The sequence below is a fragment of the Phaethon aethereus genome (assembly GCF_964289735.1).
Source record: "Phaethon aethereus genome assembly, chromosome: 1".
Lineage (NCBI taxonomy): Eukaryota > Metazoa > Chordata > Aves > Phaethontiformes > Phaethontidae > Phaethon > Phaethon aethereus.
In genome coordinates, this window is record NC_138575.1 from 129,152,095 (window position 1) to 129,224,183 (window position 72,089).

Sequence of the window (72,089 nt, forward strand, 5' to 3'; positions counted from 1 at the left end):
AAATACAAACACATCATCACAGGAGCATGCTAGAGTCCTCAACTGTCTGTTTAATTATCACCCCACCCCTCATTCCACTAAAACCAAAACAAAGAAAGAAAACTAAACCACCACCCCCCAAAAGCTTACTAAGCAGCAATAGCTATACTGTAAAATACTTTCTTTGGAATGAAATTAGGAAACACAACAACAAAGAACAAATGACATTACGATATAAACTTCTTTTTCTTACCATAATCATATCTTAATGAAATGTCTTACTTCTGGCATAAGTAACTAACACCATCATCCATATTAAGAACTTTCTTTTAAAATAAAACATATATTAATAGGCTGAAGATGCATCTTCATTGCATATGCACACAGTTCCTTTCCCCAGCTTTGCAGATAGGCTTTTTAGACTCTCTTCTCTTTATACAAAATGAATTCACTTATCCATCAAGAGCAATGTATGAAAAGAATATTCTCTAGATTTAGTAGATGAAGATTTCTAACCACACAAAGTTCCAAGGGGACCAGAAAAATGAAAGGGGTGCATGAAGCCTTTCAGGAACAGAAGAAAAGTCTTCACTTTACTTAAACGAGATCCTCAAAATAATTTGAAATGTTATGAGAAGAAATACAGGATAAAGGATGGGACCTTATTCTAACTGCAATGCACCCTGTAATGCAAGCAATGCAAAACTCTGCTAAGCTGTTCCAACCTATATCCTTTTTATAAACTGCATACAGTCTGCACAGCTAGACAACGGGAGGGGACAACTCAAGGTTTCATGAGCATCTAAAAATTATGAATTTCATGGCACATGAGGATGAATTCGAGATGGCATTCATTTCGTTGCCTTAGGTACCATATGTCTAATTCACACTCTCAAACACTTGTGTGCATGAACAACAAAAAGCATCAGTCATTTTTGCAAAAAATAAACAGATGGAATACAAAAAAAACCCAACACTTAAACTAGCGTAGATAGCTTTTAAAGTGATCTAGTTCAAGTAATAACTAACCTGAGACGTACTTTGCTCCGATTAACATTATCATGCTACTCATAATAAAAAAACCCAAAGGCAGACTACAGAAGATACTAGTGTCACCTGATGTCATCCAGGGGAGGGTGTTTCCAGTCAAGCAAATCAAAAGAGAAATATATACATAAATTGCAATATATGGGTTAAAAATCATATGAACAGCAAAAAGTAACAAATGTAGTGACAGTTGCAGAAAAACTAAAAAAGATTATGCATAACCCCCACAATAATTCAAAACAGGCTTTCAGTGTTAAGAGTTCAAATGCAAATTCCACTATCTAGGTTGAGCCCATTTCTAGTATTCTTCAATCTTAAATACTCCTAGCAGGCAGAAGACAAAATTTCAAAGCAAGAACTAAGGAAAACAACATTTCGCCTCCAGTGTTAAATCAGATAATCACTGAGGGTAAGTTTTGATAAACTTTTCACATAAACTAAAGAACCAGATCTACTTTTATTTTCAGCACGGCAGAATTTTCTATCCTTCAAAAGAAAATAAAGATATATAAGTAAAATATGCATCAAGCACTTGGGATTTTAGGATACATAATGGAGAGTTTAGATGTAAGGCTGCTAAATCACAATGGACAATACTGAAGTGAATATTGTTACTCATCCTGAGTTACCTATTTCCCTTCCAAACAGCCTTGACAGAATTGTTTGAATGACCATGGCGTTAAATAAAATACTTAAACCAACATATAGGATCGTAAAAGGAAAATTTTAGCTTTAGCTTTCAAGAATAAAGTAAAAGACTTCATGCAGCTTGAGGGCTGCAACTGTGGATTCTGGAGGGAGTTTACATTTTGAGGATTCTTTACTTAATACTTTTCATTCTAGTAGTTTTTCCAACAAAAGGCAAATGAAATGAAGATAAGGCCCGCAAATGATGTGTTGTAAGATGATCCTGGACTAAAAACCTATCCTGAAATAGTGCTGAAATATAGATTCAAATTAGAGATCCTAGAAGACTGCACATTTTATTTAATTCAAACCTGACAGAAGAAAAATCCCTCTACTTCAACAGAAAGTTCTTGTTCAGTCCCTCAAAAGTGTTTGTATATTCTCTGTGTGCGAACAATAGGTCTATGCAATTCTTCACTTTATAACTTCTTGCTCTTAGCCCTTGTGGGTCAAACAGATTTTGATGTGGCTATCAATCCCTCCTTCCTACACAGCAAATAATAAAGGCAAGATATTATAGCAAGAAAAATCACAGGATGAAACTTTTTGCCTTTGCAACATGAGGTTATAGTATAAGAAAGCTTATGAATTCCCTGCACTGTCTTTGAATTGTGCCGCATCTCTTCTTCTCGGTAAGATTTCTTCCTTTTCTAAATTAATGCCATTCTGCAAAACCTGCAGTTAGTCTTGATTTCATGTCGTCTGTTTTTAGAGCCCTACAGGATATTGCTTGTGCCTTCCCTTCAAAAGGAACACCTATCTGTCTATTTTACTACTTTGTTTCCACAGCACTTTTAAGTAATAATTTTTAAATCGTTGGAACAGTCCAGAGATGGTGTGAACAGAAAAGGTCACCAAACACCAGATTGGCTAACTCACCTAGGCTAACTGGCTAGTTAATAATACTTGAACTGCATTAATTTCTGATTTACCATTTGGAGGAGCTTCAGATGTCTCCCAGCCCATAGATTTCATCACAGCTTTCTTCCATCTGGCATAACGAAATTCGCTTTCTGAAATTGAGAAATCAGAAAACTGAAAAGCCTGTCAATGCATAGGAATACAACGACAAGTATTAAGAAGCAAACACTACAATATTAGCTTTCCACTCTTTTGCAAAGTATAGTTTGTCTGCACGGAACAAGTATTACAAAATGCTGTTTTGAATACAAAAAAAACCCAAAACAAAACAACTCAAAACTCCACAGTTATGCACAGTAAGAAGAAATAAACCATAAAAACAATTTGCTGCATGTTCACCAATGAGAAGATTTCTAGGTAGGACAACATGAAGCAATTGTTATTCATGTAGAAGCCCTTCGGTGTTGAAAATACTGCCCTGAAGTAGGGATTACAGAGTAATTATAATCAAAATAGTAAGACAACATTCTGTAACGAAAATAAAGAAATAATTGAAAAAACAAAAATGCATCTGTCTTGTGCATGGATTAATTATGTCAAGTACATGCTTTCCATCTCTAGAAGCATTTAAAAACTGATGAAAAAGTTAGTTAGCTAAGAACAACGATTAATGTAGGCTTTTTAAAGCCAAAAGAAAAGTCTCACAAAAATAGTCAGTCTGTCCTTTCTACATCTGTGAAAACTCACAAATGCACAGGAGCTTTAGGAGACATCTTTCTCAGTAAAAGCCTTTCAAGATTTCTTTGATTTTCATCGCTATAAATCAAAAGCTACTGACTGCAATTCCCAATGCCAAGCTTCTTTCAAAAAGAAGATAAAAACCCCAACACATTCCCCTGTGGAATTATGCTGTTTTAACCATTTTCTAATCTTACTAGTCAATAAATGGACAAAAGAGCAAGTGAAATGCACTTTAAACTAAACACTACAAAGTTGATTTTCAACATTTGTAAGGATATTTTTATACAGCTGGTTTTAGATCACTGTGTTAGACTGCAGCAAAGAAAAAACCCAATCTGTTGGACATCAAATACTAGGTCTGCAAGTTCTTAGATAATATGAAAGGGTTTTACCCTCTGGGTTGATCTGTGGTTCAAATCGTTCACATGTCACTGCTGTCAAATCTCCAGGATTCAGACTCCAAATTCCAACTCCTTCTGCAGCTCCTGCTGCCATAGCAGCTCCTAGAGCTGTTGTTTCAGGCATTGATGGCTTTACTGAAGTAAATCACAGAGAAGGCCATGATGATTTTTAATGAAAGTCACCTTGACGACATCAGAACTAAAGATTTACTTATATATCTAGAATGATACTTATTTTTGTATAATTGCTATATGCTTCCTTTAAATTTTCCAACTGCAAACCTCATTTTATTGCCATTCACATGGTTATGAGGCTAAGCTCACAAGTCTTTGCAATATCTCAGATCACTACTTCCTTCAAGGCTGAATCATGCAATGGCCCATTTTCATACTACATGCAGGGCTGCTGACCTCAACCATCAGTTTCCTTAGACTACTCCTGTTAATAATATACTATTTTTTTGTCTTCTCCCTCCCTCCTCAAAGCAGTGATCACTGGCTAAGTTACCAGTCTTGTTCCATGCTCTAGATATTGTATTATTAAAAGCATTTATATTTAGAAGAGGGATCTTAAAAGAGGCTACACACCTGCACTTACGAGCTTGTTTACCTTCCACAGATGATATAGATGATGATCCCACCCCCAAGATGTCAATGGTAAATCTGTTCCATTAACTCTAGAATTGTCTGCTTCTCTGCTTCAGGCAGAGGATCCTTTAAAATCTGATTTTATTGATCATAGCCTTTCATCTGCTAACTATGCATACGAATGGGTAGTATAAGCCTTGTGTATTACGTATTATTGAAGGCAAGCTATAGTATCTCTAGAATTAAAAACTTTCTGCTGAAGTGTCTCACGTTTATACGTAAGAGATATCACAACGTTTTTCTAAATAGTTTTCTAGAAGCTGCGTATTAAGCAAGATTATTACATTTATGCAGCAAATTATCAGTCTTCAGTATAGATGAAGATGCATAATGTCCTGATGTTACTCACTGACCCACTGCATCCTTAAGAATGCTAATGTATAGCTTACAATACTCAGCAACTCAGGATCTGCCACAGGTGTTAAAATATGTCTTCAGAACAATGCACCCTCTTCACTGACACTAAAATGCCCAGGTTTCATCTGAAGTCTTTAAAGAGCTTTAGTGTACCCTTCAAAAGCTAAAAAGCCTTTTTATTATTCTTGGGAGCTTTTGTGAAAGAAGTGTTACATGATCATTTCTAAAATGGCTGCTTTGCTGTTGGATCAGAATAAGGGTATTATAAGCTTTGATTTGCCTCAGAGAGGAACGCCACCATTTGGGTTTGTATTTCATATTATGCATGCCAAGAAAACTAGTTGCAAGATCCCCACTGCTGTTGTAACCTCTGTTCCCTTCTTCGTTGCTGCTGTGGGAGGAAACAGAGTGGATGATAATGTTTTGTGGGTCTTCTTTCACATTGTAAATGAAATCAAAGCCTTGTGAAGGCAAAGGGAACGAAAAAAGGCTACTTGCTATTTGCTGAAATGCAAGAGCAAAACAAGAGCAGTGGAAGTGCAAAGGTCTGATCTATCTCTGAGCAAAAGTCTCAGGGCCAACATGTTGCAGGACAGTGTTAATTTCACTGATTTTAAAATTGTTAGATGTTTAGAAATTCATATGACAATTTTGAAGTTCAACACCATCATAGTGCTATAATATTTCAACACATGAATTGTCAGTGATTCTCTGGGGAAGTGAACCTCAAAACTGGATGCAAGATCTAAATTTTTTTTTTCTGAAATGAACCCAAACGTTCTCAAGCAGTAGCAAAAGACCAGCAACAACAAACCAAGCCATCCAACTCGCCCTCATTAGCCATTACAAACCAATATTGTTTTCAGCTTTAAAAAGAAAATGGGAGTTGTAATTTCATCTTACCTACTGGAATACACAGAATATCTGATTGGAGTTGCATGAGGACTTTGTTATTGGTCATTCCTCCATCTACCTGTAACTGATTTAGTGGTATCCCACAGTCCTTGTTTATGGCATCTAAAATCTTAAGTAAGAGTAATATATGTTATGATTTAATTGCAAAGAAATCCATTATACCCTCTGAGTGTAAAATACTGATGAGTCATCATTTTCTGAAAAGTGTTAAAGCAGATAATTCCCCTCCCCTATAAATCAAGAGGGCAAAACAGACGTAGTGACAATACATTTTTGTTTAATATACAGCATATGCATTCTGTTTATTACAGAAATCCTAGTATAGGAGATGTTTCTCCTTTGATGCTCTATATCTAGCCTATGTGTTGCTTATATGGTCTGAGAAGAAGAATTTTGAAGAAAAGCTGGTAGCTACAACATTTATCACAGCTAACAAAGGAAGAAGTAATCCTAAGTGGAGTCTTTTACCTGACTACAATTTGTCTAGATACTTTCTCTAATTTGATGCACTAAAGAACTGAAAAATTAAAAAGTTTGAGGTGGCAACCTGGAAGACACTTCAACAGGAAATGCTGAACTGTTTTGAAAGAGCAGCCTCTTGAAATATTTTCAGTTAGTTGTTGAAAATTGAGAATTTTACATTTCACAAGACAGACTGCAAAAATAAACAGTGTAATTTTTTGTAAAATTATGTTTCTTTTGGGCACAGTGGATAGCTGAAAATAAATGAAAAGTGTTAAAGTGTTTGCAAGGGATAATTAACAAAGAGTGGAGTATTTAATTCACTGATACCTATCAATATGCTTTTAGAGGGTTTCCTAAAAATGTAAGATTTGTCTCAAACCTTAGCTACTGGTGACACCATGGCATTATCCTGCAAGTACCTATTAAAGGCGGAATAGTGGTTTTTCTAGGGTTTTGTAAAAGCAGCCAGTTAAGTGTCTCAGTTACATTTTTAAAAGTTAGTACATAACTTTTGTTGATAAAGTTAGGCATTAACTAGTGCAGAATGACTTTCTCTTTGTAATTTTTCAATTTATTTGAATAAAAAAGAGGTGTGCTTTTCTCAGCTTTAAATGACAAAGCAACATATAGACCCCAAAAAAGACCAAAACTACAACACATTCTGTGCTGTTCTGTAGTTCACAAAGTACCCAGTTATATGATCCTTACTGGGAAAAGTCAACAAAGTTTTTAAAAAAGAACAAAAAAATTGCAAGTTTGTAAGGTAGTAAAAACCATATAGAGAGGAGTTGTCCGGTAGATTCTACCTGTTCCCAGAAAGTCAGTCGGCAAGGTCCCTTAGCAGAAAATCTTTAAGTTAACTAAAAGAACTGCCACAGGGTAAATAATGGTTAAAAATTTGAAGGTAAGAGTAAAAGGACAGTTTTCATGGTGGCAGGATCTGTCCATGGGCCTGCACTGTTCAATATGTTAGAAATAACCTGGAAAAGAGGATTCATAGCAGAGCAGCAAAATTTGCTGGCAGTACTGAGCTAGTACTGCTCCCCACCACTTATTTCCTTCACATAGATAATTTTTCATTTGTCTGTGCTGATTTCACCTGCCTTTTTTACCATTCAGAACTTCAGCAGTGCCTCATAATCTCAGCTTTACATATACATACTGTGGGAGGCTCTGACTTTGTTTACCACTCTGTAAGAGCATGTTGGATCATCCTATGTGCTCAGTAGAGATTAAAAAAATGGAAAGAATGCTAGAAAACAGGAAGGGATGAAGGAACAAAAGAAATCATGATCATGTCACTGCTATCTCTACTGTACTGAGGTTGGACGAAGGGCAAGGTATCCAGGTATGTAAGTTTTGTCTAATGACAGCACTGTACAGCTCTTAGAACTGACAAATTGCCTATTTTTCCATAATGCCTTCTGGAGAAAAAACATAACAAGTGTCATCTGTCTGCAAAAGGAGGAAGGTTTTTGGATAACAAGGAACAGAAACTTGGAAGGATTGGATGGCACAATAAAACACGCAAAAACTCCAGTGAATGTGAAATTTGAGGGTTTTTTTGAGGGATATCGAAGACTTCCTTTTTAACTGGAATTAAAACAAAAGAACTTTGCTTCTGACAAGACGGAACTAACAATGTATCTTTGAAAAATGTACATATATTTTACCTGTGTCACTAGGACTTAATCTGTTAATTTAAGCATATCCAGAGACCTGATCAGGCACTCCTGTCACTGTGATAAAAACACACTGACTAAAGCATGAGGAAGTATCAGATCTATTTAGTTAACTTCACCCTCACTCAGTCTGAGAGCTTTATTCCCCTCCCTCCTTCCCCCAGCCACATGCCCTGTGTCTTGTTATGACATTCACTACACTCCTCCGTGACGCAGCTGAGGTCATTAATCCAGCAGAAAAATAGCCCAGCAAAAAGAGGGATAATTTTCCACTGGAAAGTTCATTGAGCTGTCACATGAGAGGGAATGGATGAGAGGAGGGACAAGGAAAGAGAGGAGCAGACAAAAAACTAGACTATCAGTTCAGTTCCCGGTAACTTTACCCTGACTTCTAGTACCAGAATTAGAGATACATCCTACTTCCAAGTTCCTTCATGACTTTCTGAGGATGCAGAGGCTGTTAGCACTGCTTCAAAAGCAGACATCTGGTTGAAACTTCTGGCTCTCTTTTTCCACGTAAGTACTTTTCACTTTATTCTATGTCACTGCAGAAACAGCAAGCTGCTTTCCTCCTCTCACACAGTTTTAGCTGTGTGTTAGTTTAAACCTCAGTATATTTAAATAATGGCAAACTAAAACCATGCAGTTTTTAATAAAATTTAATAAAAAAAACTTTAATAAAATTAAAGTTTGACTGTTACCCTTTGGGGTCTAGGGATTTCATTTTCTCCTGTATTTGTATGGAACACAGGGAGCGTAAATTGATAGTAGATGGCGATATAAAGATTCTAATGCTCAGAACATACTGATACCAACCCCTTTGATTTGGTTGGAGGACTCATTTCTTCTGTGAGAATTTAGGTTTACTGTTGCAGAATGCCTGCTAAGGCAATACAAGATGTCACAGGCAGGAAGTGAATCCAGATTTCCCTTGGTATGTTTGCTGCTGTCTTGCTTTAACTCATTTTTGTTCTTGTGTACCAGAAGCAACATAAGCCACCTCCACCACAGCAGACAATACACAATATAGTCTCCTACACTAATGCAACTTTTTAGTTATGGCACTGGCCTTGTCATTTTAATGTTTCTATGTTCTGCCTCTCAAAATATTTACAAAATATGTTCACCTTATTTTAACTGCTGATAAAAAGCAGCATTTCCACCCCAAAATAATGTACCACCAAACCATATCATTGTAGCTAAGCCCACAGGAACAATTTTTCAACATTAGCACCATGTAAAGAGAAGAATAGCATCCAAGTACTATATAAAGTATATGATTAAACTTCATTAAATCTTTTCAATCCTCTCTCTTCCTGAAGAGTTACAGTCCCTGTTAGCATACTATTTTACAATGAATTTAGGACCCTTTACCTCTCGTGTTTGAAAGCAGACCGCTTCTAGTGCAGCAAAGGCGATGTGGTTTTTATTTGTAAACTGAGTAAGGCCACAGATAATACTGTTGAAGAGAAAAAAAACCCACCCAAACAGTTAGGGCATACTTCTTTACCAGACATACACCGTTACATCAGACCTAGGCCTTCTAATTCGAAGCTCATTCAGCTCCATTGTATGAGGACTTCTTTTTAATATTAAAAATCTTGTTTCTCTTGAATCTAAACTCTCTCATCTCTGTTTTCTTGACAAACATTCTTTCAATCAATAAGACTGCCAGAAATTAAAATTTTATTGCCAATCTGCATGCAAATGGGTGCATATTCACCCATGCATACACAAACACACACACAAATTCTAGTCTTCCTTTAAGAAAAGGAAATGTATGATAGAAGCTGATTTTTCTTTAAAAAATAATATCACCTTTCACTAAAATCTTAATAAATTCTCTAGTGCTTTCAGTTCTTAAGGAAAAGCCCAGCTGGGTCAGTGCTGTGCTCTAAATGCTTAAAATTGTTTTCAGATCTATTCTTTTTTTCAGATTTTCAGTTGCTTCTGCACCTTCAAAGACATTTTTGGATGTGGAAATTATGCTACATCTAACCATGAGTAAATTGAGTTCTGTCAATCTACTCTAACCTGCAGAGCAAATAATCATCCTTTCATTCTATTTCAACATCTGAGGAATAGTAGCATACTACACAGTAATGCTGCTATATTTGGTGCTGGATACATGCAAATCCAAAGATATTAAAGGACATTTTTAGTTGTTGCCATTCCAAAGATCATCTTTTAACAGTTAAAATGTTAAGCATTGTGGTCTGAAAAACTGTAAAAACATCTAACTCAAAGATTTTTTTTCTTCCTTACATAAAAAAAAAATCTAAATTCTAAAGATGCAGCTACCTGAAACTTTGGGAACTAGATATTCTTTATTTTCTCACTTTAGAAAAGTTATTTTATATTTAAACTTCTTATGCTTCTGTGACTCCCATGGCATGTTGTGATTCCAGCAACAGTGGGCAAGCTCACAATATCAGAAAAGACAAATAGAAGGTTATTGTTTGAACTAGTAGTTCTAACTAGTACCAGGTAGTTAAGTGTTACCAACCAGGAAAGGGACTGGAAGGAGGGGAGAAAAGAGTGTTCAATAGGCTGGGAAGAAAGCTGGACATAAGGGTAAGGAGGCAGAGGAGAAGTGGGGAGGAATTAAGTAGCCTGTATCATTTGAGATAGTAAATGTATCAGCCATGGGAAACAAAAAAAATCTAATCAGCACTAAATTCTTCACTTTCTACTTTTGTTGCCTGATGGCTCACAGGTATGCAGACCTCCTTTTTCTCTTTAGTGAGATGAAAATCCTTTCAGAACCAGAAATGTGTGAAGAAAAAAAGCCGGCCCCATCAGTGGCAAGAATGATAGAACTATCTTGTACTTGTCGTCACAAACAACCCAAATGTTTTCCGTGCCCCCTGTCCCCTTTTGCTGGAGAAGGGGAGGAGAGGAGGGTGAGTAGCTGATGTAGCTAATCTTTCTTTTTCTCCCAGTAGCAGTTGCTGTTTTGAACAGATTAAATACGAGAAAGAAACACAATAGTTGCTTTGGGATACCACAGAGAATGATGTATCCAGACACACTGCAGAAATAAAAAGAACAATTTCACATACCTGGGAAGACTAGTGATAGTATTTGTAAAATCATTAAATTTCCCTGCAAATGCAGTGTTTAGTCATTTCCTTACCCCCTTGCACTGGGTTCCCAGTATGGTGCATACAGTCCTGAAAATGCTGGCACAAAGTAGCAGCCATAAGAAGTCCCCACTTCCGCAGCCAGTTTTTCTAATGCACACACACAAACAGTCTTCACTTAGCTTTTCACAACTGTACCAACACTTAAATATGACACTTAAAGGAGCTATTATTTAAATAGGGAAAATATTCAGAATATGTTAGGTAGCTACAAAAATAATCAAACCACATACAACTAGAAAATACAACTAACTCTGGCACTCTGCTCCTCATTAACTAGTTGTACATTTGCAACAATATGAATGACAGATGGGGCCCAGGGAGTTGTGGAAAATGTAAAATGTAAAATGAAAAATCAAAACCGAAACCCAAAATCGTGTACTCAACATTCTGACCTAGATTCTGTGAGGTTTTCAAAGGGTATCCTGTGCGTAAAGAATGCAACCTTCAAAGCAGTTCAAAAGGTCACACTTTACTTGCATTTAAGTCAAGGCAAGCAAGTGAAACTGGATCAAGACCAAAGGGAGTAAGAGCTAAATTCCCATTAATTTCAAATGGATTTAGAGTTCTAAACTCTCAGCTTATGTATATAATCACAAGGCCAGCTACAAGGAAATCTGAAGTTTCTTAATACATGAGTAATAACTTTGAATAGCTGAACTCCCCAATATTAAAATGCTTGTAATTTTAAAAATTATATTAAAACATCTAGAACTGCAAAGGAAGTAATGCTAATGTACAGCTCCTTCCTATAACAAGAAAGTAATTTTTTTACTGCTTTTGTAAATTTCTTCTGTTTGCATTGATCAGAGAAGCATAGCAATAGAGAAAAGAAGTAGGAAAACTTATTCAAAAAGTTCTTTTAAAATGGTACTTTCATACAGGCTCCAATTAAAAAAGGAGTAAAGGGAGAAGGAAGGACATATTCAAGGAAACAGGAGGAGATGATGAAGTCCCACATGACTTTAACAACACTGACAAGATTAAAGTTCTTGAAACGCAAACCTTCCAAAGGTCTAGTCAAACTTGCTAAGCCAAGAGGTACTGTAGCATTTCAACAGCTGGCTAATTCACATAATAGTAGTTTATATTCTTCTGTGTGATCTGCAAAGCTTTCTTAGAGAAAAACAGACTGACATTTTAAGCTTTTGCTTAATCTTTGAAGTTTTATGTAAAATTTGAATTCTAAATTTTTCCACCTTTGAAAAAAATATCAAATTATTAAAAATATGTAATGAACTGCTTTTTAATCCTAAATCTCATTAAAACAGACACTTTCAAACTGTTACACTTGCATGCTTCTGACATTTTCTCCTTTTTCAAAGTTCGATATATTCCTACTTTCTATAATGTTACACACCAGTTCAGCTCAAGCAGAAAACATCAGCTACCCAAATGCTGAAAGTTTACTGTATTCTTAGCCAAAACAGATTACCATCCTCCACAATTCCTTTAAAAGGCAGCTTTGCAAACTGAGGTCCCTAACTCAATGGATGTGAAGCCTTCTACATAAATTGTTGCATATGTAGGGCCTCAGTTTCTCATGTTTATGACAGGAATGAATATGTAGGTTTAGGATCAAATATGCTCTGGCTTCTGTAATAGAAACTGAAATACTCCTGGCTCTGGAAAATTCAATATTGTATGAAACCAGAAAATACACTGTTAGTATCTTCCTGAATATCTGCTTACTAGGGAAACTACTAAAAAGTAAAGATTGCAATAGAACAAAGCTGACAAAAGGTTTCAAAGACTGTATTTACATGCTGGATGAAATACATACATCAATGAACAGCGATTTTATGGACACAGAACAAATTGTTCAAACACAGCAAAACATACGCATCTTCCAGCTTTTCCTTGTTTGAATATTTTGAGCTTTCATTCAACATTAGAGACATCAAGACACTGGAAAAGAAAACTTAAAAAACTGAACAGCTCCAAATTGTGAATACTCACCAACTTCCTCTGAAGTCTTAACGATACCTAGATTGTCCCTCAGCCAACGAACAACAGCACCAGCTATTGCAACAGATCCCTGAAGGAAACAAAATCACTACAACATTAGGAGATAGCAGCTGGTAGCTTTGTATTCCTTTTTACAAGACTGGAGAGGACGGGTAGCTGCAGCCTCCAACTGCAGGCTTACAGTCACAGCTTAAAGCACTCCCAAGAATGCTCACAACCAAGCCACAGGTTTCTTGGCAGCTGGAGACATGCCATGTAAAAATGACAGCCTGGTACGCAGGCTCCACATAGAAAAGATGCAAATTGCATGATTTCTTTTATGGGCGAAAGTTACCATGATATTTCCTAAGCAGTCTTGTCTCTCTAACTTAGGTCTCCTCCTGAATATATAAATATGAGGTTCGGTAGCCTCAGCCTTCTTTTTCCAACAAATTAAGGTTTTCATGCTTTCATTTAAAAAAACAAGACTGGTTATGTCTTATCTATAGAGAGTATAAATACAAATGCCCAGACAGACAGAAAACTTAGGCACTTGCATTTGCCAGCAAAGTTGCTCTGTTGCCTCAGCAAATGGCCCTGAACGGCTCCATCATATCATAGATGAATGGCATGGCTCCCATCTCACTCCAAAAGTCCAAATGGACTTCTGCACAAGACAGTCTCAAGTCTAACTAGACTAAGCTTCAAGTAAAATGGGAGCAGCATTATATTTTCATTCAAAGCCATTGCTAGAAGAAGCAGGGGTGTTTTGTAACCAGCTAGCTATTACAGTTACAAGATAGGGGTTTGATTAAAAGAAAAGGCTGAATCAACATTTTTTTCCTCTCTGGAAGGTATCTTAACCAGAAGATTGTAGATAACTCTAGCATGCACACAGGAGAAAGGACACAGTATCTTCTGTTGAAGACATTTCTTCAGACAGTATCATTAAAGACTTGGAGATGAGGAAGAAGCAAAGGACACATGCATGTGTTTCAGCATGCAGAAATAAAAATCACTCTCAAGGCAGTTCCAGTTCTTGGTTTAGGAACATGGGTTAAAAATAAAACAAACCTCTCACATACCCACACATAATGAAAACCCCAAAGTTTGCCCGAACATGGCAAATGCAAGATCAACTTTCCTTAGGGAAGGAAAAGGAAATGAACACAGCCTCCCTCAACCTAGCAATGTACTGTAAGCCACTAACTATTCTCCCCGTGAAGAAAATCCTTTGTGTTGTCTTTGTCTGTTTCACATGAAAAACATAGACTCTCTGCAAATGATAGTGGCAGAGAATTCAGTATGCGTGTTTTGAGAAGAACTATTAGATCAAGCCCCCTAAGCAACATAGATGGAAAAATAATCATTCTGTTCTTCCCGATGAAAACTTTGGTGCCAAATAGGTGCTCAGCTGATCTGTGCTTCAGAAGCAGAGCTGTAAAACAATGAACCCTGAAGTTAAAGTAAAAATCCAATTTCCTACAGAATTTGGATGCCCTCAGAGTTGTGTGGAGAACTGAGGAACTAAATTCTGGAATTAGGCACCTAAGTCTTAGTAAATAAAGTAAGTTCGAATTGTTAGAGGATTCTTGTCCCAGAAATTTGATTTAGATTTTTAAAAGATAGAAGTAAAATCCATTATAATGAAATAAAACCCAAGGACATTTAGTTATGACTTTTATTGTAAGAGGATAACTGACACACTAGTACTTTTTTCCCTTTTTTAAACCCAAATTTAGTATAATTTTTTTCTGTTTTATTTATTTATAACTTTTATTAAAGATCTGAAAGACTGTGTAACAGAAAAAATAGCCATCATTTTAGCCATCATGCCCTGCCAATATAAATGATGCAATGTGGAAATATTTTTGTTAGATTATGTGATAGATTGGAGATAGGGATAACCAAAACCACACATAAGCCTTGAGGCACAGAAAGCTATTTTGATTTCCATGTAACTGAAGAGAACATAAGGATACTAGAAAACAGAAGTAAACAAGAACATGTATCACCACAAAAAGGAAGAAATTAGTGGACTTACCTCTAGTGCATAACAAACAGGTTTGTCTCTGCCCAGTTTGTAAGCTATTGTGGTTAGAAGACCATGCTCAGAGAACACAGACTAAATGGGGAAAGGGAAAAGAAAAGGTAAAGCATGAATGGAGGCAGAAAATACTTAAATAAAAATTTTCCAATTATAATAAACAAGACACAAAACCTTCACTGGGAAAAAAATTAAATCTGGAAAGTTTAAACAAAGTAAATTGTCAGTCACTCTAAATAAACATCTAAGATAAAACCCTCAGGTCGCTGGGGATAATTCTCGTTTCCACAAGCTGTCTCTGATCTTTCCAGCCTCCTTATAGCAAGGAACTGGGGGTCTTTAGAAGGACATGTGAATGAGAAGGAAGCCAAAGGTTTTTATTATTTATTCAACTACAACTACAAAGAAACAATGCGAGAAAACGAAGGGAAAAAATACGATAGCCAAGACAAGGAGAAAAGCATGTGGTTAAGTAACAAAACACTCAGCACTTCTGGGTGAGGCTAAGAAACATATACAAAGAAAGAGCAAGGAACTTGCTATGAAAAGTTCTTTTTGGAAACTTAAGGAGCTAGGAAATGGAGTCTTACTGAAGCACCTTGAACAAATGATTACTTTCTATTCTTTCAAATTTCAGTATGCGCTTTTCCTTATCTCTAGCAATAATTGTTGATAATAAGTTTAAGAAAGTCTAACATATGGTCGTACCCAAGAACTTAAAAAATAAAGATTGTAAAAAAAAAAAGGGAACAACTGAAAAATGCAACTGACCTTCTGACCTGTATTGCACAGCAAGAAACATCCTGTTCCATACCTAGCATGAAAGCAAAGGAAGTTAAAACCAGGACGTTTAAAGGATAACTTGTTACTGCAATTCATGAATCCATGACTCCCCTGCAGAGAATCAAGACACCACATTTTGCCCCTTGAAGGTTATTTTACCATTAACTGATGATAAAATCATCCTCAAGAAGTTGATTTAAATGCAGCCTGCAGCTGAAAAATCTAGTCCCACACCTTTTGTCCTGGTTATTTCTTGTATAATACTTGATCAATGAGCAGATATGGCTGAAAACTAAGTGTGAATTCCTCTTTGGTGGCAGTGTTTACCTACTTCAATTTAAGCTGATTATGAAAGCTACTTTATAAAATAAATATTTCACAATATTAAATTCAAGCTTTTAAAGGGGGAAATTTAAAAAACTTTGTTCCTGTCACAAAGAGGATTTTCTTTAAATGTATTCAGTTCAAAAATTTCTACAAATGGGATGTTTGTCATTCGAAGACCACATCACATATATGTGTGCATACACACACATATAAGGACACAGTTTAATAAAAGGAGTACAAAATACACAAATAGGTTAAAAAACCCTCACTTTTACCTTTTAGTTTTGCTGGCAGGTTTTTTTTAAAGGTCTCTTGTGTTATAGAAGTATTTCCTATAATAAGACTTTGTGACAATATTACTTAGAACCATGTTTGTTTTACTAAAATACAAGGCCACTAACCATTAAAAAAGATAAAGTGAAGGTTAATTAGCAACAAGTATAGATTAATGTGTAATTAAATCTGTGAAAGTCCCATACTGTGTATGTACCTACATGCTCAGTTAGGTAGAGCGCTTTTCCTCAAATGAATGTTTGATTACACCAGTTGCCTGATTTAACTGATCAGCTATTTTAACAAGGGACACTAAGAGGCTGAGAAATAGAAAAAAAACAAATGTAAAATTCTCCACACTCAGCTAGACACAGAAGCAAAACGAAGCACTGCAACTGAAATGAACCTTTCCCATCTAGCTGTGGGTTTTTTGTCATGCAAGTCTATGCAATTTAACTCACACAGCCTGTGTTTGTTTAACTTTAGGTCACAATTTAAATGATGCTGCAACTGTTTTAATTTGTGTTTTGGACAATTTTAATATTAAAAACCTCCTGTCACACAAGAGAGATTTCCTCACAGTGACTTTATTCCAAAATATACCTCAAAAACCACGTAACTTTAATATCTCCACTATTTTATATAAAAGTCAGGACACTGCTTACTTTGTAGGTCAACACAGTCAAAAGGTAGATCTGTAGTTATGTGGTAACTACAAAAGCATTTGGCAGTTAGCTTGAAAGAACATAATACTAAATTCAAAACAGAACAGTGTGTTTATCTTACAACTTTCATAATAACTTACGTATTTTTTGCCTGCCCATCTTGAAAACACATTTGCCCAACAAGAGCAGCAGACTGGTCACCCAAGCACTGAAAATAGATATTTTTTTTTAGCAAATGTCTGCATATGAATCACATTCATGAAAAAGGAATATGAACAGATATATTTAATTACAACTCTAATCTATTAGGACCATGCAGTTAATTGAAAGTGAGGAAAAATCTACAGAAACAACCCGTGCTTTTTACTACTCTTCCCTTCATAAGAACTGCAAATGAAATGTGTTACGCTACTTCTGGTGAACAATTTAAAGAAATCAAAATTAAAATTTACTATCTTTATGTATCTTGTTTTGGAAAAAGCTGAGAATCTGACCAACCATCTGACCATTTCTGCATTACGTATATACTGAACTCCTTTTATATATAAAGCAGAGCTTGCTTCCATTTTGTTATGTGACTCATTTACTTAGAGATCCTAAGTTTCCCACAGCACTACACATATGCATTAAAGCTGTCAGCTGTATTTCCACAGTCAGACCTTAACTTAATGAAGAATCCAGTCAATTAATAATTCAACTTCAAAAGTTTACTTCAGGTTTAACATGAAGTGAAAAACCATCAACTTAGTTTGTAGCAGGATTCACCCATCTTAAAGCTCTTTCCCGTGAAGATATGTTCATGCAGTATCAGGTTCTCATGTCAGAATCTGTGCTGAAGTAGGACTTACCCCAGAAATTGGTACCCCTGTCAAAGCTCCAGATTTCTGAGTCACAAAAAGAGAAAGAAAAGCTCCAAATTAGCTTTCCATGACTACAATTTAAGGCAATGAAAAAGAAGCTAAACTTGTAATGCTCAAATGAAAACAAAGAAGGATCACATAAGCAACATGGTTCAGTTCAGGTGTACATTGGACTTCAGTTTAATGCAGCTCATGCCTAAAACACTAAAAAATAGAGAGCAAGAAATTTACAGGTATACTTTATGACACCTCAACAGTTCTTAACATAAATTTTGTTGAAATCATAGTGTACAGAAAATAAGGTTCAGTGTAATCTGTGCAGTGTCAACTGTAAAATGCAAAAGTGCAAAATAGTGAAGTGACTAGAAAAAAATGTGATTGTGATGATACACTAAGCAAAGACACATGCCTCATTTTAAGATACAGCGTTTTAAGTCTCATATAGAATTTCTTCCAAACACTACTGTGTAGTTTTTCAGTTGCATTCTCTCAATAGATATCAGAAGAAACTTATATCCTGACAATTTTTACTTCTTTCTTTAAATTGTTTCTTTGTGCAATTGTGAAAATGCATTTTCAGTGAAGCCATGCAAGTGCATTTCCAATCTGAATCTTTTTTCTTTAATCCTCATTTGAATTAACTCGTTTTAAGATAACTGAGTTTATAAATGCACTAAAACCCCTTGCATGAATCTGATGTTTTCACTATAATATAATGAATATTTGTAGACAAAATGGCCGGCTTTTCTCATTTATAAAATGAGACAGCCAACATCTATTAGCCAGTAGCTGTATTTTTTACTTCACTATAGAAACAAATATTCAACAGCATACAAATGCATACATCAAGATCACATTTTAGAAACAACTTTGGCACGAACTCTAATTGTATTATCTCAAATTTGGAAATACCTGCCAAATTTATTTGGTCTAGAAAGTGTGCTTTTACGAATCCTTAAACCAATGGAAATGCACAGCATCTGAACAGAATGGATAAGATATAGGTGGTCAGCCTAATGGAAGCCTCTACTCACCAGGCTAGGACAGATTTTCTACAGTCAGCAAAAGGAAGAAAAAGAAAAAAAAAAAATGGAAGGAAGGGGGAAGAGAAACAGAAGTTCACATTTAAAGTGACCAGCTACTCTGTTTCAGTTGTCAGGTAGTATCTTTTTCCATTTATCTCACTCATTCAGCTTAACACAACTCACTCTCATCCTTTCTTCACATGAATAAAACTCAACAATGACTTCTAGAGGAATGTCCATTAACAGATTAGCAAAAATATTTACATTTCAGGCAAGTTACAGTTATATTTTAAGTAAAAAATGTCATAATTTGTCTTCATTAAAACATGCCTCTATGTTCTTAGTAAAACAATAGGGCAAACTACCAGGAAAAAGAATGCAAAATCACAACATCCAGTTTATCAGATTCTGAATCTAATAAATTAGTTGCCACTGTATCAGAAGAGTTGGTAGTACATCAAAGTAAACTTGAAACCTCAGCCTCATGATAACAATTAATGATTTACTCCTAAGTAATATTCAGAGCTGCACTAGAAGCAGTGTGCTTAAAAAGACATCACAATATTCCAAAATACTATTTTTACTAAATGCTATGTAAATATACCAGCAAGAGAAGTTTATTTTTCAAAAAGAAGGGAATCTAAGGTGTCACTTCTGATTGTCCAGTTCACAGAAAATTACTAATCTTGCCTTCAGTTATGTAGAAATAAGACATTACACATCTTGTCCAGCCTTCTTAGATCATGAAGACTTTCATAGCAACTTTCATCTTTTCTTTTTAATCATAAAAGAATTTAAAATATTGTATTCTAAGAACAACAATCTTAGTATTTTAATCTACTGATTATACACTACATTCTGATGGCTAGGTTCTAAATCAATAAGTAACTGTAACAAAAAATCAAATTTTTATCCTTATCAAAAACCTCTCCCATCTTGTTTTGTCTATTTGACACTTAAAAGAGAAAACAACAAACATTCAACTTAATATAATTTTATGCAACAGTAGATAATGACATACTAATCATAAATCAAAAAATACTGGTCTAGAAAAAGCCATTAGTTTTCATCAATGGAAATTCTGTCAAAACTATATTGATATAGTTATATTTTTACAAGATTAACTTCACACACACACACAAGAAAACATACCATCAGGCCATAAATCTCAGAGGAGCTTCGTACTTTTGGGAGTATTTCCATAGGAATATCAAAGAACCTGAACACAATACAAAATAATTCATATTTATGGTCAGTGCTAAATCAGAAAGCATTTTTGCATTTATTCTCTTAAGTAAGTTTAAGCTGTAAAGAAAAAAACCCCACTATAACAGGAACTTTGCTTTCTAGAGTTTAATCCATCATTATGTGTTTTTCCACTTGTTACAGTATGTGACACTGAATTATGGAGTAAAACAGCATATATTTTAATATTTTGAAGACATCTCCAACTCTTTCATCTGGGAAGTCACTCACCTTCCAACAATATCTTTATAATATTGTTGTTCATAAATTTAAATTTAAATATAAAATAGAGACACTAGCATTGCAACAGCCTTACAAATTTGATTAAAGAATAAAGAAACTATTAAATGTCATTGTTTCCATGAACCACCTACAGAAAAAATCTGCTACTTTTAATTAATCCAGACAGTTGTAATTTGGACATCTGGAGAATGATGAGTCTTAATTACCAGTGTTAACAGTAAATACAAAAGTAATTGCTGATCTTATTCTATGTAAGAAATCTTACTATAAAATAAGTTTCTTCACACATCACTTACAGAATCTATTTAACTAACAATATTACTGAAAAACTGAGCTTACTGGCAGAGCTCAGGATCCCATTCCAAGGAATGAATGTTGAACAACATTGTTCTGCTGGCATTGGTTACATCTGTACAGTGAACACCTCCATTCTTTCCACCTGTCAAACTCTGAAAAAAAAAATATATCAATAGTATTCGCCAAGAAAAGACATAGGTTTACTTCAACTAATTACAAAAAAATTTTCTAAATTCACAAAGCTTTCAGCTTGGGACTGGGGACTCTGATATTTCTGCAACAACTAAAGTGGCAGACCTGTTATAGTGAAACAAAGGCATGAGAGAGCTAGTAAGGGTACAACAGTACCTCCTGGATTCTTATATTGCAAAGGTGGCTAATACACTTTTCTAAAGTTCAAGATTTTTCCAAAAGCATGAGCAAAATTTTACAGCAGCCTATAAATGGTAATAGTGATACAAGGACAGTAAAAGTTTATCTTGTAAGGAACTTTAATGGAATTTCTTAGTGGCTTCTATTGACATCACTGTGTGACCAGTGGGCATTATGTATCACAGTACTTTGCACAGGAATTTGCATGGTATGGAAATTAATTTTAAAAAGAGTGATAATAAACTCACAAATACATACCCATATAAGCCATGAATCAATAGTCCCAAACATAGCTCTTCCATCATCAACTGCTTGCCTAATCTCTTCCACATTATCCAAAAGCCATCGAAGTTTCACTGCACTAAAATAAGTACTAAGTGGAAGACCAGTCCTAAACTGTCAAAATAAAAGAAAACCAAGTAATTTAAACACCATGCAAGTATCTTTTCCATGAATACTGTAATTTTATATAAAAATGGTGACAGTAAGTGAAAAAACAAAGACACAAAACTCAGAGAAATTATACAAACTTGTTATTTAAAAAGTACTAAGCATACAATACATAAGTCTGAAAATATGAAAAACAAATGAGTGCATTAATGGACAAAGATCAAAGCTGATCTAAATGCAGTTCAAAGACCATTTACGTGGAAATAGTTGTTTGCAGAAGTCCTGTCTTATCTAGGATATCTCCATATGACCAGACAGCATGTAATGACAACAAAATGAGCAGTACAACACAGTAAAGATGGGATTTGTATTCTACTAGAACTTAAAAATCAAGTAAGTGTATATGGTTTTTGACATCCATTTCCTACCTATAGGAAAGCATATAATATATAGAATATGTATAAAGTCAGTCAAGGACAATATAAATCAAAGAATTATGACACCTTTTTGCAAGTATTTATTTTCCAAATTGTTATATATATCCTCATATTAAAAAAAAAAAGAATTTGCTCTTTATAAATTATCTTCCCAGTTCTTAATAAATTGATTGCAATTAATTTTAATAGTATGGAATAAGTTGAAAAAGGATAATGTATTTCACATCAATATGTTATTTTCCAAACAGTTTATTTCTATTTGCTCTTAATTTTTTTGTGTGTGGTGTACTTATCATTGGATAGGTAGCATGTGATTAAGTTTCACTAACGATTACTCATTTAACTTCTCTAGTGAGATATGTAAGGAGTGTTAACCACATATTTTGAGGAAAATAAACATTCTCCAGTCTCAGATGGGTGTATAGTATGATGCACTTTTTTTATTATTTGACAAGCTAAGAAGGGACTGGAAGCTACAGCTGACTGACTTTGGTTTGGGGAATTTTAAGCACACATCTCCAAAAACATTATACACTGTAGCAATAAGAGTCCATCTACTATTTAAGTGTTCTGTAATATCTCTTACCTTAAAAAAGGCTTTGTTTTTTCCTGGAATTCTTTTAAGAAGCCGCTCAACTGTTGACTGTGTTCTCAAGTCAAGCCACACTAAAAAACATGAATAAAATTAACTGATCAACTCATTTAATACACAAAAAGTGACATGTACAAGCTTCTACAAAACTAGAGCTCTTGCCAGTAAATTCTTGTCTTTATTTTTAGATTTTCATGTAGTTGAAAGAATATTGTATTGCCATTGTATTTTAAATGCACTGTTGTAAAAATTAAAAACGTTTAGATAAACTCATTTGATTTAGAAGAACAAATGATCTGAGAAATCAAACAGGATTTTCCACACAATAGGATATATACTTTATCAGAACATAAGCAAATGACTAATACTACTTTGTTTACAGCAGATGACTGTCATTAAACTAAGAGGTTGAAACAAATACCAGGTTGATTATTTACTATTCCTGTGAAAACTTTGAACTGCCAGAGTTATCAAGGTACAGCTGGGCTTAAGATAAAGCTGTTAACATGTATTTGAATATAGAAGAGTCCTGTTTTTTCAGTGATACTATGCAAAGCTAAATCTGGCACTTGACATGGCCTAAAAGAACAAATCTAGACAAGTACCATTTCTCAGCTGACATAATCTGAAAAGCTGAGGTAAGTTAAAAATAAAACTTCAAATCAAAAAAGTATTCATTAAACCTAGTAACGGGTTTTTCCTTTAAAGTAAAATCAAAAGCATCCTGAAAATTTATTAAGCTCCTTCATTTAAAAGGAGGTGATTTGGCATAAGTCAAGGGCTTCATTCCATGTCAAGGATGTACAAATCCCCTCAGGAACACTGCTTTTTATTAAAAGCCCATAAAGCGATTTATTAACTATTAAGTAATAATTTTAACAGAATAGGGTTTTTTTAATTGCACTGGTGTATACAAACACACAACTTATGACACAGATATCAAAAAATCAAAGAAATTAGTAGGCTAGGCCACAATGAGATCTGCATGGGAAACTAGGAAAGCATTTCTCTACAACACACTCATTTTACAATACTGCATATTCAGGAAGTATAGTTGTTACCAATAGCATTATAAAGAGGTTCTCCAGTTGTCTTGTCCCAAACCACTGTTGTTTCCCTCTGATTGCTGACTCCAATGGCTTCAGGACAAAATAGAAAGAAGCAATCTTTTCAGAAGGTTTCTTTTCCTCTTTTGGGGGGTGAGGGAGGAAAGGGAGAGGTGGAGAGGAGGGAGGAACAGGTAAGGAGAAGAGGAAAGTCATGGGAAACAAAAAGCTTCCAATTTTTAATGTTATAATCTAGAAATATTACTTCTAAAAACTCATCATTCGACTTCTGCTGCTTAACCTATGTGCTCTAAGTCTCCCTCTTTTTTTTTTGCCACAGAGACAGCAACAACACTGACAGGGGAACTAGCTTCTCCCAATAAGTCCTAATTTAAATTTCAGAATGTCTTTATTCATCACTTGCCTCTATGATTTTGCAAGATTAGGTTAAGTCTACTTTGTAGATTCTGCATTGCTAATACACACAAAGTACTTATTTTCTCATTATTCCTCCCAAACAAACTGGTCTCAGTTCCAATTTAACATTTTCTCTGAGCACAGCACATGCTGCCACCTTTCTATTTATTGACTTAAAAACTAGAGAATCTGACTTGCTCAACCATGAGTATGTTAAAGCCCTCAGTTACCCTTAAGTACTAGGAATACCTTTTATGTTAGTGATGTCTATGTTCAGTTGTTGCAGTTTCTCACAGGCCCTTTCGACACATTCATGGACAGACTTTAGTATTTCCTTTGGATCTTGTTCCACCCATCTTTAACAAACAGTAAACACCAGTTAATAAAAAGACAAAAAAATTACATTTAGGGAAAAAAAGAAATTCTAGTCTGAAAAATCAGCTGAGCATTTTGACACAATCATAACCACAAAGTATGTTTTACATATCCAGAAAAAGTGTAATGAATTTCAAACATCTTTTAAACAGTAAGCTGTATTTTCACAACAAAACCATCTGCAGAAAACAAAGTATTTTGTTTTGTTTATTCCATACAGAGGGCTTTGGCAGCAAATGGTAGGTTAGTTAGGAACAAACAAACAAACAAAAACACCTCAGAGAACAAACTAAGAAATTTCTATGGACTAAGCTGAAGATCATGATTAAATTGTAAAAATGACCAGCTTCACCACTTTAAATGAAACTTTAAGTCTTGTTTAAATTTGAGCTTTAAGCCTTAAAGCTTAAACTTTAAATATGTTAATGAGCAATCAGAGTAAAACACTAAGTATTTTTAGCACATGTAACTCAGAGCAGATACCAGACATCCAATGCGAGTTTTTTTATGCCATTTTTCCTACCACACAGTCTTTTATAGCAGATACTATGTTCTTAATAATTATTAATCAACTTCAGTTTTGATCATTCATAGATAAAATACATAAGCTCTACCAAAATGTACACAAATAAAAAACCACAGAAAATTCATACCCTTCTTTAGGGAATTTCTGCTGTATCTCAACTTGATGGTGACTCAAGAGCTCTGCTGTTTTTGCATTAAAAACCTGCAAATAAATTACACATTGGATTTTTCTATGAACACAGAAGATTAAACAACAATAAATTAACATTTTTTCTTTTGAACAAATACAGTGCCATGACAATTGATAGTAATTTTCTATCACCAACCCAAATATCCATATAGCCTGGGTTCAGATACATGAATTTTTGTAATTAAAGTAAGCAAATAAAATTTTGGTAAGCTTTGCTGTCAATTATAACTGCTTTTTTTTCTTGATAGATTGGGAAAGAACCACATTTCTTCTTGTGGAGAGTGTAGAAATTAAACTAATGATGCATTTTAGAACATCCTTTTTTTTCTTGATAGATTGGGAAAGAACCACATTTTTTCTTGTGGAGAGTGTAGAAATTAAACTAATGATGCATTTTAGAACATCCTCTCAGTAAAATACCCACTGCTAGTCATAATAACATTTCTTTAGTTCCCGCTCTGATAGTCTAATGCCAGAACTACGCCTTGTCTTGGGTTAGCTCACTTTTAGGAAGAGCAATTTTAAGAGACAATCACATATAGTTTAGAAACCACAGAAAGGACCAAACTGTGAAGAAAGGAAAAGCACCTAGGCAGAACCCAGTTTGTTTCAAAACAAACTACAAATACAGAGCTCATGAACAATCTGACAAGAAAAGAACATCACTGCAGCAACACAATGCATTAAAAGATAGAAGAACATGCAGAAAAGTGACTTAGATTTGGATATACTACAATAAAAAACAGCAGAGTAGAGAATCCTGAGGACTATACTAATGGCTGTTCTTAAGGAATCACAACTTAGAGGCCCTGCCTTGCAGTAGCAGCTCAGCTAGAATACATAACAATCTTCATTAACCATCAGTGGCCTGTTTCCAAAAGTAATCCACTGTGGCCAAGCTAAGATGACACCCAGTAAAACATTCAACTTAATTGTACAATGAGTAAGCCAGCATAACTGAGTGGGAAATGATGACTTTCCTGTGAAAATGGCTCGCTCTCACTAGCACCGTGCAGAATCTTGTGCTTGAAGAACATTCAGGCACCTAGAAAGTAAAGTCTAACAGCACTCAGGTGAACTGCAGAACATGCCAGTAGGATGCACCTTCCTATCTTTTTATGGCAAGCAGAGGAGGGTCAGATTTAGAAACCACTCTCATGCTAGGGGTCCAAAATTCCATTATACTCATCCACTCTCTAGGATACAATGGAATCTTTTCTAGACTTTCTTGATAATGTTCTCTTCTCATTCTACAAATTCTAGGAATTTCTTTTAAAGCTTTTAATCCATAAACTCTTGATTTCTCTGAAACTATTAGAACAAATCTGACAAAAAGCAGATGAAGTTCTGATTCTCCAGTTTCTTCGAAACCTTGAAGTCCATCTTTAGAGTGAAACTTTGAAGTTTAAAAACATTCTAGTTATATATTAGAATCATAGAATAATTCAGGCTGAAAAGAACCTTGAGAGATCTCTAGTACAACCTCCTGCTCAAAGCAGGGTCAGCTATGAGATTAGACCAGGTTGCTCAATGACTATTTCTAGGCAGGTCTTTCTGAAAACCTCCAAGGATGGAAACAGCACAACCCCTCTGGAATATACTGAAAGCTCATTTTTCCCCTCCACTGCCCAGAAAAGAAGTCTTAAAAAGGTACATGTTTGTCTTTTTCTGTTATCAGTTGGAAAAATTACATAGAAAAAGCACCACTGTATTCTCTTTACCGTACTTACTTATTTGTGTTTCATTGACGAGCTCAGTCTTGCCATGAAGCTATCCTAATGAAAGGGTAAACTGTCAGTACTACATGCTTGGAATGAACTAGTATAATGGGACATGGGTTTTAAGACACTATGCAAGATAGTTAATAGGAGAGATTAAGGTTTGCATGTATGCAAGCAAGGTTTTTTTTACTTGAAATTGCCTTTCTGCCAAAAGCACAGTAACATTTACTAGGTTTTTATAATAAAGATAGAAAGATAGAAGACTTTTTATTCAACCTGTATATATCTGACCTACTAACAATGTTAAATATCATTTGGTAATCATTCACCATTGCATAAGGATTCCTACCCTTAGCAGGAAGTAAATATAGATTCAATTAGACAAGGTCATTTATTGAACCTGGTGTGTGTGACCTGCAGATAATAAAGGGTGAAACTCTAGCACAGCAAGGCTTTTTACCTCCTTCTAAGCAAGCTGTTCTGCTGGCAATAAATTCTCAACAGAAGCAATGCAATGCTACATATACATAGATTTTTCATGCCCATAGAGAAGAACTAGGTAAACATGCTCTCCTAATCCATCACAAAACCACAAGCTTCTGACACTTTGAACAAAAGCAGCAGACACTCCTCAGGGCAAGGGATTAAAAAGTTTCACTGAGAACAATACCATGTTCTACAGTGATAAATAGAAATTCTGATACAGGAAAGGATGCCAAACATAAATGAACCATTACATTTAAATCTAGAAGATGAGAAACAAAGTAGGGCATAAATAGAAAAAGTAAGACCTCCCCTCCTTTCCTGCCCACCCCTCAAAAAAACCTTGTTGCCAAAGAAACCCCAAAACAGTTTCTCTCTGACAGTGATTAGAAAGAGAAATAGGAGACAGTAAGTATGAGTAATTTAGATAAGGTCAATACATTCCTGCTGAAACAGGCTTGAAGCATATTTCTGTCACTGCTTCCTTCCTTTCATACTCATTAAGAACTATTTCCAGTTTATGATACTGATCTCTCACTTTTTGTAGGGTGGGAAAAAAAACCAGCCAAAGTCAGTTTTGCCCTAATTGTATCATCAATAGCCACAAAAGAATTGTCCAGGCTATTTGGACATGTAGAGCTATCTTGAACAGAGATGATTTGATGAAAGACAGTGAAAACCACCAGATATGTACTTAATTCTCTGGTGAAAGATTAAAGAAAAGGAATAAATAACACCCTCCTTCCACTCCCAACAAATTATCATACAAAGAATTAGAGCTTGGGCTTTGAATCTCAGAGTGAAGGACAGAAGAAAGACCTACTTACCTACACTGTATGTAAGCAAGCAGACAAGCACAAGGGTCGATCACTTGACTCAAGTTCTCTATAGGGTCTCTAATACAATACATGATATCATATGAAGGGGTGCAAACAGTTACATAGTATTATATTGAGTCTTTATTGTCTTAGTGGAAAAGAATTCAGATCAATCAGTTGTAAAAATTTTCAAAGAATGAAAAGAAATATGAGACAAACAGAAACATGAGGCTCATGGAAGTGATGCAAGAAGCTGCACAGCTGAAAAGACAATAAATTTTAGAAGTAACTTTTCATGACTCTCAAGCTTTGTCATGTAACTCTGCATGCGGAAACGCTACTTCTGTTGGCCTATCTTGCATCTTCATGAGTTAAGCTGGAACAGCCACAGCTTTGCAGGCAAACAAGCTCTGAAATTGCATTGAAATCAACCCAACTGGGGGAAGGCTGACAGACGAACAATAATTCCACTTCTAGCATCTGACTAATATTAGCAGGCAGTCAGAACTTATGAATTAGCAGAGTTTAACAAGGCTCCTAGAAATTATCTTGCTTGGACGGCTCCTGATGAAGAGATATCTGGCCCCCCTCAAAGAGATTCTTATGATTACGGGAATAAAAAACAAAACCACAGCGTATTTTAAGTGATAAAAGCAAAGAGTTAGGGAAAAATGAAAGTATTTGCAGTATTTTTAACCCTTCTTGTTAGCTATACAATCAAGTTTTGCTTCTTCCCAAAACTTTATGTTACTTCAGTAGAGGAGTGAAATGGATTCCCCTCTGAAGGCCAGGCTTAATGGGTAGTAAGTTTTTCCTCATCTAACACTAGTTTTTGTTAAGAAAAGATTTTGTTAATAGTTTTTGTTAACTGAAAAGAATGGTTACACTGTGATATAGCTTTACTTGAATGTTTTTCCCAGAAATGAAGTAGAGGAAGAAAGAAATATTCCACTGAGGTGGAAAAAAAATTGTCTGTGTCTGACTGACAAACGTAGAACTTGAAGTACTGTATACATATTTCACTGTATATGTACTTCACTGAATATTTCAATTCTTGCTGTTCCTGGATAAAATGCCAGAAGAACTTTATCCAGAAAATACCTTTCAAGAGATCAGGCAGTGGTTTACGTGGCCATTAGTTCCTGATCCCAAGATTTTTAGCAGAATCCATTTAGAATGGATTTCTATTATATGATTCTTGAATAGAATAAAATGGAACATGAGAGATGCAAGTATTTGATGAAAATATTGGGCAAAACATCCAGACCAGAATTTAGTCATCTGGGTACACTTGTTTAGCCTACTCAATTTATTTTCCTGCTTGATATCTTTGAGAAAATGCACCTTAAGCAATTGCACTGGTACTCAAAGCACTGTGCTCTCCCTGGTAACTCGTATTCTTTTATGCAGGTTCAACCCAACTTCACAGAAAAGTTGAGATCTCAAAAATAATTACAGTTTATTTTGCAAAAGCAAGTAGCTTAGCAAAGAAAAGATACAAATTAGGGTCCCCAGAGGGTAAAACTACAGCATAAGCTAAAGCTCTATGTGTAGTGTATGTGAGAGACAAGGATAAATAAGGAGTGACAGTAACAGAAATGCACCCAAGTTCTGATGCTTCTTCATTGTTTATGCTCATACAGCCTCATTCATGGAAGCAGGAGCATCTTTAAAAACTTCTGTCCATATACAGAATAATTAATTCTGGAAGAAATCTCTGGAGATCATCTAGCCCAACCCATTGCTCAGGTATACTTAAAGTTAGACCAGCTTGTTTAGGGACTTTTCTAGTCAGGTGTTGAGTATCTGCAAGGATGGAAATTCCATAGGCTTTCTGAGCCCCTGATCCAGAGCCCCTCATAGTGAAACATTTCTTCCTTACTTGAAATTTCTTTCTTGAAATTTCCCTTGCTGCAACTTGTGTTCATTGCCTGTTGTCTTCTTCTGTGCACATCTGAGAAAAGGCTGATTCTGTGTCCTCCAAGACCTGTGGTTAGATAGCTGAAGACACCCCCTTAGACTTCCCTATGATGAACCAACCCCTGATCTCCCAACCTCTCCTTGCATGCCTTGTGCTGCAGTGCACTGATCATGTTAATCACCCTCTGCTGGACAAAATCCAGTTCTTCAGACTCTCTCATCCTCTGGGGGGACCAAAACCAGACACACTGTTCCCGATGCTGCCTCCTAAGTGCCACACAGATGGCAATCATTACTTCCTTTGATCTGCAGTCTGCACTTTTCTTAATGTGGTTCATCTTCACCACCACAAGGACACATTGCTCACATATTCAACTTGCTGTCCACGAGGAATCTGAGTCCTTTTTCACTAAGCTGCTTCTTAGCCTCCTGTCCCAAGTGCTATACTTCGTTTAACTCCACGAAGCTTCTGCCAGGCCCTTTCTCCAACTGGAATTCCAGTCAACTCCTCCCCCTGGTCTGTGGTCATCTGCAAACTTGAGAGGGCATTCCAACCCATCCTCCAGGCTGTTGATGAAAATACTACGGGCTATCAGCCCTTGCTGCTGACTGCTGTGGAACACCACTTGTAAATTGGCTACCTGTAATTGTGAATTTAGACTCTGAACAGTTGACGCTACCCCTTGGCCCCAAAGGACCAGCCCGTTTTTCACCCAGACATCTTTAACCTGGTCAAAAAACATGTCTTCCATTTTAAAAACTAGGTAACAGTTGCACTGTACTACTGAATAGATATGTGCAAAGTAACCAACAATATGATTTTAACTGGTGACTTGGTAAAGATGAAAATTGTTGGAAGCACTAGGAAAAAAAAAATTACAGAAAGCAGTGAGAAAGGTATGCAAAGCAACTAACACAGTAAAAGACTGAGAAGTAATCAGAGCGCCGAGGAAACAACTCAGGCAAAAAGAACACCACATTACATTTTGGCTTAAAATATTTCAAAGCAAAATCTCTCTTCTAACTGTGGCAATCTCTTTCCAACACAGAATTCTACAGATAGACGTGTTATTATCTGAATGACTGTCACGGTTTGTAGCAGAACCCTGCACACTTTGCCCTCTTCTTCCCCACTACTCCATGTTCTGATTTAAATCAGTGATGATGTATCTTTTTTGCTCAAATGCACATGACTTTATTATCACAATAGTTTGATCACACTGCCAAGTTTAAGACAATGATGGATTTTGAAATTAATTGAGAGAAACTGAGACAGATACAAGCTGACTTGAAAAAAGTGCCAGACACTTTTTAAAAAAAATTAAGGGAAGAAGTATGGCCTCTTATTTATTTGTGTGAGTCCTTGAATCCTCAGATAGAGCAAACATACCTCATACAGACAGAAAAAAACCCCAACTGTATAAAAACCATTGATAAATGCATCTAGTGTAAGAAATTCCTTGTTAGAAGAACTTGTAAAAATACTTGCAAAGAGAGCCTGAGTTTTTAAATTTTTACATTCTTAAATTGAAAGCTTGCAGTGTCTCTTTTAGTTCTACTAGTGTTATCCTTTAGGTTAAGAAAAAAGTTAACTTGGCATACATATAAAGTATGATAGAATTTATAGATATAGTACAGATAGAATTTATCTTCAGGTGTTACAGGGAACTCTTCCAAATTCTTTTCCGAAATGGACTCCTGACTGGCATTCAAGATAGCCCGCTGGTGTCATTTGTCAGTTTGGAGTTTCTCTCCCCCCCAGATCTGTGTTTTGTCATTTGACAATCCCATGAAGGTCACGATATTGAGTAATAATGGTAACACAGGTCAAGAAGATATTCTAGTCTCCTGCTTCAGGAAAGAAAATTCTACATGAGGGAAGCATTTAAAAAAAAAAAAAGGAAAGAAAAAAGAAAAAAGCAAGGGCAAGTCAAAACATTCATCTTCCAAGTTCAGCATTGTATACACTTGACAACATTTTATACCTTGCCATTAACTCTGCTCTACTTCCACTGTGAAAATTATCACTGGGTTCTAAGTAAAATGACTTACCATGACTTACTGACTAGGCGACAGGACATTTGTAGAGATTTGCAAGCAGGAAGTTTACATAGTAAGTTTCATATACAACAACAACATTAGTTACTGTCTATTGCATAATATGGAAATAACTAGATCCTTAAACTAAAGGGCTTATATATATACATGATTAATATATTAATCAGCCCAACCTTAAACAAACTATCTTCATCTAGTGTTTAAACAGGCTCATCTTTCAGAAGGTGTACAAGTTCAGTCACCCGAATACCTACAGTGCACGGAATGCACTGACACTAGGGTTGTAGCATCCAGAACTGCAGCAACCACTCCAACAGGCCCAAGTAGGTTTTAGAGGGGAACACAGCAGAGTCATTGCATTGTTTGGACATCAGCTAATCACCGTCACTGAACTCACACGGATCTATTTCTCCAGTGCCTGAGCACCTTGTCCATTAGATTTCATTCAGGGCGAGATACCCGACAGATTTAAAACACACCCAGCTCCAAGCATCAGGATTTTGCAGCTGCCTCAAAGCAGCAGACAGAAATGCTGGCCTCCGGCTCGCTCTGGGGCCGGGCGGGCGCTGCTAGCACCGCGGCACGGCCCGCTCCCCCCGGCCCTCCGCGGGACGGGCAGCGCTGCTTGCCGCCCAGCGCGGCGGGAAGGCGATGGCGGTCTGATCACGGAGGGACCCCGCTGGCCGGCGGCTCCGCCACCCACCCCCGTGTCCACCAGCGCCCGCTTCTCCTGGCGGCGCAGCAGCTCTGGCCCTCCGGGGAGCAGAGGGATGCCGGTCCGGGGCAGGAGACGGGAGCCGGGGCAGTGGCAGCACGGCCCTGCGCGGCCCGCTCCCCCTGCCCTTCCCCAAGGGCACGGCAGAAGCCGGAGAGACCCCGCGAGGATGCGGGAGAGGGAAGGAGCGGACGCAGCGGCTCTGTCAGGCCGCCGGCTGCCCCCGCCTGCCTCCGCGCCCTGGGCCGCCCCAAGCCCCACGATGTGCTCACCAGGAAGCGAGTGGAGCTGGTGCCTTGATCGATGGAGCCCACCAGTGGCCCCAGCACCATCCGGTCCGACGCGGCCATGAGGCCCCCGCAGCCGCCCGTTGGGTCCCCTCAGCGATCCCTCAGCGAACGGGTAACGGCCGCACTGACACTGCCCTGGCAGCTCACGGCCAGCGGCGCGTGGATGCCGGGATGAAGCCGGCGGCGGGGCGGGGCGGGGGCGGGCAGGGCGGGGGGCGCTGCCGCGCGCAGTGTCAGCCCGCAGCCAACCAGCGCTCGGGGCGCGGCGGGGGCGGGGAGGCTGGGGGCGGGGCGGTGGAGCGCAGGAAGTGGGCCAGCGGCGAGGGGAGCGGTGGGGATCACGTGATAGGCGGTGTGCGGCAGAGGCTTCCTCACCACTCCCCCCCCGCCCCCGTTCTGCGCGTGTCAGAGCCGTTGGCCTGAGGGGAGCCGTTGGCCCGGGGGAAGGCGCGGGAAGTCTGAGGTGTTCACTGAGGGAGGCCCGTGCCGCTTGGCGAGGGTCTTCGGAGGCTGTGCGACGTTCCCGGGAGAGCCTGCTGGACGAGGTCCCGGGGCCCCAGTCTGGAGTCATTTGTGTCCCGTGGCGGCGTTGCCCGGAGCGAAACCTCTTTCGCCCGTAATCGGGGAGAGCGGAAAGAAATCCCTCGCGGGCCCGGCCGTCTTTCCCGGTGCGGCCCGCGGCGCTGCCGCTCTAAGGTTGGATCCAGCCGCGGAGGATATGTGGTCGGGAGGTGCCAAGCCGCGATGCCGCTGAAAATTTTATTTTCTGAGCCAATATTGCTGAGGAGGCATTCAAAACTGAGTCACCTTAGCCATGGCGTCAGCTGAAAACCGTTAGCAGCCCCAAAGGGGCTTGTTTCACCTTTCAAAGCTAAAGCTTTGAATTCAAAGCTTTGAGCTTTGAAAGCTAAAGCTTTGAATGTATTCTGCATCAAGAAGAAATACTCATTAACTTTAAAAAATGGGAGCTGGATCCTCCTTCCTTACTATGTGTTGGCAGCTAGTGCTTCAAGAAAAACTGCTGGTGTTGCAAGACCCGTGATAAAATTGCAAAAGTTAATAACGCTGACTAAAGCACATGAGAAGTTTCCTAGTGACACATGTTGCCAGTATGTCAGCCCCCACAGAGGCCATTAAGTAGATTTGTCTTTGTTGCAACTCCCCATTAGTGGTAGTTGTCCAAACTCGTGGTATTTTGTCAGCATTACTGCGTGATAAGCAAAATCTGATTGCTGCTGCTTGGTAATACTTTGCGTGACATCTTACCCAAGGCTTCTGACATACCCTTTTTTTGTTAGTTAGTACTTCAGCTAGCATCTAGGAGCCTTGGTTGGGATGTGGACAGCACTATCTGCTAATCTGTAACAGATAGCAAGGGATTTAGTTGCAACCCATAATTAGAAAGTCTGAAATGAAACATGCAGTTTAGTAGTAAGATCCATATTTTCAAGAGTGATAGTAATGAAACACTGGAACCACTTACCAAATATTACAAAGGTTTCTCTTATTATTCTAAAATTTTGTAACCAAGACTAGTATTTTTCTCTTAAAGCTGAGTCTGTAGTTCAGATATCAATTTTCTCAGGGACGTGCTGCAAACCATAGGGAAGGATCCACAGCAGGTCATACTAGAAGGTTAAAACAATCCCTCACGGCTTTGCAGGAGACCCTCGCTCTACATCCTTCAGTTGTCACGGTGTATGCTGCAGACAGCTTCAGTTCTAAAGCCAGGGGCAGTTGACTTGAAAAGTTTAAGCAAGACTACCGCATCTCCATGTAGATTAGTGATTCAAGGAATTAATTTCATGGGATCTTAGTAGTCTGAATTCATTAGTATAATTGCTAGGAAAAGTGTTGGGTTTGTGTTATTTCTGTTATTTCCTTTAAAAAACTGCCGTATGGTGTTTTGAATGTATCTTAAGATAAGACATGACTATTTTCAGCAAAGGTTGAGGTCTCTTAGGATTCAAAAAGGTAGGAAGCAATATTGTGACTGGTATTTATGCAAAACATGAAATACTACTGCACCTATGTAAAATTCATGAAGACCACGGGGTTACAGAAATTTTCTAGGAGGTGCAGATACACCATTTTCTTGGGTATTCTTTAGCAGTGTCTGTGTATTTTCATAGATCAGGAATAGGAGGGGTGGCAACAATAACCTGTGCCATTTCTTTAACCTGCAACAGACACGCAAGCAAGACAGGTAGAAGGGGAAAGAATTTTGTCTGAAACTAGAAAATACAGAGTCAGGGAGAATAGCCTAGTCTTCCTACCTCATTCAACAGTGTACTCTCCCTTCGTTTAGATTCCTAATCAGTGTTTGAAGAGAACATTTTTTCTCCTGTGGTATTTATTATACAATACATAAGCATTACTATTTGCAGAGTTATTAGTACAGATAGTGGGCACTGTCCCAAGGAAGCTGCCTGCCAGGAAAGGAAGGGTGGAGCTATAGCCGTACCTTTACAGTGAGATGGTGTGAGGCTGCACTCTACTGAGATAATTTTAAAGGAATTAGCTTCTTTTAGAGGAAGGAGCATGGATATCTGTGTGGGCTAATTTCTTCTGGCTCAGATGTCACTGAGGCAAGTCTACACAATGAAGCTTGAGTTGTTAGCTATACTATTCCCCTACTGAAGGATATAAAAAATGGGGGGGAAAAATTAACCTCACAGCTAGCAAGTGCTAGTTGGGAGCCTTGTATATATTATTCATGACAGAGGGAGAGATTTTGGAATTTACATATACTTACTATAAGAATCTCCAGGCTGGCAGAAATAATGGAGGCTCCCATTGATTTTGGAGAACTTAATTACAACAAAGTTGAATTCAGTTCTCCAAAATACTACCTTTATGAAGATGGCACTTGTTTTCAACTGCCCCTGCAATGCAGATTCCTGCAAATGGTGCTGTTGTTCCACATGCGTCTTTTTGACCTCTTGTTCTACAGACTGAACTTGGATGGAAGTTTTCTCCACCTCTGAATATAGCCCCACTGTGTTTTTTGGATATTTTAAGGTAGTGAACACATTTGAAACACATTCATTAAGCACATAAATATGTACAATGCATCTTTCAGAGACATCATAATTTGGTTCCTAAAGAACTATTTTCAATAGCAAACATACCCAATTGTTCGCTTTTGGTTTGGGTTTTTGGAGGGGTTTTTTTGGATTTTTTTCCATCTCAGCAGAATGGAGGGATGTTGGTAATTACATTCTGCTCTTTCTGGCTGATTCTTTTTTATTGACCTCAAGTTAAGGACAAAATGTGACTGTGTCAGGCTACTCCAAGCATGTGATAGTGTGAATAAGAGTGGCTGCCAGAGGTACACATGCCTTATGCCTCTTAGTGACAGAGAGGGCTCAGCAGTCAAATCCTGCTCTTCCTTACTAATGTCTGATCTTTGTGTTCCCCCAGGAAAAGCTGAAGGCAAATACTTTGAACTAGCCTGGAACAGGTGTAGGTATAAAGTGTGCAGTGTGCCAGGATAATGAGTCACGCTGTCACATAACACCCTTTTGCCTACTGGGAAGATGAGTGGTATGTGTGAGAGTGCGTATGCCTGCGTACGTGGATAAATTCAGTCTCACTGGTGCAGGGAGCAAACACAACCAGATCATGACCTTGGCTGCCAATGCCCTTACATTTATATGGATCATCTGCGGCACCCGTATGCAGGGAACCTTTTCGTAGACCCCAAGGAAGGAGATTAGAATGAACAATTCTACGTTCTGTCTCCTAGGTTTATTTTGGAAGGTGTCCACACGCAGTACTCTGTCGCCATTTGGCAAGAATGGTTTTATTGTGAAGCCATGACTGCGGTGATGCAATGCATGTCTCGCAGGATGTGTTTTACTTCTGACCTGATATTAGACAATAGTTTTCCCTGAATGACATTTTATATTTAGAGTCACTCTCACACTGTTCAAACCCTGAGCAATCGTTGTTGCAGTTGCTGTCTTTCTGGTGGACAAAAATAAAACTTAGACAAAATAAATTCATGTTTTAAAGACAAGTAATACTAAGTACTTTGAAAAGCAGTTATTAAGCCAATAAATCTTTACATGCATAGTATTATTCAAATCAAAATCGGGAAATCAGAAAAAAACCCCCACAAATTTTATATAGATAAAAGTAAACATTCATGGAAATTAAAATTAATAATCCAGAGAAATATAAATATTCATTAGTAGTATAGTAGATACTCTGTGCTTCAAAATCCTTAACTGTGAGATACTTGGTCTTCTAGCTTCTATACAAAAATGTGGCAAAATTACTGCAAAATTTGCTCCTGAGGGAAAATGTACAGTGCATTGAAGGGAAGCATTAAAACTGACTTAGTTTTCTACTGGTTTCATAGCAGCTGTATTTTGCTATGAAGCTTTTCTTTTTTTTTTTTTTTTTTTAGTTATTTTTATCAAATGAGTTAATCTCATTCGTGCTCTGGAAACAGATAATAGGACCAATTCTCACAGGCTCATTCTGTTCTTTACTTCTGCTTTCAAGTTAGCAGAGGCAAGGCAACTGCAGCTCATACAGGGCATCTTTTCACATGTATCTTTTTTGCACTGGATAGTGGATATTTCCAAAAATAAGGTTAAGTGAAATTGCTATGTTTGATAGTAGGATTAGAAAACAGTGAATTGTTCTAAATACTGATATTTTGACACTTTTTTTCTCGAAATGCTAATTCAGGATTGAAAATTTAGTGATGCATACTCCAGGCTCTGGTTTTCATATGTGATGAGGTTATTAAAAGCAAGAAGCAGCAGTGGAATTATATGAGAACCCTGAGACTGTCACTACATTGGATTTAAACAAACTCTGTTAATCCTGCACTAACTTGAGCTCTTACATCATGCATAAGAACTAAAGCAAAGCAGGAAAAAATAAAGTTTTAAGTAAGAGGTGCCATATGTCTACAGAGAGTACAGAAGGATAGTGCTTATTAAAACGTACCATCAAATATATGTTTATGTTGTAGAACTATATTTAATTATGTTAAGGTAAATACGTATTTAGTATACCTAAGAAAATATATCTCATACTTTCGGTTTTCTGTTTCAGTTTGGTTATTGCATGCTGAATTGCTGTGCAACATCCTGAGAAAGGGCACTGAGAAATTGTACTGATTATTATATAGTGGTCTAGTCATTTACTCTAGGTAATTAGATGGTCCCAGGATCCATAAATTTCTTTGCCTATGAACTTCAAAAGCTTTTGACGTATTATCTCTACAAAACCTCTTGCAGACGTGTAATGCTTCTAGCATTTTTTTACAGTTACAGAGAAAGGCTCAGAGCAGCTAAATTACTGGCCAGTTGTCACGTAGCAAGTCCTTAGCAGAGCAGAGGTAAAGGACAGCTTTCTGCGAGGTCCAAAGGCACTGCATTCCTTACCCACTGCGTTTCTCGGGAATCAGTAACTGCATTCCTGTTGACCTCCAAGAAAACAGGACTGAATAATCTACTGATAACCAGCAGAGGCAGAATTCCACAGGGTAAGTTGAGCTGGCTGCACATAGGTCTTAAAATATGGTGTTTTTACCTACCATCCTGATCCCGGCTGTGCACAGTTTCTGCTTATTGTGCAATGGATCTGGTTTTTGTTGGATCCTTTCTTGAGTTGTCTGAGCTCATTAATATGGCAGAAAACATACCCAGACAAAATAAAAGCAGATTGTTTTCTGCCAAGAAGCTGAATTGACTCACTTACTGTAATGAGTGCCAGAGCTAGTGCAAAAGCAGAGCTTTCCACAGCTAGGAGCATGGGAAAGGTTAAGAATAAGTAGGAGATGGTGTGGAGGAGATGAGGGACAGCATGAAATATTCACCAACTGCAAACCTCTCAGATTGCCTCAGCTGCTCATGGACCTTCAGCCTCTATATCATCAAATCAGATGTTAGCTATCTGTTGGGAAATTCTGGAGATATTAATGGCTACACTATTGTCATGAAGACTGAACTATACTGTCTGGTTTTGAGAATAGCTTTAATATATTGCTGTTTTCAATTTTACATCACAAAACTAGTGTATCTCACATAAAACTGATGGGAAAGCTCGGCTATACAAAGGTCTTCTGGAGATTAGGCAAAATGATGTTAGCTACAAGCAGCTGGAGTTCTTGGGGACTGGTAGGTAATGTATGAAGAGCATCTGAGAGCACCATGTTTGCTCAGCCATAAGAAGAGGAGGCCTAGGGGACATCTTACTGCTGCCTATAGCTACCTGGTGGGAGGATATAGACGAGATGGAGCTAGTCTCTTCTTGGAGGTGCATGGTGACAGGACAAGAGGGAAGAGACGCTGGTCAGAACACATGTAATTCTTCTTAGATGTAAGGAATGGCTAGAAATAAGCAACTTTTTTTTACAACTTTTTTTTCTCCCTCACAGTCAGAGTTGTCAAACACTGGAGCAGGTGCCCAGAGAGGCTGTAAAATCTCCATCCTTCAGGATACTCAAAATGCAACTGAGCAAGGCCTGACCGACCTGCTCTAACTGAGTCTGCTTTGAACAGGAGGTAGGACCAGTTGACCTCAAGGTTCCTTCCAGCATACATGATTCTGTGCTTCTCTCACTTTTTTTCAGGGTAAGTAAGTGCAATAAGCGCTCAGTACTGAATTCCTGTAGCTATGCTCCAGCTCTACTCCCTTTAACTCCATGACAAGTCTGTAGGTAGACATCAACCACATGATTTCAGTTCCTCTCCATTTGTAATCTATGCAGAGACAAGCTGGAATATGAAATAGAGACAGAGGAGAGCATGAAACTAGTGTACTAGTGGATTACAGTTCTCAAGAAACTTAAGCTGCAGCTAAACAACCTCTTTTCTTTCCTTCAGAAGTGCTGCATGCCAGTTCCCATGTGACACGTCTCCAAGCAGAATCTGAAACAACAATGACATGAGGACTGCTGCCACTACCTGCACCATTTCCGGATGCTTTAGCAGTTCTGTAGTGCTTCATAGTCTATAGTGGTTTAATGAACTATAGGGGGCCATCCTATAGATTTTGAAGATGGTGACAGTCCCAAGATCATTCTGAGACAGTCATTCACTGATGTCACCTTTGCCCTAAATACCCACATCAAAAATGCCTCTGTGGGGCTGGATGTTAGCAATAGGGATGAATGATATCGGAGAGCATCTGCAAGGTTTGAAATACAAAAAGGCAGAGCCTCATGGACATCCAAGGAGTACAGTGTTTCTTCTATTTTAGAGACTGGAGGACTAGTAAAGTGTTCAATTTCAGCTAATCTGCTAGTAAATTTGGCTACATTCTTACACAGAAGCATGATATGTGTGTGAAGGGATACTCTATGAGAAAAACGAGCTTGTTAGAATGATCTTCTGTAAGTACCTAAATGTCACCTACATTGCAAGTGAAACTGCTGATAACTGTGGTGGTTACTTCCATACCCTAATCATCAAGGCCTCTGAAGTAATGGAAATCTCAACGTCAGATTACATAGTGTCAAGGATTTCTTGCCAGAAGAGGAGCATGGGACACGCCTTTGCTTCAGTTTTTAACTTTTGCCTCAGTTTTTAACAACTGAGGAATGGGTAGAAATTGCTACTAGATTAATAGTTAAACAGATATATAACCTACACAGATGGTTCAAAATAAAGAAATGGAGGACCTAGGAGCAAAGCTTGAGATGGTAATTGGATAACCCAGAATTAAGAGTTGCTGCCAGTTAAACAGATTCTCCCTGATTTTATGTCTATAATCTTTTTATGTATTTTTGAGTTTTCTAGCTCTTTCCCTAAATGAAAGAACAGGGTGGGTGTTTAAACAAAAACTGCAGTACCAGCAAGGACTTGATAGTCCACTACTCAGTCCACTACTTCTGCAGAAGATCACTGTGTAGGTAAGAAGAGTCCAGTGGAGCCTGATTTATAGGCAAAGACATTCTGGAGAGACTGGGTGTTGGATATTGTCCTGAAAACCTTGTTCGGTTTTGCTGACTCCAGCAGTATACCTTCAAACAAGATATCGTGAAAATACCCTGAATTTATGTTGTGAATCTAGGGGTTCTGTATGTAGGGTGAGAAATCCTTTCTGACTGAAATTTGGGATAAATGGGCCATTTTCACGACAAAAAGCAGTGTTTAGAAGTGCCAAAAAAGACTGGGCTTTGCAGAATCCAGGACAGATCAGCACCACTATCAGGACAGAAGAGGCTGAATATCTTCTGTGAGAAGCATCCCTGCTCTGATGGATTTTGGGTTCTAGGAAGAGGAGAACCCTGAACAGTCCTAGCCTTGATGTCAGAAGTAGCCCTGCCCCATAGCCTTTCCATTCTGAAGGGAGCAGTGTCAGTATTTTCCTAAAAGGCTGGACTGAGAAATGTAAAGTTTCAAGTGTCATTCTAAAGGATTCCTGGAGACCAAGTCCTGCAGACAACCTAAAAGGTTTTCTTCTTAGTAACCTTTTTTTTCTGTCTGTCTTTCAACAGTACTAGCTGATGTGTTGGGAGCTGTAAACTGCTCTGGGGGCTTAATCAAGCCAAGCACTTGGACCTTCTTTTCTTTTACTTCTCCTTCAAGGCCTTGCTGTTATTGGTGAAGGGCTTTGAAGCCTAGCCTAGAACATTCTGAACTGGCAACTGGATATTAAGAAAACAAAGTTCCTTAGATATCTTCAGTCAACAATCAAGAGTTGGGAGAAGTTGTGGAAGGAGATGTCAGATGAGGAGATCTCAGTTCAACCTATGCTTCCAGGGACCAGGGTACGAAAGGACTGATCCAGAGTAATGGATCCTTTCTAATGCCAAGGTCTGATACTGATATGTTCAGTACAACTGTTCCTGAGGCTCGTGCTCTCTATTTTAGAGTGTTCTAGGTTCAAAGGAATAGAGACAGACATGTATAATGCACGAGTTTCATCCTGAGTCAGAAACCTCATTTGCTCTGTAAGCTGGCAAACATAGCTCACTGGGGACACCAACATGAACACCAACCTTTTCAAACTTCATAAAAGATGCCTTGATGTGTTTGAACTGGGAATTGAATTGGGTTTGAAATGAGTTTGGAAGATATTGAAAATATTTCTTTCTAGGATTGCGAAAGCAGAACCCCAAAGCTGCGGTTGGGGAAAAAAAAACAACAACCCAGCTCTAGAAAGAGAAGAAACTCTCAGTTGGAATCAACTAAAGTAAACTACAAGGAAAAGACAGGGAGGAAGCTAACCAAGCTACCAGTGAAGCTATCAATGAAGATGCCCAAGAGAAAAGTGCTCTTCAGCAGCAGAGAATAACTGAGGTTGTGAGGTAAAAAAACCTGTAGGATATCCTGAGGAGAGCGTGAGAAAGTTGAAACATATCTAGTAGATATCATTAGGGCACAAAGCTCAGTCACCCAAAGAGAAAGTAGATATGTGGACTGATCTTCAAAGACTGAATTTGACATTTTGATAATTTATTGTGTGCTTTCTGAGCATCTGCTGAGACTACATATCTTAAGCATTACTTAGGACAGCTAATCCAAAGAATGTACGTTGCTGGTGGAGGAGCATGACACACAAAAAGAAGAAAATCACTTGTCTGAAACAGTTACCGGTTCATCTATTCAGCTAGAGGAGCTTCTCCTGGAAGGTGAGGATGAACAGCTCACCACACAGCCCTGACCCAGCACAGAAACCAACCTGCCACAGTCCAGGAAAGTCACGGTAATGCTAGCATTAATGCCCGCTTCTGTCAGAGCCAGCTGGATTACGACCAAGCCTGAAGGGCAGGATGCTAGACCAGAGGAAAACATAAGGGGTGTCTTTCCCTGGAGTGACCATAAGGTAACACTTGCGTACCTAGCGTTGCAGGCAGCCAGAGAGGTCAGATTGGCATACTGGATTCTGAAGCACAGACGCTTGTGCGACAGGAGGTGTTTGTCACAGGCTGATATATGCAACACAAAGGTGGCTCCACCTATGCTATCAGTTATGGCTATTTCAATAGGCTATTATGCCGTTCTGTACATGGTCAAATTATGTGAATCTTAACACACTGGCTGAATGGTTTTCCAAAAGCAGGTTCCTGTTTTTCTTTAACATACCTCAAAACATAGTTTCCTGCTCATGTTTCCCAAGGTAAGTTGCTGGTAACTGCAGCACACTGTAGTTATTGTTACTCCCTCATGTTCCAGGGCCTTTGACATTTCAGTCTACCCAGCAGTGGTTCATTAACAGAATGCCTTACATATTCATATTGCAGCTACTTGGTGTTAACTTCTGTCTAATTCCAGTAATGCTTCTGGTCCATTATCAGAAGAGCTTACTCACAGGCATTTGGTTCTCTCCAGGTTACAACACTCTTCTGCAGGAGCAGAAGCTCCCTAAGGGCAGAGTTTATCACCTCTGGAAGAAAGGGAGGGCAACTCACGAAGAGTAGAAGGATCTCGTTAGGTCAAGCAGGGACAAAATTAGAAAGGCAAAAGCCCAGCTAGAGCTCAGTCTGGCCACAGTCGTAAAGGATTATAAAAAATGCTTCTACAAATATATTAACAACAAAAAGAGAGGCAAGGAGAATCTCCATCCCTTACTGGATATGGCGGGGAACATTGTCTCCAAGGACGAGGACAAGGCTGAGGTACTTAATGCCTTCTTTGCCTCAGTCTTTAATAACCAGTCCAGGTATCCACAGGGTATTCAGCCCCCTGAGCTGGAAGACAGGGATGGAGAGCACAATAACCCACCCATAATCCAGGATGAAGCAGTTAAGGACCTGTTAAGCCACCTGGACACCCACAAGTCTATGGGGCCTGATGGGATCCACCCGAGAGTACTGAGAGCTGGCAGAGGAGCTTGCCAAGCCACTCTCCATCATTTATCAGCAGTCCTGGTTAACAGGGGAGGTCCCAGAAGACTGGAGGCTTGCCATTGTGACACTCATTTATAAGAAAGGCCGAAAGGAGGATCCTGGGAACTACAGGCCTGTCAGCCTGACCTCCGTGCCGGGGAAGATCATGGAGGGATTCGTCTTGAGAGTGCTCACAGGGCATCTGCAGGACAACCAAGCGATCAGGCCCAGCCAGCATGGGTTCACGAAAGGCAGGTCCTGCTTGACCAACCTGATCTCCTTCTATGACCAGGTGACCCGCCTAGTGGATGAGCGAAAGGCTGTGGACGTTGTCTACCTGGACTTTAGGAAAGCCTTTGACAGCGTCTCCCACAGCATTCTCCTGGAGAAACTGGCGGCTTGTGGCTTAGACAAGTTTACTCTTCGCTGGATGAGGAACTGGCTGGATGGCCGAGCCCAGAGAGTTGTGGTGAATGGCGTTAAATCCGGCTGGCGGCCAGTCAGACGCGGTGTTCCCCAGGGCTCGGTTCTGGGGCCAGTCTTGTTCAATATCTTTATTGATGATCTGGATGAGGGAATCAAGTGCTCCCTCAGTAAGTTTGCAGATGACACCAAGTTGGGTGGGAGTGTTGTTCTGCTGGAGGGTAGGAGGACTCTGCAGGGGGATCTGGACAGGCTGGATCGGTGGGCTGAGATCAGCTGTATGAGGTTTAATAAGGCCTAGTGCCGGGTCCAGCACTTGGTTCACAACAACCCCATGCAACGCTACAGGCTTGGGGAGGAGTGGCTGGAGAGCTGCCCGGCGGAAAGGGACCTGGTGGTGCTGGTTGACAGCCGGTTGAATATGAGCCAGCAGTGTGCCCAGGTGGCCAAGAAGGCCAACAGCATCCTGGCTTGTATCAGAAATAGCGTGGCCAGCAGGAGTAGGGAAGTGATTGTGCCCCTGTACTCAGCACTGGTGAGGCCGCACCTTGAATCCTGTGTTCAGTTTTGGGCCCCTCACTACAAGAAGGACGTTGAGGTGCTGGAGCGTGTCCAAAGAAGGGCAACGAAGTTGGTGAGGGGTCTGGAGAACAAGCCTTATGAGGAGTGGCTGAGGAAACTGGGGTTGTTTAGTCTGGAGAAGAGGAAGCTGGGGGGAGACCTTATAGCTCTCTACAACTATCTGAAAGGGGGTCATGGTGAGGTGGGTGTTGGTCTCTTCTCCCTAGTAACTAATGATAGGACAAGAGGAAATGGCCTCAAGTTGTGCCAGGGGAGGTTTAGATTGGATATTAGGAAAGATTTCTTCACCGAGAGGGTCAAGCATTGGACCAGTCTGCCCAGGAAGGTGGTGGAGTCACCATCTCTGGAAGTGTTCAAAAAACATCTGGATGTGGCGCTTCAGGATATGGTTTAGGGGACACGGTGGCGCTGGATTAATGGTTGGACTTGATGATCTTGAAGGTCTTTTCCAACCTTAGTGATTCTCTGTGTGTGTGTATTCTGTGAGTTGAGAATTAGGGTGGAAACTCTTCCAGCTGCCCTGTTTTGTCCCCCCTGTGAGTACATTAACTTCTAGAATCTGAGTTGATTCTTCTATGCAATTTAATAACATTCTAATGACTACAAAAGAGTGATTTGTCTGTATATACTCCTTATTGAGGCTATTAGGGCAAAAGATAATAGGGGCATAGTTAAAATCATAAGGCTAGATATTCAGATGATAAACATTAGTGTAGCAGTGGTAAAATTCATCTACTTATTGCAGAAGTAGAAAAATTACCTTTCTAATGACATTATAAAGTTCCTATTATTCATATATAGGATAATTTCGCAGCTGCCTGTTCATTCTATATGAGATTATATTTTTGGTATAATAATACAAAGAAATTTAATTGTTAACTTTGGCCTCTTTTATACCTTTGTTGCTACCATATTGTTTGAGGTGGGGAGTCAGCCTGAGGCAAAACACTACTCAGTTTGATTTCATGTGCTATAGATGGAGTTTATTCTTTCTGTTCTGCGCAGAAATAATTATCTGGCTAATGACTGAGACACTGTGCAGTGAGCGCACCACAGCCGAGTTGTTTCAAAGACATTTCAGGAAAATTCTTGCTCCCCCTGCAGTCAAAGGAAGCTTTTGCAGTGAATTTGAGAAGGAAAGGAGACGTGCATTTCTCCTGTGGATGCCCTAAAATGTGCTTGATGTTTGTGTGTGTGTTTGCTTTGCTTTGTCACCGCTTACTTAAGAAAGAAACTTGATTAAAATTTTAACATCAAAATATATTTCTCTTGGATATCTTTACTTACTATCTTTGTTTGCTGTACTTTTGTAAACAAGATAAACAGTGAGTAAACAGAAAAACCTACTTCCATAGTGTATTTTGTACAAAGTTCTCAGATGATTAATGGTGGAGCATGTGAGTCTGCTAAAACAAAAGAGGACAGCGAGTATTAGAAATCTTGGAGGCATTTGAAATGTAGTGAAGTACAATTCTAATTAATTCACAACAATATTTTAAAGCATGACATGAACTTTGGAAAGAAATGGTACTAACACTAAATAAGTATAATTATTACGTATGTATATGATATTCATGATTTGGCCTGGCTGAACAGGGAGATTTTGCTGGGACTCAGGGAAAAGAGGAGAGTTTATCACCTCTGGAAGAACGGGCAGGCAACTCACGAAGAGTACAAGGATCTCGTTAGGTCAAGCAGGGACAAAATTAGAAAGGCAAAAGCCCAGCTAGAGCTCAGTCTGGCTACAGTCTTAAAGGATAATAAAAAATGCTTCTACAAATATATTAACAACAAAAAGAGAGGCAAAGAGAATCTCCATCCCCTACTGGATATGGCGGGGAACATTGTCTCCAAGGACGAGGACAAGGCTGAGGTACTTAATGCCTTCTTTGCCTCAGTCTTTAATAGCCAGTCCAGGTACCCACAGGGTATTCAGCCCCCTGAGCTGGAAGACAGGGATGGAGAGCACAATAACCCACCCATAATCCAGGATGAAGCAGTTAAGGACCTGTTAAGCCACCTGGACACCCACAAGTCTATGGGGCCTGATGGGATCCACCCGAGAGTACTGAGAGCTGGCAGAGGAGCTTGCCAAGCCACTCTCCTTCATTTACCAGCAGTCCTGGTTAACAGGGGAGGTCCCAGAAGACTGGAGGCTTGCCATTGTGACACCCATTTACAAGAAAGGCCGAAAGGAGGATCCTGGGAACTACAGGCCTGTCAGTCTGACGTCTGTGCCGGGGAAGATTATGGAGCAGTTGGTCCTGAGAGTGCTCACCGGGCATCTGCAGGACAACCAAGCGATCAGGCCCAGCCAGCATGGGTTCACGAAAGGCAGGTCCTGCTTGACCAACCTGATCTCCTTCTATGACCAGGTGACCCGCCTAGTGGATGAGGGAAAGGCTGTGGACGTTGTCTACCTGGACTTTAGGAAAGCCTTTGACAGCATCTCCCACAGCATTCTCATGGAGAAACTGGCAGCTCGTGGCTTAGACAGGTTTACTCTTCGCTGGGTGAGGAACTGGCTGGATGGCCGAGCCCAGAGAGTTGTGGTGAACGATGTTAAATCCGGCTGGCAACCGGTCACAAGCGGTGTTCCCCAGGGCTCAGTTCTGGGGCCGGTCCTGTTCAATATCTTTATTGATGATCTGGATGAGGGAATCAAGTGCTCCCTCAGTAAGTTTGCAGATGACACCAAGTTGGGTGGGAGTATTGATCTGCTGGAGGGTAGGAGGGCTCTGCAGAGGGATCTGGACAGGCTGGATCGATGGGCAGACCAACTGTATGAGGTTTAATAAGGCCAAGTGCAGAGTCCTGCACTTCGGCCACAACAACCCCATGCAATGCTACAGGCTTGGGGAGGAGTGGCTGGAGAGCTGCCCAGCGGAAAGGGACGTGGTGGTGCTGGTTGACAGCCGGCTGAATATGAGCTGGCAGTGTGCCCAGGTGGCCAAGAAGGCCAACAGCATCCTGGCCTGTATCAGGAATAGTGTGGCCAGCAGGAGTAGGGAAGTGATCATGCCCCTGTACTCAGCACTGGTGAGGCCGCACCTTGAATCCTGTGTTCAGTTTTGGGCCCCTCACTACAAGAAGGATGTTGAGGTGCTGGAGCGTGTCCAGAGAAGGGCAACGAAGCTGGGGAGGGGTCTGGAGCACAAGCCTTATGAGGAGTGACTGAGGGAACTGGGGTTGTTTAGTCTGGATAAGAGGAGGCTGAGGGGAGACCTTATAGCTCTCTACAACTATCTGAAAGGGGGTCGTGGTGAGGTGGGTGTTGGTCTCTTCTCCCTAGTAACTAGCGATAGGACAAGAGGAAACGGCCTCAAGTTGCGCCAGGGGAGGTTTGGATTGGATATTAGGAAAAATTTCTTTACTGAGAGAGTGGTCAGGCATTGGAACAGGCTGCCTAGGGAGGTGGTGGAGTCGCCATTTCTGGAAGTGTTCAAAAAACGTGTGGATGTGGCGCTTCAGGACATGGTTTAGGGGACATGGTGGTGCTGGATTAGTGGTTGGACTTGATGATCTTGAAGGTCCTTTCCAACCTAGTGATTCTGTGATTCTGATTTCTGTGAAATGTCTTCTTGTATATATGTAATATAAACATATATAAATTTTTTGTATAATAATATAATATTTCCACATATTGTATTGAAATAATACCACAACATACATCAAAGAGCATAAAGTAGTAAGTGGTTTTCTAAGAGTTTGATGCCATTAATTTTCATAAAATAATTTAGGTTGGGAGGGAACTCAGAAGGTTACCCCATTACCTTTTTCTAAGAATAAAAAAAAACCCACCTTTTTTTCCCTAGAGATTCAGTTATGCTATTCCTTAAGTTCCCAGAGGACACAACGTCCAAATAAAATTATTTTTTTCTGTACCTTCTCCTGGAAGGACTGATTCTTATTTTCTTCTTGCCTCTTCCTCTTTAAAATTTTGTGATACTTAGAAGCCTGATATAAAACAAAGAGCTCTTCTGTGCCTGGACTTCTGTGTTTTCCTTATACATGTCAGCAGAAGGTTTTACTTTTTATCATTTTGACAACTGCAAAAAGCCCTTATCAGGTAGACTTTAAACAGCCAGCCTTCCGAAGAAATCCGATACGAACTCACTCATTGAAGAAGAGGCCATTGTGGAAGAAAGGTGAGAAGATATTTTCCTTGAACGTGTAGTGTCTTTCTGCATGTAGAGCGGCTGGCGTGTGCATACTGTATTTGTTACACAGCCGCCCTGCCTCTCTTTTGTTGGCTCGAGTTCAGAGACTACCTTGTTTTTAACAAATTTCACTGGTCATGGGAAAGGTTTTATGAGCAATGCTCGGTTCATTTACTTCAGGAGGTAAAGGAACTAGCATATGCTCTGCCGAAGCAGCAGTTCATGGGTGGAGCATCCATTTCTTCGCAAATCTTATAGAGTATGTCTTATCTCAGTAAAGCAAATCTCAAGAGGCCCAAACTCTTCCTCTCACCGTTGTGCCTTTAAACATGAACCATGCCACCTGCAGCAGGTGAGTCCAATAGTATTCTGTGGTTGTGAGCCTGAGGACTGGAGAAGTGAAAAAGAATGTAACAGGATGATTTCTTCCAGTCTGCAGCTAAAAGAGCTTCTCAATTCCCAAATGATTTCATAACAATCATTTTTTTTTCTAGAGGACAGAACAAAGTTCCCTTCCCCCTGTGCTACAAAGACACTCACTGTTCCTCATTTCAGGGTGGTTTTCATTGCATTAACAAACATTTCACCATTTAAAAGCTACGTCCAACCTCCTAATCATAAGGAATTCAGTTAAAACAGCAAAGGGGGTAACTTAGACATTTTGAGGCAGATTCTCCTCTCCTCTCCTCTCCTCTCCTCTCCTCTCCTCTCCTCTCCTCTCCTCTCCTCTCCTCTCCTCTCCTCTCCTCTCCTCTCCTCTCCTCTCCTCTCCTCTCCTCTCCTCTCCTCTCCTCTCCTCTCCTCTCCTCTCCTCTCCTCTCCTCTCCTCTCCTCTCCTCTCCTCTCCTCTCCTCTCCTCTCCTCTCCTCTCCTCTCCTCTCCTCTCCTCTCCTCTCCTCTCCTCTCCTCTCCTCTCCTCTCCTCTCCTCTCCTCTCCTCTCCTCTCCTCTCCTCTCCTCTCCTCTCCTCTCCTCTCCTCTCCTCTCCTCTCCTCTCCTCTCCTCTCCTCTCCTCTCCCATGTTATTTCCTGAGGACCGTAGCCTACCAGTATGTAGCTGCCAGGCATGAGAATCAGGGTGCTGGTAGTTTTTCCTCTTTCCTGGACTGCTCGAAGAGCTGCGTACTGGGTGGGAAGTGCCCTTCAATTGCTATGCAGAGCTGGTCAGACCTGCTTGGTTCATCCCAGAGGTCACATTGCTTGGCAGGAAAGCAAGCAACAGAATGGCTGAAGTTAATCTCTCCTCTCTCCTTTCCTTAGCCACAGCTGAAAGGCAGCAAGGCAGTGACCAAGCAGTTTCTGCTCTTCAGGAGAGCTTGTGCTTCATGCTGGAGATACACCTGTGTCTGTGGAGAAACTGTGGGATATAACTGGGGAGATACGGAGATGTGGCTCCCTCTCAGTCTTTTCTTTAGAGTGATGTAGCTGATTCAAACACTTCAGTTAAAAAAAAGTCCAACCCTTCAGGGTAGTCATCAGAGACCAGGCCTTCTCTTTGCACAGTTGACCTTAGCAGTCGTACTACAGAGCTCCTCAGGGCTACCAGAGAACATTATCTATAATACGTCCACTTTTCTCTGCAGTCCAGGGTCTGTGAGCGATAAGCAAACAACCTGTTTTAAGGGCAGCAAGTAGCATTAATCCTGAGTTTTGCCTAGGCATAATAATATGAGGTTCAAGGAACTGTGTTCTGGCACAACACTAGGTACAAATTTCTGTGACCATTGATTGCATCATGTATCACAGATGGGTGAGTCACGGATGTTGTGAAATATTTCCTAGTTACTTGTAACAGTAAATCCATAGCAGAATGTGAATTATGCTCTGATGCTCAGTGCTTCTTACCTTGTCACGGCATCTGGGTGTGTATAATTATTTTACAAACTTCTTCTATTATTTTATTTTGCCTTGGCTGACTTAGCATGAATAGCTCCTCATTTTGATGATGATACAGATGTCTGTAGGGTCAGTGTAATTTTTAAGTTACAGTGAAGTAATGAAGTTTGTGCAGCTTGGTGTGATACAAGACAAAAAAAAATAGAAATGTTGCAAATGCTAAACATCTCTAATTTCTGATGAATTATCTAGTTCTTTCCTAATAAATATCTTTACCAAGTCATTAAAGACGCCAACTACCAAAGAAATAAAAAAAAAAAAGGAAATAACCAACTTTGCCTGACAGCACAAGCCTACATTTTTCAACATTTCTAGAATGCCCAGAAAGACACAAACATTCCTTAATACTGACTTAGGAGTTAAACTTTTCAGTTTAGTAGGTGCTATTCCTGGTTTCAGAATTGTTTTTTAAAAACAAACAAAGAAACAAACAAAAACCTGTGTCATCCACATTGTCCTGAACTCTGAGTTTCCTACCTCTTGTTGATTTTCAGAAAACTCTCTGCTCTTTCACAATTCTTGATGCCAGCATTCAAACTTGTCCCAGTAATATCTTTTACTGTGGAAATGTAATTACGTGGCCTGTGGCCACCTGCTTTGGTTAGCTTTCTCTTAGTTTCCAGTTTTGCTTAGTGGTTACTGAAATCACTTTAATCTGTTGCCCTTTTGTGTAACCAATCCACAAGATTGTCTTGTTTTCCTGAGAGTGTTATGTAAAATAGTACTTTCTATTAAGTGATATTATGAGTTCAGAAAATTAGTCATGTAATATTTACAGATCTCATTCAGAAACACAGAGGATGTTGGCAGAGTTGGCAATACAAGCCCAAGTTACCAAATATCAAAAATTGCTTTGAGCACAAAAATCTTTCTTTACCTTTAGTCTCCATTTTTCTCTTTTGTGGTTATTCTGTTACCTCTTTGTCTAGTTTCATATCCAGCTTTTATCTATTGTGTCATTGTGCTTAGAGTCACAGATATCTGTGTATTGTATTGTATCGATGTGTTTTCACACATCGCCATTATTTTATGTTGCAGTAGCAGAAAATATTTGCAGATGAATATTTGTTGTCTTTTGTCCCAAATACTATGTTTTTTACCTCCTTCCTATTTAGATTCACAGACCAGCTGAGGCAGGAAGGCATCTATGAAGATCATCTGGTCCAAACATCTGCGCAGAGCAGAGTCAGTGAGAGCAGGTTGCTCAGAACTGTGTCCAGTTGAGTTTTGAGCATCTTCAAGGATGGAGACTCCACAGCTTCTCTGAGCAACCTGTTCCTGTGTTTGACCACCTTTTCAGTAAAAAAAGTGTCTTACGTTTACATGAAATTTCTTGTGTTTCAGTTTGTGTCCATCCTGTCACTGGGCACCACTGAGGAGGGTCTGGCTCTGTTGTCATTTCTCCCCCCATCAGTTATTCATGCCCAGGGAACCTTCTCTTCTCCAGGCTGAGCAGCCCCAGCTCTCTCCACCTTTCCTCTTATGTCAGGTACTCCAGTCCTTAACCACCCTTGAGTCCCTGTGCTGGACTCGCTCCTGTATGTCCGTGCCTCACAGCGGGGAGCCCAGCACTGGACCCAGCACTCCAGATGTGTCTCACCAGGGGTGAGCAGAGGGGAAGCATCAGCTCTCTCAACCTGCTGGCAGTGCTCTGCCTAATGCAGCACAACGTGATATTGGCCTTCTTTCTACAAGGGCACATTGATGGCTCATAATTTTGATTTTTTAATTTAAAATGTTCTACCTTATTCCTAAATCTTTGTTTTGTTTATGTCCCAGTCTTCCTGAATACATATATGCATCTTCAGTAAATCCTCCGAGCACCACATCAAACATATACTTTTCATTAACTCACTAAGTTCCACTTTAAAGCAAACATATTTGTTGTTTTCAGAAATCACACTGGATCCATTTTTCTTAAATTGTTTTCCTCTTATTTATGTAACTAAATAACCTTTTGCTATCAGTTTTCCTTGCAAAATCTCAGTTTCAGCCTCCATCTGAAAAAGCTGCCTTGGTTGTCTATGCCTGTATAATTGCTTGATTTAATGTTTTTCTGCCCCTTACCAGCAAGCATCTCTTTCAAAAAACCAATTCCGCATCCCTTAGCTTTCAGTCTGCTTTTCAGACACTAGTTCATGATACCATTCCTCCCTCTCACCCCCTCTGCCAAGTCTCATGCCTCTGGATATTTCTTCAGCAGCGAACTGTGAAGAGCATCGTTTCTTTGTTCGTGGATGGAACCGACGATTCGTCCGCGGTCGTTCCAGCATGTAACATTTGCTGCTTTTCCTTTTTGGCACAGTTGATCAGGAATACCTAACTCACACAAAACCACAGGCAGTGGTTTGCTGGCATCTGGTTTGTATGGGCCAAAGTGCAGGAGGGTTTTCTATTATTATCTTGTTAAAAGTACTCGGTGGATCAACTGCATTTTCTGTTGCTGCTTCCAGATTTCCCTGATCATCACCATTGTAAACCTCCTGAAGACGGTGCCTGAATTCAGACAATTTTCAGTTGAACGTTACTGGCAGAGAATTTGGGATAACCAAAGAAGCTGGTTGCTGGAAAGATGAAAAAATAAGAAGTGAGGGATGTAGAAGTCAGAGTCAAAGTAAGAGACAGTACTTGAGAAAGAGAGACATGAAATTCAGCCAGTTATCACTGGATGGCTCTACCTGGAAATTACAGGCATGTGCCAATACACATAATGTAACCAGACCACTGTAATACCTCTTGTGTCTCTGCAATTTTTGTGGCATTTTGACACACTGTCAAAAAAAACCTCTTCTTAGTAGCCTGTCTTTGATTTGATTATGTTACACTGATGTATAGAAAAAACCTAAAAAGAAAAACCCCATCTATTGCTCAATCCTGTTTTCCACTTAGAAGCGCTTTGCCTGAACTTAAAGTCTCACCACTAGTGACCAGTTGTCAGTGAACCAAGAATTACATTAGCAGCGTGATGCATGATTTATTTTTAACAAAGACTCAATGCAAGCATTGGAATTAAAGTATGTATCATATGGCAGGCTTTTATATAGGTAGGCAGTGTTCCAGCCAATCTGTACTGTCTTTGGAAATAGCATTTGAAACCTTTATAATACAATTAACTAGTTCCTCTTTGGAACTACACAGAAAATCCTGGCTTATCCCAGAGAGTCTGTCTGGCCACAGTGGGAATCTGACAGAAAGCCAGGAAGAAAACTGCCGATATCGTACCGAGCTAGCCCTACAGAGATGAATAGTCTTCCTTGTCCTCAAGATGCAGACAGGTGAAACAAGAAGCTCCTTCTCTTATCAGCTAGGATTTCCTGAGGCTTAGAGCTTACTAAATCTGGAGAGCTGCCGAGAAGGGAATCCAGAGCTCACCCAGAGGCAAAAAAGCAGAAAAAGGTTGTTGGGGGAAGAAAGCCAAGGGGAGGAGGCAAAGGTAGGCTACACCCTGCTCTGGCAACGCTGGTAAAACAACTCCAGCCGCCGCTGCCCGCTTCCTAGGACGGTGCTGTGGGCTGCGGGACTCTCTGCTCCAGACACTGCATCTGTACAAAAGTCTCCTTCAGGAAAAGGTGAAACTACGTTCCAAGCAGCAAAAATATTTCTTCCCAGATCTACAGTCTTGTCACTACTTTAATGATGCGCCTTTCTATCTGGTACATAGGATGTAATTAGCTGCTACTTGATTAATTGAACATATGTGAGTGACCATTTCAGACTTGTGAAGCAAAGAATGCATTAGAACAGCCCGGTGGGATTCCTGTGGTAGGAAGTGATCTGACATGGAGGCTCAAGCACTTTTTTATTCTGCAGGAGATGCTTTGAAATGCAGGGATGTGGGATGGCTGCTTTGTTTGTTTACCACCTGAAATACTCATTTGGATCACTCCTGTTTGCTATGCATACTGAGATTTACAGATAAAAAATAATAATAGGAGATTATTATTTTAATGAATATTTTCACATTTTTTGCTGAAATTATTTATACAAGTTTCAAACATTTAGAGAAGTTTTCAACGTATGAAAAGGATTAAACAAAACTAAAATTGCGAGAAACCCCCAACCCTCCACATTATATATATATATTTTGAAAGTTTAGATACGTACAAAGGAATGGTGCATCTTGGGAAAAAATCCAGACCAAAAAAAGTCGCTGCTAGGTTTCCTCTCTGAAAGTGGACTTTTAAAAAAAATGGAGTAGGCCTCTCACAAATACTATGAGAGGAGCAGAACTGATGTCTTTGTGTCCTGGAAAGCTTAAAAAATGACCCCAGAAAACTCCCTAAAAAGATCTGGAAGGTGCAAACATAAGCAGGGATAGAGCTGCTGATAAACCCTTTGGCCGAGCTGGCTGGTGAGACGGGGAAGAAGGCGCTTCGTTGCTTGAAGACTAGTTGCGGTGTGCGCTCCACCCGGCACGCTGCGGGTTCAGCCTCCTCTCTGCTGCCGGATGAAATGCGTTTGCACCCCGAGATATTTCGGTCGGCAGCAGAGAGCAAACTGTACGCAGTGTTCATGGGGTACATCAGTATTCCATTAAATATATCTGTGGATCCATACACAGCGGACCGCCTTTTATCCTCATTGTTATTTGAGGTGAGAGGGTTTTAAAAAAGTAAGTGGCTTTCGATTTTGTTTGTTTGTTTGTTTAAAATCATCCATTCTTAAGTTATCATGCTGCCAGTTTAAAAAAAAAAAAAAAAAAAAAGAAAGAAAAAGGAGGAAAAAAAGAAAAGCTTTTGGCTTTTGGCCAGACATCAACAATGGAAGGAGGGCAGCCTGCCCAGCACACTTCCTTCTGATACTTTACAGGCTGCCTGTGATTCATGCACTGCAGACTAAGTAACAGTGCTTATATGCTTATGTGCCCGTATGTGGCTATGCACGGAAACCACCATATACTCTCTGCCATCAGTGCGATCACTTGTACAGTAAGGTGCTTTAATCAGGTTACATTGATGCAGCATTGTTTATGACCTTCATTAAAAAAACGTGGGCAGAACGGTTTGACCACTAAAGGTAAATAAAGGATTATGAACCAAGAGAGGTTGAGATCGAAGGGAAACTGTAACAAGACCGTTCTCCTAGTTCATGTAAATTAGCGAGAGGAGAAAAGAACATGAACTGAAAAGACTTCATTAACTGGCTGTTTATTACTAGAGAAGACTAATGCTGGGCATGTAATGTAGAACAGCTTCAATATGCTACGTCCAATACTGCTGTCCTTTCTCGCAGAAAACTCTCTTTGGCCTTGGAGATTTTTTTGGAGGTGCAATGGTCTTGCTTGTAATTCTCTCATATCAAAGGCCTTGGGTTTTTTTCTTGATTTTCACATAGATTGAACTTGTAGAGATGACTTGATGTAACTACAATATTTATGTGAGCCACAAAAGAGAAATGAAATTTAACACGACGAATAAATTGTATATTTTATTGACTAGAAGGAGCATGTAAGGCAGCAAGTGTTCCCTATCACATTGTCACTTGAAGTACAAAAAGCATATGCAGCAAGAAATCAGGAAATTCGTGGCCCTTGCCTCTGTAGATAACTACAAGATTTAGTGGTCACAACTATTTCATTTTGAAATATTAAATGCTGAGTGCCTAACTTGATCGAAGTAGCTGCGCTGAAGGTGCCATGCTCCTTGACTCAGGTTCCTGGAGGTAAGGCTCTGGGCCCCAAGCACAGTCGGACTTCTTGGTGCTGCCGGGGCAACCTCCTGCCGTGGGCAGCTGGCTAACAGCCAACGCAGGTGGGCACCAAAACTCCACCGTCTCGTCGCGAGCCACAAAGCTCTCTGTGTATCCATGCCCTTTTTTTCCTCCTCAGGAATGCGTGCCCGCAGCTGGTCTTTGATAGGAAGAGCATGGCCAAGAGGAGAGCAATGCCACAGCCACCTTTCTTCCACATAACAGGCTGGAGTAATACATCCAGGAGACTCACTTCAACCTGAGACATCTCAAAAACAGACTTGCCTGGCACTTATTTGGAAGATGGGAATCGTCACTTTTTACCTAGAAAATTATATTGATCTATTTTCTACCCCAATCAATGAAGAAAGAGGAAAGAAAACTGTAAAACGGAGGTTTCTTCCCGTTTTAAAGACTGATGTTTTACTCAAATAATTGATTATACGGGTGTAATTAACACACTGGAAACTGAGTTTCAGGCTCTAATCAAGTGTGGCTTACTGGGCAGCTTAAACTATAACCGATTTTGCTGCTGTAAGGAAGGTAAATCATTCATGATTGTTCTTTATGATAAAGTACTGGACAATGTGCTTATCTCCTTCCTATGCCCTCTTCCCTTCCAAAGACCAAAAGGATTCAAAATATCCCCTTTGTCATATTAGGCAAAGTAATTATAGAGTAGGTGATAATCTTAAGGTGTTATCTTTAACCTTTTGAATTTCAAAATTCCTAGTTAATGGTGTAGACTTACCAAATGGGGATAGAGCTAAAATTGTTTGATAACCTGGTAGATCTTACTGTGTACATACCTGCTTGAATATATGCACAGGAAAATTGATTTACTTTCTGCAATTATTCCTACTATTAATTTTAATTAAAAGCTACAGAATATTGTTCCTCTCAAAGGCTCCCAATTTATAATTTCTGGAATACGAACATTCCACCTACAAGTGGCAGGCAGCTGCCTTTGCACTGTTTGACAAAACAGGCCCAGGCTAAGCAGAGATTTGTTTGTACTGAACCTCTGTGTAGCTCTACAGGAGGAGCTTCAGCGTTCTCTTGCGTTTATGGCACTGGAGCATTACCAGTTACAACATACTGAGGCAGGCTAGCTGAACGGCATCGCTGGGCAAGGGTTACTCGGTGCAGAAACTGTCTAACGCTATCCTACAGATGAGTCCCATGACAGCGTTTTTCTCTTCTGCTTACTTCAGCCAATAGTGCATCGCATTCAGAGCAGATGTGGAGAGCAAAACAGCTGGTGCTGAAACCCTACCTCCGTGGTATGTATGCTCTGGGGAGGTTATTTTGGACTAGCTCCGCTACGGTCCCGTGAAAGCCCATGAGGAAACTTGCCCATGGCAGATTTCAAGTATGGTCCTGGTGTATGTCCTCCTGCTGAGTTTCATCCAAAAGGAATCTGCTTCACGTGCTTCGGGAGGCAAACCAAAGCACAGTGAGGGCATGCAACTGGCAGATTTGTTTTGAAAATAAACTCCTGAACTGAAATAAAAAGCTAAGATAGATGTACTTAGGGTCAAAATTAAAGCGGTTTCCTAGAGGAAACTCCCTGTGAGTAGAAGGAACACGGTAGAGAAGGAAACAGGGAACTGTGCAGCTTACTTGAAATGTTTTCCTTTTCTTTTTTGGGGGTGGGGATAAGACACTCTTGATGCACGGGACTTGCCACAGCGAAGCACACTGACAGAAGTAAGTTGCCGTGGCTTCGGGCAATCTGAGCTACACCTACAGGTGAAGAGGCTGGCTGAACGCCTCCCTGAGCTGCGGAAGCTTTCCCTCTCCTCTTACACCCAGCCCTCTGGGCGCGGGGGGCACAGCACCTGCAGGCATCCTCGCAAAAGCGGTCGGGTGCCACCGTGTTGTACGGTCTCCCGCCTGAGGCAGTGCCGCATCTGGCCCTCGCAGCGCTGCGCTCAGGGCGGCGGGTAAGGCGCAACGCAAGAAATCGTACAGGACAGTGGTTCTTAGCTGAGGATAACCCTTGCAAGGCCACGAGTGAACGCGGAGAAGATCACTGGAATAAAGGAGTGTCCCCAAAGCCTAGACTGTCAGGATGTTAATGTGCAATTTCTATGACAAGAAATGACAGTTCTACCTCTCCCTTCCATAGGCACATATAGCTACTGCGCAGAAATACAGACAGCGTTTGGCTTCCTCTAGAGCACTTAAAAACATTACTGGGAAGAAAAAAGGCCACTTATTTTTTCCAAATCTAGGTGCCTGAAGGTAAGTCTTCAATCCATATTTACGTATCTCTATGAAAGCAGATTGATTTTTCAGCACTTCTGGATAGCTGTGTTTTTCTGGCTGTGGAAGCACTTTTTACTTTCAAAAACCTCTCTTTGTTTCTCGCTGTTTTTACATGGATTTAGGCGATTGAAAATACATTTTGAAAACCCCCTGAGGACCTTTACAGAAATGCTTTTTTATACTACCAAAGTTATTTCCCAGCAGTCTAACTGGAAATATTGAACTCCTGTGTATTAGAGTCCACTGGATCTACAGAAGACGTAAAACTTCCTAGTGATTTATTTCTTGCTCCTCTCAATACTATTTCAACCGGATATAGAAACACTAAAAAAAGTGTTGGATCCGTATAAATTTGACAAGGCCCGAGACTGGTCCATAGTACCTATAAAAGATCTGAGAAAAAACCACAACAATGTTAATATTAGTGTTAATGTTAAGCATGAAAGAGTTGTCTATTACTACATTAGCTTTGTTTCCACAGGGAGCACTTTGCAGCAAAGATGTATGTTGAAGTTTGCATTAAACTGGCAATTTTGTCCAGTTTCTGTGCTTTTTAGATGCTGGTGATCCTAGCACAGCATATGATTGGGTCCAATATTATTTGATTAAACTGTTGTATGAATTAGCTAGGGATGTGTAGGTAGGGCCAGACTGACACATGTGCCTTTTCCATGCCTATGGCTATAAGAAGACTTTGGATACTAGCCCTGATAATGTATCATATCAGAGCAAATATTTAGAAAAATTGCGTTAATAGAAGCATTGTGCTACAAGGCATTTTCTGTCTGGCAGAGTTGGAGGCTTCTGAGAAAAAAAAAAATTAAAAATAGGTCCTCAACAAGGAAGTTAAAATGTGCTGAGAATTAAAATAAATTTCTCTTATGATTGCAATGTACGGATGCCTGATGATGCCTTTTTAAGCAAATTCTGTACATCGGATGGGGCTCAATTCAAACAGTCCAGTTACGTACTTCAAACAGTAAATGCCCTCCCCTTTAAGGAATACCCCAACGCCAACTGTCCGTGCACCTCAAGCTCGGAGAGTGAGCTCCTGCTCGCCCCAGGTATTTCCATACGCTGCCCCTGCTAAGAGAAGCCGCCTCGACTCTGCCCGTCCCCGCGACGGCTTTTGCGGGTACCGCGCGAAACCCGAGGGCCCCGCCGAGCCACGCGGGGGGGTGGGAGCGGGGCGCGGGCGCGCTGCAGGGGCCGCGCAGGCCTGCCGCGGCCGGCGTCCCTCCGCAGGCGCCTCGCCCGGCCCGCCGGTTCGGCCCGAGGATGCCGGCTTGTCCGGATCGTTATTTTATATATTTTATTTCATATAACAATTAATAAAGAGAAGTCCGTCTGCCTGGACTGGGTGTGTTGCAATCGGCTGTTTTAGCGGTACACGGTTTCACAGCGAAGTTTTATTTAGACGTAAAAGAGGAAGCAAGTTCGGCGTGTCGCAGCGCCGTCGGTTATAAAAACCCCTCATCTCCTAAGGGGCTTTCTTTCTACGCTTCTGTGCTATAGAGGATTAGAAATAAAACACGTCATCTTAGAAGTCTATTTAAAAAGGAAATAAAACCAGAACACTTTGGGGTAGGACAGACCCACGGGAAGCTTTAAACTGGTTAGAAGACAACAAATTTTCGCTATCTGGTCGGCTGCTGTATCATCGGAGGTAAGAAATAAAATATGCTATGAATTATATAAATGTATGAAAATGTTGCTCTTGCTTGGCAAAGTGGCTGGGTTCTGCTCGTGTGGGATCACAGCGAGCAAAATGAAGACGTACTTTTTCTATTTTGAATGCATGTGCGTGTTTGCAGAGTGTCAGCCACTGTCCACATGCAGTTTCTGCTGCCTTGAGAAGTGATGAGAACGTGTCAAAAGTGCCATCTTCACAACTGGGACTGACTACAATTGCAATGTGGCATCAAAATGCAAAAAAAAAAAAATTGTTTCTCTGATATTTGTAAAGTCATAAAATCATGCTAAAAATGTTTTTCAGAATACTTTTAAAGAGAGTCTTACCAGGTGTGTTGCTTTTATCGTAATTACGGTATTTTTATTGATCTTTCTGCGCATGTTAGTGTGCTGCCTAAATAATGTCTTCAAACTGGATTACTCTATTTGTAGATTAGAAATAAAAATAGGCACCATAATAGATAAATGTGGGCATCATATTAAAAAAAAAGTTCATAGAAAAAAAGCTGAGACTTCTCTGAAAACAAGATGATGTTAAAAAGTATAAACAAAGCAGCTTTATAATTGTATTTTCCTGATTCACAGCGAATTTCCTGGTTTGCAGCAAATTCACAGCTTGACACGGGTCTACACACACCACATGCACCCTCCCCCCTCTTTTTTATACTCCACAGCAGATGTGACTAACGTTTCAATGCTCATTAGTGCACGATTGCCCGCACTCCTCCTGGGAAACCCCTTCAGCCTTTTCTGTCTTTCATGCTTTACCATTTATTCTTTTCACTTCTAGAAAGGGTATTCTCTTCTGTAAAAGAGCACATGAATTTATTTCCCCTTTACTTCAATTGCTTAGATACAAAATATTGCGGTCCATTTAGTTTGGTCATGACAACAACTAACAACTCATTAAAATAAACACAGAAATCCAGAAACATGAAATGATTTCCACCCCATAAAGACATAAAAGCACAGTGTGGAAGTATTATGTAGTCAAGTCATCCTTACGAATGTGGAGCCTGATCCTTTCCTGCCTCACATTTCATGTTGTTGCTTACAGCAAGTGGGTATGAGATGTAAGATGCTATCAAACCAGTTTGATCATGTCCTAAAACAACTTTGTATGGGTATAGATGATTAAGAAAATTGTGGAAAATTATGAGCCAGGCTTGCTCTGTACAAAGTTTCACGGAACTTGAACTGATAAAACAGGCTTGGATGGGAAATTATTTGAGAGCTCAAGAAGCTATATTTACCCACATGCAGTTTTCATTGTATTTTTATGAAAGCCTGCTCCCTCAAACTCCACTTACAGATACAGCAGCACTCAAACATACAGTAAGAATGTATTTTCTTCTAAATGAAAGAAACCAGCTGCTCCTGAAGCTCACTGCCATCCATTTAGCATGATTAAAAATGGGTAGACACATGTATAACAAGAACATTCAACACTACGTACAATAGACATATAAAGTATAATGTGTTCTTGGGGAAGATGTCTTTCCTCATCTACTTCCTCCAGCCTGTCCTTCAAGGAGATTCCCTCATACTCCTGAATTACAGGATTATTGTCCTCTCAAACCTACTCTAGTTGTTCCCCCTCAAGATAGCCCGTATTCCCCCATGGGAGAGGTACTCCTGTCTTTCCTGCATATCTTGAACTGTTGACATGTGAATAAAGATGAGCAGGGCTCATGTTTTCTTCTGTGGGAAGACCAAAAGATCAGAGCACAGAGGGCTGTTGAGAGGGGACAAGAGGGGTTTGGCTCATGACCGCTGCTGAAAGAGCCTCACGGCACAGTCACACAGGTCACAGATCTTCCAGAGCAGCAGCAGCAACAGGGAGAGGAATTTACATGTACAGTAGGTAGCGTTCAGATGCTTGTGCCAAAGCACCTCTTAGCTATTCCTCTTCTCTTCCGCTATGGGGAAAGTGGGCCAACTCCTATCTCAGGTAGCAGCCGCTGTTATCATAGAATCACAGAGTCATAGAACAGCCCAGGTTGGAAGGGACCTTAAAAGATCAGTGGGAAAGGGAGCCTAGATGAGATTATCTAGCACCCTGTCCAATCGCTTCTTGAAAACCTCCAGTGATGGGGACTCCATCATGTCTTGGGGATGTTGTTCCAGTCATTGATTGTTCTCACTGTAAAAAATTTCTTTCTTATATTGAGATGAAGCCTCTCCCGATGCAATTTGTACACGTTGCACCTTGTCTTCCTCATGTGGCTCCTTGTGAAGAGAGAGCCTCTGTCCTCTTTGTAGCTGCCCTTTAAGTACTGGAATACTGTGATGAGGTCCCTCCCCAGCTGCCTTCTCTCCAGGGAGAAGAGTCCTAACTCCTTCAGTCTTTCCTTGTAGGGCAGGTTCTCCAGCCCTTTGGTCATCCTCGTGGCTCTCCTTTGGATCCGCTCCAGTTTGTCCACATCCTTCTTGAATTGCGGGGACCAGCACTGGACACAGTGCTCCAGGTGTGGCCGGACAAGTGCTGAGCAGAGTGGGATGATCACAGCTCTGTCTCTGCCGGCAGTGCCCCTGCGGGTGCAGACCAGGATCCCATTTGCCTCCGTAGCTGCAGCAGCGCGCTGCTGACTCATGTTCAGCTTCTTGGCCACCAGGACCCCCAGGTCCCTTTCAGCAAGGCTGCTCCCCAGCCGCACAGACCCAGCCGGTACTGGGCTCTGCGGTTATCTCGTCCCAGGTGCTGGGCCTTTGTTGTGGTTTAGCCCCAGCCGGCAACTAAGCACCACGCAGCCGCTGGCTCACTCCCCCTCTCCCCCAGTGGGACGGGGGAGAGAATTGGGAAAAACTTGTGGGTTGAGATAAAAACAGTTTAATAGGACAGCAAGAGGGAAGGAAACAGCAATAATAATACCAACAAAGGGACGTACAAGAACAAGTGATGCCCCATGCAGCGATTGCTCAGCACCCGGTGATCGACAGCCCATCCCTGAGCAGCGATTTCCACCCCCCGGCCAACTCCAGTTTATGTACTGGGCATGACGTCGTATGGTATGGAATATCCCTTTGGCCAGCCTGGGTCAGCTGTCCCGGCTGTGCCCCCTCCCAGCTCCCCGTGTACCTCCTCACTGGCAGAGCATGGGAGTCTGAAAAGTCCTTGACTCAGTATAAGCACTGCAACTGCTCAGCCACAACTAAAGCTTCAGTGTGTTATCAACATCCTTCTCATACCAACTCCAAAGCACGGCACTATGCCAGCTATCGGGAAGAAAAAACTCACAACTCCATCCCAGCCAAAACTGGGACAGCCTTGCACTTGTCTTTGTTAAACTTCATGCTGTTACTGCTAGCCCACTCTTCCAGCCTGGCCAGGTCTCTCTGTAAGATGGCTCTCCCTTCTGATGCGTCCACCTCACCACGCAGTTTAGTGACATCAGTGATACCTTTACCCAAGCCAGCCCTGGGCACTGGAGATAGCCCTTATTGAGTGGGGTTCAGATACCAAAGGTCTGTGGGCTTCAGGCGTTAAGAAAAGGCTATACTCATCCATGTGCACAGCTCGTTATACTCTGCCTTCTTCACCCTCCTGATTTCCCTCTGCTGGCTGCACTGAGCCTTTCTGGGAGCTGTTTCACACCAGCCCCGGTGGAAGGTGACGTATGGGTCCTGCAACCTACGCAGGCTCGCTCTCCAGCCTGTTCTGCTTGCCAGGTGAACTCTGCACGTCCTGCAATCTGAGGCAGATCCCGGACCTCACAGAAGGGATCTGTCTCTATCTTCACAGCCTGGAAAAGTGTCTCTTAAAATGGGGAAAAAAGTACTATGCATGGATCCACAGGACTTGAGTTCCCTCGAGGCAGGGAGACTTTGTCATCTGGGGTCCCACCTAGTAAGTCAGCTAGAACTTAAGGTATATCCTGTGATAAAACTTGAACTCCAACTACCAGCAGCACAACTTTAGTGCCATTCAGAGCCTTGCTCAGGGTTCTGAAAGCCAGACATATTAAAAATAATCTTGTCTCTTCTCTGAGTTTCCATCCCCTCCTTTTGCAATGCAAAAGAATGTTCTTTCCCCACTGAGCTGTGATCCCAGCTGGCACCACATTCTTTCCGTTCCCCCTAGCAACTTTTCATCTTGCTCGGGTTTTTATATAGGACACAATTTATCATACCTCTTTGTGTACACTTCTCAGGCTTTCCTTAAGCATTTTGCTTATCCTGAGCCAAGAACTGCCATTCTGTTTGCCTGCTCCCAGACTCTAATCTGAGGTCTTTATGCAAACATTGGCACCATCTCCAAGCGTTATAACACAGCAAATTGCTGCTGCTCATAAAATACTGGCAATACCAGGATTCTCCACGTGTCTTTAAACATTCATCCTGCCTTTAGGCTTTTCTTCCACTGAAGAACCAAACAGAAACCCCAGAGAAGACATATGAGTTTTTAAGTTCATCTGACAATAATAAAGACTATGTCAGATTAGAAAAGACAGTGTAAAGAAGACAGTATTCTCCCTCTGTCTCCATTGTGATCTAGGCTTACATAGAATGTAGTCAGCTCCCATTGCCACAACAGTAGCCACGCAAGGAAAAATCTCTTTGTTCACCTCACATGCAAAATGCATGAGATCAAAATTGTTTTTCCTTGTGCAACAAAAGTCATGCAGTTATTTTCAGGAAGAGGGAAGTGAAATCTGAATTCAAGGGGCGTGAAACTCAAAATATTGAAAGACATTAGATATAATCCCTGTGCACTTGGAAGGCAGGTGTATACGTGCATGTTTGGTATGTAAGGGGGATTAAGAGAAGGTGCACGAGAAAGTAGAATTAATGAAAACTGTCATCCTTATCAGATGTAAGTGCAAGAACTAAAGGTGACCCAATCGTGTGGCCAGCTGTTGGTAGTGGTGGAATAACAACTTGACAGGGGTACGTATTATATTAAGTGCTAGGACCAGAGATCTATGCACCTCTGTTTTGCATTCAGGCTCTTAACACTGCCTATCAAAACTTCAATCAGATTTCCTTGCGGAGCTGAGAATATTGTCGGACTAGTGCAATGGCCCTTGCCAACTACGGAGGGAAAGCTTGTAACTCATTCAGCAAAGCGCACAACTCCTGAGCATGACGGGTTCCTAATCTTTTTGAATTTGCCAAATTCTTTTGTCCACTCCTGTCTCAGACAGCGTGCTCTAAAACGCTTAAAATAAGTATTGCAGAATGCAGTACAAAGAAATGAAACCAACAGTTTCATTTCCCTAATGTATTACCTTATGACAGGAACAAGATACATCTGGGTAGTAGGAAAGACAGAAGTGTCACATGCTACTTGAACACAACTGGCTTTGCCTACGCTGGTTGAGAAGTGAACAGGCCATATGTTATATTTCCATTCATTTCTCAGAATCCACATTAAAGATAAGCATAGGAATAAGTGTGTAACGGTTCCAGATTCATTCCAGCCAAAGTTAGTGGTGACTTTGCAATAAAGTCATCTGGGCCGTGGATCACTGGGGCAAGGGAACACCTTTTGCACTGCAAAAACGGGGCACAGAAGCAGAAGAGGGAGGGGGGTGAGCTGATAACCTCAGTAGCTCTAGCATTTGGCTAAGATTTCTGTGGTGACACCGAAATCACGGCTAAAGCCTCAAGCAAGGCAACAGCAGCATACTACACAGAATGCCAAGCCCCAAACATGATTTTTTCCCCTCTTGTCTAAATAGATGGCTTTTCATAATGTGTTACCTGCCTGTGGGAAATGTCACACAACTGGCAGCAGCAGAGAGGATCCAGGGTCACCAAAGCAAGTGGTTGGACAAATTTAATTTCCATTAGTATTTCCTTCTGAAGGAAGTTTATTTTTCCTCCAGCCTTCTTCTTCATAGTGAGGAAGTGATTTCCCCTCCTCGCCTCGAGGAAAGTCTTTTCTCACTCTGTCTTCTTCCCAACATCTGCCTAAAGCCTACATCCACGCTTAGGCAGGATTTAGCCAACATTTATTATCAGTGCAGCATTTTGCACTAGCAACTGTGACACATGAAATACTTTACTAAGAAACGAGAGTCCTTTCACTCTTGGAAAAGATGAGTCGAGCAGTTGACAGCAGCGTGGGGTAGTGCAGCGTGTGGCAGAGAGGTGCCACCTCCCCGTTCACACTCTGTGGGAAGATGTTCCCGTTCTGGTGCTCCATCACAGCAGGTGCTTTGAAATAGATGGGCAAACTGTCAAATAACTGGGACATACGTCTGTATCTGAAGGGATAGTTTCCGCTAAGGATTAAAATGACATAATTGGATTAAATAGTAAATGAAGACATGTACTCACTATTAAAACAAAGACAAGTTATTTGTTCCTCTATCACACAAGAGATTTTGTACTATAGGAAGAAAAAAACAATGTTTATTTTAATTTAGTTTGACTTAAGATTTACTTTCTCTTTACTGGACCACACAATTTCTTTAGGACATCTGTCCCATTGATTGTCTCCTTGACATCTGTTGAAAAGAACAACACAGAAATCAACTTAGGAACAAGTATGTGGTAGTGGAGCTGCTAAAGCTTAGGCAGAATGTTTACTGATGTGCAGATGCTTGTGTGTCCTTGCTCGCAAGTCCTGTCTTTCATTGCTAACGTATCTATGCAGCTTTTGAGACTGAGCTGCCTGCTCAGAGTGTGGAGAGTGTTAGTGACTCCGGGCCCTGATCATGCCTTTGTAGAAATGCGATGGAAATTGATTTCAGAGCTGGTGGTACTCGCCACTAATCCCTCAGTGGAGGAGCCGGAGTACTTCTGAAATGTGCACTTCCCTGTGCATTGCACTGAAATATGTCTCTTCAAAAGTACACTGCAGATTTCTACACCTAGGGTAGTCAGTTTAAGATCCTTTTATAGTAACTGGGAGTGATAGGCAAATCTAGGGCACAATTCATCTCATTTTGATTTAGGTGTCTAACAGGCCAGATGAATCATGCCTCCAAAAAGACTTGCTTTTTTCACTGACATTTTCATGTCTAAACATTAGAGACAATTAATTTCATCCTGCTTGGCATGCAGAAGTACAAAGTGCTAATTTAACGACCTGACATTTTTTAATAAAAAAGGAACCACACCTACAGTCATTGATTAGTCTGGAACAGAAGGGGTGATACTCTCAATATGAATCTCAAACCAACATAGTTCAGAGGCAGCTGACAAACCACGCAACAAAAGTTGCTTCAAAGCATATGTGAAAAAGGGGGAAACCCCTTGGCTCTTACTGAAGCCAAGGGCAAAAATATACATAGTTAAGTGTAAGCTATTACAGCAACTGTGACCACAACCACTTCTTGTTCCTCTCTTCCCATCTCACTTGTCATTGGATGTATTGGACATGCCGTACGTTATGTTATACAGAATATACTTTGATGGGATTGAGTTAACAGCACAACAGGGAGACTAGCTGATCACTCCCCTCATTGACTCAAGTCATCTAGAAAAACAGAGACACTCTTGTTCATGTCCAAATTGTGAACATCTCTCCTCAGCTAGTAACAGACTTGCAAATGTAATCACCACACAATGATTTTTTAATGAACTAATGGTTTCTTCTTGTCATTTTTCTGTCTGCTGGTGGTTCCTTTCCTTTGGTGAAGGATGCTGTCGGAAGGTTACCTTTACAGAATCGCCTACCTTTGCGAAGAACTAAACCCTGAGCTCTACAGCAAGAGTTCGGCTGAGCAAGTGGTGTATGAAATGAGGTCTGTTCATTATTCCACAGATGAAGCACAAGGAAGAAGCCTCCTTCAGAGATGCAGATCTGCTGGCAAGTGCATTTCCTCAGTCTGCTCTAGAGGTAGCAAGCACAGCAGAAGGCAGAAGGATAATCTCCTACAGCCTACACAGCACCCCGTGCCTGAAGGACAGCCATCTCCAGCTCTGCACGTCTGCCCAGGGCTGGCAAGAAAAGACACCTACCTGGTTCCATCTTCCTGCAAAAGCATTTGCAAGAACTACAACGATTTGCATATAGCCGGGGACTACGTGGTGCCGATTAGCTCAGTAACGACAGATTTTACCTGCGACAGCGGCATAGGTCCCTTCTTGGAGTCCTCAGAGATTCCTCCTCCCATGGAGTCCGTGAGGGTCCCCCCCAGCGACACCAGCCGCAAGCCGGTCCAAGGCTACTCCTCATGCTGGCGGTTGGCAAGCTTAGTGCCCCACCAGCAGCCCCTCTCCGACTCAGCCCTGAATGACTACCTTGAACAGAAGCTGATGGAACTGTATAAGCAGTACATCATGGATAGCACAGCAAACAGGGCATCCCCCACTCAGATCCTGGCCTCGGAGCTTATCATGACTAACGTAGATCAAATCAGCATGCAGATATCACGGGAGAGGAATATGGAGACCACCAAGGCCAAAGACATTGTCATTAGCCGCTTCTTACAAATAGCCAGTGAAAAAATATCCTCAGAAATTAGCACACCTAGTCTGCATATTTCCCAATATAGCCACACTAATGCATAGTATTTGAATGTCTGCCATTAGAAAGCTTTTGTGTTCTGCAAAGTCAATTTTTAGTTTCTTAAGACATTTTTCTGCTTCATAAAAAAGCATTCACCATCTACCACTTAAATTAAACCTTCCAGTACATATTAAATAAGTAAAAATATCTGTATTGTGCAGCTCCTATTGTGGACCAGGTGATTTATTGTTGGGTCTGGGTTTTTTTTTTTTTAATTTATCCCAAAGTCTTATTTCAATAAGCCTCAGACATTAAAAAAGGTTTGGTGGAAAAATGACTATGAGCATATGACGCTCTTCCAGGTGCTCAGGTGTTCGCTTACTTCTCTGTGTGCTTGACATCTCATTCCAACTTTCTTCTGGAGTCTGCCATCCTACCCCTGGGTCTATGTGAAGCGAAGGCTTACGTCCATGCAAGCACAAGCGCAGTGATCACAGAGCTACAGAAATACAGAATTTAGGGTGTCATCTAGTTCATCTTCCTGTCCAAAATGGCTTTACTTATAACATCCGTCACAGAAGGATTTATAATTTGTTCTTAAAGATATTAAGGGATAGACACTTTACGGTTTCTTCTATATGAATCCAAATTATTTAACTGGTATCTTCCTGTTCAGAAGCTACCATCCCTTTTTGTGAAGTGCAAACTGTTTCCAAACAGAATTCGTCAGTAGGAGCGTGTGTGTACACCTGTGTGTTTGGCACTAAACTGAACTTTTACAACGGATGCTGATGACCCGTGATCACAGACAGACACCACCTTTGCCAGCTACTGGCAGACCTGCAGCTGTGAAGTGGTCGTGTAGGGACAGCGATGATATAAAGGGAAGAGAGGAAGAAGAATTCACCTTTGTTAAGAGAACTGCACATTGAAAAATAAGGGCTAATCCAAAGCCCATTTGATTAAAGTGAACAGTTCCTGTGAATGCAGAAGGAAAGCTGAAACGGACCGCTCAGCAGCATGGCTAACCCCTTCTTTGGTTGGGACCGTTGCTGGGTGTCATGGGCCAAGGTCATTTGAACCTGATGTATTTCTAATAGGAAGGTCCTTTTTTTGTAAAATTTCACTAAGTCTTAAAAACGAAGAAGAAAAAAATAGCTGCCTTGTGGGCAAGGATGGTTCCCTTCTTGGAGTCTGTATAACACGTTGTCAATGCCAATCCATCATTGGCTGAGTTTCTAAGTATCAGTATAATATAAATACTAATTTATAATAAATAGTCATAAAATGTTTTCACATTATTGATTCTACAGTGTCGTTTTGGCCTTTGTGTTCTTTTTTTTTTTTTTTAAGGCATGCCTTTATTTCAAAAACAAATGTAAAGTAGTAAACATGTCAGTTTATTCTACTGTTGCTGTCTTTCCAGAGATTACTTGGAGAACTCAGTATATTTTCCTGCTTGTGCAATGAAGGGATATCCAAAAAACAGTTGCCATAAGAACCTTTGATGTGTGAATCCAGATACATCTGTACATCTGTTGCCATAGCAGCCTACCCAAATACTATGATTCAACAATTCAAGATAAATAATTTCTGGTGTATATTTCTAGACTGCGATCAAATGCAATTTACAACTAGAAAAAATATGCTATTTTTAAGAGAAAATAACATTTTAAATAACATAGTAATACATAAAAAAACATGTAAAATAACATGGTAATGCATAGGCACACGCGTGTGTTCTGCATACAAAATCCATTACGAATAGATCTCGCAAATCTTTTGAAACTCTCCCAGAATAAAAGGATACTTTATAATCTATGAAAATGGCTTGCAGAGGACAGCAAAACCGAGGAAATACAGTGATTTTTATGTCCTATGTATACGGATTCAGGCTTTTCAGAACACGGGGTTTTTGTTCATGCCTATTGACATTCACATCACCGACTTTTAGTAGCAGAAGATTTAGCAGAAAGCAACTTCAGAGTCGAATGCACAAAGCAATACCCTGGCTGAAAGATCCGGCACCTTCATCAGAGAACAGTCGATTCGTCCCCTCGGCTCTCCCCGCTCCGTTGGCCGCGCCCTGCGTGAACAAACCAGCATTTTATCATCCGCTGCTCAGAAACCCGGGTCTTGGTTTCCCCCCGCAGCCGGGGGGCTGCGACCGAGACCCGCGGGCAGCCCCCGCTCGCCACGGCCTCCCTCCTCGGAACCGGCGCGGGGAGCGCGGGCAGCGGCAGCTGGGGGAGAGGGGCTGAGAGCGCTGCCCGACCCACGTGCAAACCTCCTCTGGTTGTCCGGGTGGGCTCCCCCGCCGGGGGCCGGGGGGCCGGGGCCGGAGCGGGGGCTCGGCGCTCGGAGCACAGCGCTGTTACGGCAACGCGCCACCCAGCCGCGGGGGAGACGGACAAACCTTAAAATGTACGAAAGCGCGGCGGGTGCCTATAGAGGGCACGTTTGATACATTTGATTAATCAATCAACTGCAAATCCTTCCCTTCTCACGCAGCTTTCTTCCAAGCCAATCGCTTAATGTAATCGTAGCTGCTTTCAAGTAAAGGTCTTATTTTATGTTGTCAAACTGACATTCATGAATTTTATTCATGGAAGGGTCATGATCATTGCAGAAGCTGATTTATTCCAGAAAGGCAGCATCAACGACTTCCTCCCCGCATATGGTTATTTTCTTTTCCCTGCCTAAATATAAATCCCCGTTTCGTTTTGACCCCTGTAGGGTACCTGCTTCTCACATGAATTACATACCGGCCACCTCCCGCTATCTGAAGCAGTACCAAGTAGCTCTTGGATTTAAGGCAGTTTCCACATAAACAACTATTTCTTACTTTCCACTGTGCTCAGCTGAACGTTCATTTACATCTCTGTCCTTTCTCCATTTAAAACTAATCTTCCTCTGCACAGGTACCTCTCTAGGTGTGGCTCTTTAATGCTAAATGCACTTAGATAGCAATTAGGCTGCTGTTAGCATGAGTCGGGTTGTTATCTAAAGCGATTATCATCTTCTCTCTCCTCCCTCCCTCTCCTCCTCTTCTCCCTCAGGGTCAAACGTTTAAAGAGAGAGATTCCAATTTTTTTTAGCAGCTCCGTTAAATAAGTAATTTTTAGCCAGGGGCGCATCGTTTCTTGACACAAGCTTATCAACATGCTGATGGAGTCCCGGTGGCTGGGGAGT

The 72,089-nt window shown here is 40.4% G+C and overlaps 2 protein-coding genes across 3 annotated transcripts; one reads left to right on the forward strand and one right to left on the reverse strand.

Annotated features, from left to right (window-relative positions):
* Positions 1–1,003: 1,003 nt before the first annotated feature.
* Positions 1,004–33,047, reverse strand: GK (glycerol kinase; the record flags this gene model as incomplete). 2 transcript variants are annotated; one of them, XM_082007457.1, is made up of 19 exons in its annotated part: positions 1,004–1,095; positions 2,646–2,726; positions 3,708–3,851; positions 5,625–5,745; positions 9,158–9,242; positions 10,920–11,016; positions 12,886–12,964; positions 14,918–14,998; positions 15,692–15,734; positions 17,109–17,176; positions 17,817–17,852; positions 20,006–20,072; positions 20,681–20,790; positions 21,269–21,406; positions 22,424–22,503; positions 23,491–23,568; positions 24,142–24,248; positions 24,921–24,994; positions 32,970–33,047. In XM_082007457.1, 19 exons carry the CDS (start codon positions 33,045–33,047, stop codon positions 1,004–1,006), a joined length of 1,659 nt encoding a protein of 552 aa, XP_081863583.1. The 2 variants fall into 2 exon arrangements, with proteins under 2 accessions (XP_081863583.1, XP_081863582.1); XM_082007456.1 differs by having other exon boundaries at positions 19,988–20,072.
* Positions 33,048–68,086: 35,039 nt separating this feature from the next.
* On the forward strand, positions 68,087–69,389 carry TASL (TLR adaptor interacting with endolysosomal SLC15A4; the record flags this gene model as incomplete). Its single annotated transcript, XM_082014207.1, has 1 exon — positions 68,087–69,389. One exon carries the CDS (start codon positions 68,087–68,089, stop codon positions 68,957–68,959), a length of 873 nt encoding a protein of 290 aa, XP_081870333.1. The 3' UTR covers positions 68,960–69,389.
* Between the last annotated feature and the right edge of the window lie 2,700 nt (positions 69,390–72,089).